At 42.0% G+C, this 72,089-nt stretch overlaps 1 protein-coding gene, 1 long non-coding RNA gene and 1 pseudogene across 6 annotated transcripts in view; 2 read left to right on the plus strand and 1 right to left on the minus strand.

The window, feature by feature from the left end:
- Positions 1-15,480: 15,480 nt before the first annotated feature.
- LOC138747373 (uncharacterized) lies at positions 15,481-42,449 on the plus strand. The gene is made up of 4 exons (XR_011347450.1): positions 15,481-15,546; positions 17,650-17,810; positions 36,501-36,585; positions 42,207-42,449. It is a non-coding gene; the product is annotated as an uncharacterized lncRNA (long non-coding RNA).
- Positions 42,450-55,753: 13,304 nt separating this feature from the next.
- Positions 55,754-56,235, minus strand: LOC138747770 (large ribosomal subunit protein uL15-like; annotated as a pseudogene).
- Positions 56,236-66,032: 9,797 nt separating this feature from the next.
- Positions 66,033-72,089, plus strand: part of epn2 (epsin 2) — a 74,053-nt gene continuing 67,996 nt past the window's right edge. For 4 of the 5 annotated variants that reach the window (XR_011347449.1, XM_069906519.1, XM_069906520.1 and 1 more), the window contains exon 1: positions 66,135-66,170. The gene's annotated coding sequence lies outside the window, so the exon portion shown is untranslated. Of the gene's footprint in view, positions 66,053-66,134; positions 66,171-72,089 lie in introns of those variants that run through there. The other variant, XM_069906517.1, reaches the window with a different exon arrangement.

Consider the following 72,089-nt stretch of genomic DNA (forward strand, 5'->3'; position numbering starts at 1 on the left):
AAGCCAAAGATATTGTTCCCCATCAAAATGAGCAGTCCTGCAAATTCTAACAAAATCACATTTTTTTGGGGGGGGATGGTTTCCATCTCAAAATTGTATTTAAGTTTTCTTTTTCTCTGAAGCATTTCCCTTCAACATGAATAGTCAAGTTTATTTTCTTTAGATTCTACAAGTACAACAGCGTTCTACGGTCCTCGGCGCGAAACATGCAGACACACAGCCAGACATAACACACATACAGACAAACAATACATATGCAGGACAAATATTTTATCTATCAAAATAAATAAATATTGTTTTGTACAAATAAGAGTCTCAGATGGTTAGTGGGAGCAGTTCCTTTGGTCATTCAGCGTTCTCACTGCCCATAGTGTCTTATTTAGTCTTGAAATGTTTTGAAAGAAATTCTTCCCCATTTTAGTTTGAACTGGCAAAATATATCCTGAGACAATTGTAACGCGATTGATTTGCCCTCAGAGACAAGTGAGGAGTACAAGCACACTTACAATCAATGGGCAGTAGACACAATAGTCCTCAGGTGAATCTGAGGTAAGGTGGGAAAACCAGGGTTTATATTGGGGTAGGTGAGGGTGGAGCCAGCCATCAGAACAACACACAGACAGTGAATTCCAGTTCACTGCAACAATGTTAAGTTCTGATGGGAGAGCTATTTTAGATACTCAGTCAATACACTAGAAAAACAGCATTCTCTGTAAATTACTAATGTCATTATGACAAGGTGATTCATTAAGGTTTGAGATGTTGATTCCTTTCAGTTTTTCTTACAACATAGAATGGTATTCAGCTCAATTCCATCTCCACTTACTTCTTTGTAACTTATTCTCCCACACCCTTCGGATTCTCCTACCTGTTCTCTGAATGGCCCATTCAGCTAAGGACTAGAGTGATGTGGGGGCTAACTGGAACTTCAAAACCCATGCACTTACACGGAGAACATACAAACTCCACGCAGACAGCCCTTGAGGTCAGAACTAAGTCCGAGTAGTTGGAAGTGAGATAACAATAATACCTGCAAAGCTACTGCGGTGCCTTTGTAGGTTCCTGGTTATTTTCAATGCAACATTTTCAACGATGAAACCACCCTATTCTACGTAGGAGTTTGCAAACTTGAAAGCTTGTAATGTTGTAAGTTGTTACTTTGTCAGCACTTTTGGATAAATGTTATATGCTCAAACATATCAGCTTTTGCAGAAGAAAGTTGTATTCTTCCACATATAATATAGACATTTTGATGGAAATCCACTCTTGCAGTGGCAATTATAAGAACTATAAACTGCAAGATGCATCATCTGGCTTTTGCTGTAGTCAACCCAGGAATCAGGTCTGGTTCTGCACCCCCCTCCCCCACCCCCCACCATAATCTTATTTTAAATTAAAATTTAATTTACAACATAGCAGAAGCCGATTCCAGCTATTCCGCCCAAACCTGTGTGCCCAATTATACCCACAAGAAGCTACAACCCCACATATTTTGGAGGGTGGGAGGAAACCGGAGCACCTGGAGGGATCCCTGGAGACATGGGGAGAACGTACAAACTCCTTACAGACAATGGCGGATTCAAACCCGGTTCGTTGGCGCTGTGACAGCTTCACGATAACCGCTCTGCTAACCCTGCCACCCTATTAATGTCATTAAACAACATTGTTATGAACCACTTTGCCTTTAATGCAATAAAAAGTCATCAGTTTGTTGCCAAATAAAGCTCTCACTGAGGAATTAATGCAATTAGGATGTATTCTCCAAAAAAAATCTCATTTCAACTAGAATGACATTTATAATTCTCACACTTGTCACCCTGACACCATTCCCACGTATCACTGACATTTTGATTACTTGAAAAACTTGACAATGATCAGATGGTGTGATAGATCAGAACACAACCCTTTTATCTCAGCACTTGTCTTTGGCCCATGTGGAGAATCCACAGAATTAATACGAAGATTATTCATACAGTGTCAAGCTAATGTTTGGCAGTGTTTCATGCACAGTACGTGAGAGCTGAAGTTCAGTATATGGGAACTGAGGAAGTTCTACGTCAATGCTCCCAGTAGCAGATATTCAACTGAGATTTTAGATTTGATAAGGTACATTTGGGAGAGAAGGGGTTGGGTTATGAATGCTGATTGGGTTTGACTTCACCAATAAAAGAAACGGGAAGGTGTAGCCAGAAAGTATATATATATATATATATATGGGAATCATCTATTGCAGATTTGGATGAGAGGACTCTGTTAACTGTGGGCTTAGCTGGGAAATCAGCAGGGGTATGGTGATATCATAGGGCAGGAGAAGACCAAGCCATTTGTATATATACAGTATGATCATGTAAAATGAAGGACTATAGGGGTTGCAGAGTCCAATATCCAAATCCACAGCACAGCTCCAACATCACAAGAGAGATTAAAAGTGACCCCTGCTGATTTTTTTTTGTTTGTTTATTTTGTATCTTTGTTCAGTATTTGCTCCCCAACTTGGAGAATTTGAAATTGATCTTGTGAATATAGTAATTTGCTTTACATATTGACCCCCTTCTCTTTTGCTCAATCTCTTGATCTTTTTCTTTTTCCCCCCTCTCTCCCACTCTCCCAATCTCTCTCTCTCTCTCTCTCACACACACACACACACACACACACACACACACACACACACACACACACTCACACACACACACTCTCCCAATCTCTTGTCGCTCATCTCTCTCCCTCTCATTTCTCTCTATCTCTCTCTCACATACACACTCTCCCAATTTCTCTTCAATTTCTCTCTTTCTTAACCCCCCTCCCTCCCTCCTTCCTTGCTGAAGGTGGTTTCAACTCATTTCTTGACCCAGCTCTGGAACTTGGCCAAAGTGCTCAGCAATGCACCACCACAAGGCCGCAGACTGCCTTGATCATCTAACAGAATTTTACCAATATGAACTGCAGATGTAGCCAGGAAGCAATCAGTGATGGCAATGCCACTGAATGCAGGGAGTAATAGATAGTTGGATTTCCTCTTGTTGGAAAACTTAATTACACACGTTGTTTGCCACTAATCAGCCCAGAGCCCAGGCTGGGATGATGTCCTCATCTTACTGCATTCGGTCTTCCACCATATCTTTATTGAGGAGACACAAGTGGTCCTGAGTCATCCCAACTTGACTTTAAGAATGAAGAAATTGTCAATGATGGAGCAGCTGAAGAAACTACTCTGAGGAACCTCTGTACAGATGTCCTATGGCTGAGATGATTGACATCCAAATATCATACTGGGCAATTCCAACAGGAATATTAAACTAATGAGGGGATATGGGGAGAAGGCAGATAGGTGGAGTTAGGTCATAAATTAGATCAGCCATGATCTTATTGAATGACAGAGCAGGCTCGATGGGCCATTTTTGGCCTACTCCTGTTCCTACTTCCTATGTTCCTATCTATTCTCATTCATTGTCAATTTTCTTCTGCTTTTGGAAGCATGTACAATGATCTTTCTCCCTTAAATAGTGACTGCTTTTCAATTCAGGATTTACTTGTCAAAATCTTACTCTTCAATGTCCAAGAACATTGCACCAAAGATATTTCCAATCACATTCCAGCAGAGGAAAATAACTGCAGGGAATACTTTCACCCTCAGTGGTTCCCCTCACCCCTTAAAGTTGATCACATAACTCCAGTGCACAAAAAAATAACAAGTCAACAGGAATATTGCTCAAACTTGTTTTGCCGAGTTTATAAACATTTCCTACTTCACAGTATTTCGACTTGGGAATCTGGGAGAAATGAATGGAGGAGAAACATGAGACAGGGAGAAATGTGATAGCATGGTTGGAAAAGTACTCAGAGAGGAAGGAAAAGGCCACTGTGAAGGCCAGAGTGAGTGTCATTGAGAAGCAGACAGATAATGATTACTGTGCAGATCTAAGGCAATGCACAAATGTGTTGGAGAATCTCAGCAGTCCCATGACCAACTAAAATGATTGCCAAGTGAAAGAATATTCAGAAGTTATTCCATTGTCCCTGAACTAATGACGTTTGTTCTATCATAATGACGTACTCTATGTAAAGAGAATAACGTTGATTTGTGGGTGCGTTTGTGAGGGTGGGAGATGGAAACTGTGGGAGATGAGAGGAGTGGGCTTCTTAACAGAATGGGGAATGCCAAAGTATGATGGCTATTGCACTACAACTCAGAGGCCTGCATCCGAAGAAACAAGTTCAAATCTCTCCACAGTGTCCGAAGATCTTGAATTTGGTTCGCTAAACAAAGCCAGTAATAAAAGCGAGTATCACTGCTCAGATAAGCACTGGATTGTCTTATAAATCGGACTGGTTCACTAAGGAGCTTTAGAAAGGAAATACCTGACCTTACCTTGTCTGGCCTACGGCTTAGTCTGGAATTATAGCATTATAGAGATTTAACTGATTTAACTGATTTAACTATAACTTAATTATAGCATTATAGAGATTTAACTGATCTTTGAAATGGGTAAGGAAGATTTCAGTCCAGTTGGAGCAGGGATGGGCAATCCCTGGGCAATCCCTGACTCTTGTTGGAGTCATCCACACTCTGTAAGTGATGTCGTTGCCTGCAGCAGGACAGGGAAAATTCCACCTACCAAGATATTCCCCCATTTATGTCTACTGAAGCTGGAAAAAAACTGCACAAAGCATCAATGAGACATACAGGCTTTTCAGCCGCTTAAGGAATTAGCTATTCTTCTATTGCTCATTGGAAGCAATGTATCAGACCCCTGGCCATCGGAATCAATGACACCCAGCCATTGGGAATCAATGTATTAGACCTCTGGCCATTGGAATCAATGTATTAAGCCTCTGGCCATTGGAATCAATGTGTCAGACCCCCCCAGCCATTGGAATCAATGTATCAGATCCCCAGCCATTTAAATCAGTGTATTGGACCCCTAGCCATTGAAACAATGTATGAGACCTCCTGGCCATTGGAAACAATGAATTGCACCTCCCAGCAATGTCAGTGCCGAGTGGGGTGGGGGGGGGGGGCATTTGCGGGCATTTCACCTCAAACAAAGTATTGTGACCACCCCCTCCCCCCCACCAGCCACCATCCATCAGAGGGAGGGGGAAATGATGCTAGTGACACTAGGCCCCAGTACATCAATCCATTGCACATGCGCCAGCCAGCACCACCACATGTGAGAAAAAACATGGTCGTGCATGGCCTATGGACCCCGGGATGCCACACTTAACACAGTAAGTGCCCACCCTCTCCGCTGAGCAAGTTTCTGAGCATGAGACTGAGGCCACTGCAGTTACCCTAACGCCCCAAGCTAAGACTTCTTCTGGCGCCAACCTTACCTCCCAGTAAAGCAAAGTCTAGAACATTGTGATTACACTAATCAAGGACTGCTCCAACACCATGAAAGAATTGTCTACACTGTTGTTTCATCCCATTTTTGTACTCAGATATTACGATTTTCTTCTTTTGTGTTTGTTTCCTCTTTGTAATTCAATTTCTGTAAGTATTCTATTTTGTTGCTTTTGCAGTTTTATTTTAGGTAATAATTTTGATGCATATATGTACATTGTATAATGTACGTGACAATAAACCTATTATATAAACTGTAGAACTTTTTGAGTCACGGTCCTGGTTGTTTGTCCATAGCTGCATCCCTCCAGAAACATCTGTTGATCTCAAGTCACTCGTGTATCTCTTCCCCAACAGGAGCAGCTGAAAGATGCTGTGTGCAGCGTGGAAGGGATCTGTAATGATCTTGTGCACTCTCTTCAGACAAGGATCCAGGTAGATCATGCTGATGGGGGGTGGGGGGGTGGGGTGGGAGGGAGACTCCTATGATCCTCTCTGCCGCTCTTATGGTCCTATGGATTGACCTCCCATCCATTTCTCTGCAGCAACTGTGATGCAGTCATCCAGGACACTCTCGATAGAGCTCATATCGAAGATTGACATAATGGTGGCTGGTAGCCTTGCCTGCTTCAATCTTCTGAGGAAGTATAGTCCAAGGGCTCTGGGCAGAGGGCAAGCTGTAGTTCAGGAAGAAGCAGGACATTTCAAATGCACCAATTTAAAATGTCTCATATCGAAGCAAATAGAATTGTATCTACTGCTCTTTAATTGTACAGGATCAAAATCCTGAAACCCTCCCTCAAAGAATATTCAGCAGTACCTTCTCCACACTGACTTTAGCAGATCAAAAATGTCTGAAGGGTAGTTAGACATGGACACATTGGCACTGGAGGCTACTCATTTTATTCTTGTCGATTTGACTCATATACTAGAATTGTGTTTTTCTTAATCTCAGCCCATTTGTAAGGAAGGATTGAAAATATACAATACAAACCTAGAATTATATCTGATCATTCTCCATTATTGATGCCATGTATAAATATGGAAAAAATTGAATCTACTTATAGATGGAGATTTAATCCATCATTGTTAAGAAATGTAGAATTTTGCTATTTTATACGGAACCAAATACAGATATATTTGGAGACTAAACTTAATTCACTTGATAATAAATTTATTATATGGGATGTGCGAAAATCTTATTTAAGGGGAGAGATTATAAATTTTTCAGCTAAGATTAACCAGAAGTACTTACAGGAAGTAAAGGATTTAGAGAAGGAAATTGCACATTTGAAAAAAATTTTACAGAGAAAGATAGGTTAAAATTAGAAAATAAGAAGATGAATTATAATTCAATTCAGACTTATAGGATGGAAATATTGATTGATCGGACTAAACAAAAATATTATGAGCTGGGAGAAAGAGCTCATAAAGTATTGGCTTGGCAGTTAAAAGCAGAGCAAACGTCGAAGATTATCACTGCTGTTAAAAATAATTCTAAGATTACTTATAAATCACAGAATATAAATGATTCCTTTAAAGAATACTATACTAAATTGTATTCATCAGAGACAACGAATAATGCAGATAAGATTGAGGCTTTGTTGTGCTTGATATGCCTTTTGTATAGCTAAGTAATAAATTCTGTTCTGGCCCACTGTTAAACACTTGATGATACCAAATCACACGATGCAAACCTTGCCTGTTTGTCTGAAGGCAGCTTCCTCTTGCAGCAAGGAAATGAGCATATAAGTCTTTGAATTGCTTATAGCTTCCGGAGCTGCTGCCTTCTAACTGAATTGTTAAACTGAAGCCCCATCTGCTCCCTCAGGTGGATGTGTACAGTGTCATGGCATGACAAGGAAAAGCAGTGTTGGCCTTCCCTTTGTAGCTCTCTCAACGTATGAAATAAACTATTTAGTCACTCACATTCCTCATTTACAACAAGGGCAGCACAATGGTGCAGTAGGAGCAGCCGTCACCTTGCAGCACCAGACACCTGGGTTCAGTTTACGACTTCGGGCACTGCTGTGGTGAAATTTGCACATTCTCCTGTGACAACCTGGCACACACGGTTCATTCAACGTCATAAAGATTGTAAGGTTTACTGGCCCCTGTAAAATCCCCCCAGTGTGATGATGAATGGCAGAATCGGCTGGGAGTTGAGAATGAAGGGAGAATTAAAAAATCATGTAAGATTAGTGCAAATGATCAGGAAGGACTCAGTGAACTGAAGGGCCTGTCTCCCTGATGTATCTCAATATCATTACCATTCCATAGTATCTCTGAGGCACTTCAAGACATCCTGAAAATGCATTGTGAATAAAGCACGTCAGCGCCTCTCCTTCCTCAGGAGTTTGCAGAGGTTTGGTACGACACCAGAAACCCTGGCAAATTTCTACAGGGGTGTGCTGGAAAGTGCGCTGACCGGCTGCATCAGGGTCTGGTACAGAGACACCAATACCCCTGAGAGGAAAGCCCTTCAAAAGGTAGTGGGCACATCACAAGCAAACCCTCCCCACTATTGAGCACACCGACAGGAAACGCTGCTGTCGGAGAGCAGCAGCAATCATCAAGGATCCACACCACCCAGCACACGCTCTGTTCGCACTGCTGCCATCAGGAAAGAGGTCTCGGTGCCGCAAGACTCGCACCACCAGGTTTGGAAACAGCTGCTCCCCCTCCACCATTAGACTCCTTAACGATAAACTCAATCAGGGACTGATTTAAGGACTCTTACTTGTGCACTTTATTGATTTTCTTTTTGCTCTCTCTCTATTGCACGGTCAATTTGTTTATATTTGTTATCTGGGTTTTCTGATCTTTATTTGTTTACATGTTTATGCCATGTACAGTTTATTTTTTCCACTACCAATTAGTGGTAATTCTGCTCCACCCACAGGAAAAGGAATCTCAGGGTTGTATGTGGTGACATGTATGTACTCTGACAATCAATCAGAAATCTGAATTTGAACATCACTTAAGTGCAAGATCTTAAATTTTAAATGCATTTTCAGATACTCTATGTTTTCCCTGAACATGCATGAATCTAACATTTAAAACTGCCTAATGTCTCCCTCAACACTCATTTCCTTTGTCCAAGTGATGTCAAAAAAAGTTTTTCAAAAGGAGTAAATCACTCTAAATGACTAATGCTTCTGCATTACTGAATTGAGACGGGTTTGAACCTTTTGTTAAGAATAGTTCATTGCAGCCAACGTGGTAATGAGAAATTATAACCTTCACACATTCATGCATTACTACATTTTTTGTAACCATTTCAAAGTTCAGATTTATTGTCAGATACATCCATTTTATCACATACAACCCTGAAATTCAGTTAAGGTGCCCCAGACACACTTGCTTGGACCTTGGGTGGCACAGTTAGTGTAGAGGTCAGCACAGCACCGTTACAGCACCAGTGATCGGGACCAGGGTTTGAATCCCGCACTGTCCAAAAAGAGTTTTCTCCTCATGTCTGCTTCGGTTTCCTTCGAGTGCTCCGGTTTCCTCCCACCATTCAAAGCGTAGTGGATCAGTTGGGTGTAATTGGGGCAGCACAGTCTCCTGGGCCAATATGACCTTTAACTGAGCTGTATGACTAATTTTAAAAAATAATTAGTATAAGACTTTGGGTCTTTCTTTCATTTCTGAAACTTGGATACACCACATCAAAATTTCCACCAAATTATCTGGAGATGTTTATATTTTTTGTGCAATGTGAATGCCAGAAAATGCAACAAAATGTACACATGCCAAAGTATAAGTGACCATTCCTATGTCCGAAGATCATGCATTGGACCCCTTGAAATTCATATTAAGGGGTCAATAGCTTGTGGAAGTATGCCTGAGTTGGGTGGACATCCAGGCTGCTCTGCACGACACTCTTCAGCCATCGTTTGTAATGGCCATTGTCCACATTATCTGGCAGGACAAAAGCAGCACCCCGACTAGCACTATTCCGTTTAAAATGCTAACTCTCAAGTTTTATTTTCATTTCACAAGTTACATAGTCATGGAGCAAAATACCCTGTGACAAAACAGTCTTGTACTTGGAATATCCCAATGCAAGTTGTAACCAGCTTTAGGTGTAGTTGCAATGGAGTGTGGCAGACAAAATACACACATAACTAAGGTCCCACAATGAGAGGAAAAGCCAGATACTAAATTGAATTGTTTATTGTCACATGCACTGAGATAAAAGAAATTATTTTGCATTCTTTCCAGGCTCGCCTAACTATCCCTATGTACAATAGGTAATGTTAAGTAAAACTGAAGTCCACAGCATCGTGTTACTGAGAAACTCAGCTAAAATAGAGCAGGGCATCATTATTTTACTAACACAAGGTCCATTCAATAGTCTGATAACAGTAAGAAAGACACTGAGGATTCACCAAGAGTGCTAGTTTAAGGGGGGGGGGGCATGGTTAATGGGGTGGTAAGGTTAACATAACAGTATTATAGCACCAATAACCTGGGTTCAAATCCAGAACTCTCTGTAAAGTTCGTATCTTCTCTCCATGACCTGGTTTTTCTCTGGGTGCTCTGGTTTTGTCCCACCATTCAAAATGTATGGGTTAATGGGCTAATTGTGTGTAATTGGGCAGCATGAGTTCTACTGGGCTGTAACATTAAAATTAAAATTTTTTAAAGGCCTCCAAGGAGATCTCAGCACTACTTCAGGTGGGGTCTGCAAATGGTTTGCTTTCAGAAAAATTCGTTCTGCAGCTTGTCACCAGATGAGCCTCTAACTTACAGTCCCTCTCTCTGAATCCAACTTTCACTCAGAACTAACTGCCTGCTTCCACATATTCTTTAAACCTGCCATTCTCAACCTTTATCAGCTATGGCTTCCCCTAGGACTATGCTCATAATTGATGGGCCCCCTTCCCTGTTAAGCAGTCAAGTTTTAGTTTCTTGCCTATTTATGTTACATGAAGGTGAAAGGAAGACAAGGCTTTTTCTTATATGTGCTGTGCCCCCCCTTCCCCCCCTCCCCCCCCCCCCCCCCAAGGAGGGCTGTAGGGCTCCCATTGAGAATGACTGCTTTAAACCAAGGGGATTTCCATTTGAGTAGCTTTAATCCCAGTGACGTTGAATTGCTAATATCAGTTTCTAGTGGAGTTATTCCTATCGTAGCAAGCGCAGATCCAAGAACCCGGAATTTACAGTTAGAAATAATTCCTTCTCAGAAATTGCAAGTTTGTGGTTTTGTAGGTTACATATTGATGTTAGAATCTTGTGCCAGAGGAAGAGGGTTAGACACACAAAGTTTTGAAACAACCTTACACTTCTCTCACAATACCTGATATTCTGAAAGTGGACACATCAAACTTACTGAAATGTGCCTTGCTTAAGAACTTCAAAATATAAGAACTAGGAGTGGAAGTCGGCCATCAGGCTCAATGAGCCTGCTCTGCCATTCAATAAGATCATGGCTGATCTAATGATATGCTCATCTGCTTTCCCCCATACCCTTTAATTCTCCTACTATGTAAAAATGGATTCAACCTTTTCTTAAATATATTTACTGAGGTCACCTCCATGGCTTCAATGGGCAGCGAATTCTACAGATTCACCACCCTCTGGGAAAAGCAGTTCCTCCTCATTTCTTCCCTAAATCTACTACCCTGAATCTTGAGGCTATGTCCCCTAGTTCTAGTCTCCCCCACCAATGAAAACAACTTCCTACCTCTATCTTATCGATGCCTTTCATATTTTCATACTTTTCTAGTAAGATCCACACTTATTCTTCTAAATTCCAGCGAGTACCATTCCAGATGACTCATTCTCTCCTCATAGGCTAAACCCTTATCTCTGGAATCAACCTGGTGAACCTCCTCTGCACCGCCTCCAAAATCAGTATGTCCTTCCTCAAGTAAGGAGACTAGAAAAATGTATGCTTCAGTTTATCACAAGACCTTCAAAGGATTGGGATTTAATGAGAGACAATTTTTGTTTCTGGTTGAACAAGGAAAGTATCAGCTATGACCTGCTCTACATTTTACCAGTTAGGAAATATGCTTGGTGTTTATTGTGACCATTGGATTATCCATCATCTTATTGAATGGCGGAATAGGCTCGAGGGCTTGAATGGTCTACTCCTGCCCCTAATTACCATGCTCGTCAACTCTAATCTTCAAAAAACAGTTGCATGATTCCTTGATCATTGAAGCTATTGTCTTCTAAATTAACAAGAGATACAACACAGTAATAGGCCTTTCCAGTCCACGAGCCCACACTGAGCAAATACACCCATATGACCAATTAACCTTCTAACCCTGTATGTCTGTGGAATGTGAGAGAAAACTGGAGCACCTGGATGAAACCCACACAAACATGGGGAGAACGTTCAGACTATTTACAGACAGCGTCAGATTAGAACCTGGGTCGCCAGTGCTGTAATCATGTTGTGCTAAACATGCCACCTTGTAGCTGTGGAGGATGGGCAAATTTAAATGTAACCAAATTCATGGGAAAAAATGGCCCACAATTTTAAGTCAATGGGCAGCCTCTCCCCCACCTGTAGTCTACCTATCCATTAATCTTGCACTTGCTTTGTCCTTACCGAAGCCACCACAATCCTGATCAGTGAGGCCTACATTGAATATATCCTGTGATGAAGTCAAAATAATCTCTGCCTTCAAGAGATTTAAAGATCTTACAGCTACCCAATAAATTCAAAACACTGAAAAATATTTGAGCAAACTACCTGACCTAGAAAAATAAGTGAATTACTTTGGTCCCTTGCAGCCATTCCTCTTCATGGAAATGAATAGAGTTGCTGCTCCTCTACCACATTCAATTACCTAATATATATATATATACATAAAAACACATATTGCTAAAGAACTCAGTGGGTCAAGCAGCATCTGTGGAGACAAAGGAGTGATTGATCCTACATCCGGTCTCTTGTGTTAGATAAATTTTTAAATGATAGAGGAATTAGGGGATATGGGGAGAAGGCAGGTAGGTGGAGTTAGGTCATAAATTAGATCAGCCACGATCATATTGAATGGCGGAGCAGGCTCGATGGGCCATTTTTGGCCTACTCCTGTTCCTACTTCCTATGTTCCTATGTCTCCGGATTACTTCGTGTAGGTGGTGGAGTGTAATAGTCATTCACGTTAAAGGGAAAATATCTCCGCCCCCGATTGTGCTTAGAGTTGACGAGCCTCTTGCAGGACGAACGGAATATGTCTGGTGCACAGTCAGGTGATTCCATTCAGCTGGACCAAAGCCAGATCATTCTCAGATTCCAACTTGGCCTTGGTAACTCTGTATCAAGAGTCTTCCAGTTCTCTGAACACCCCTCTAATGGGGCTTTGCTGAAGGGCAGACTAAGTTGTTTACCTGTCAGATGCCCTGGGAATTTTTGAATTCCCAAGGATGTTAACAAAGAACATCTTTCTTTTCTTTATCATTCTTTTTTATTGGTTTTTATAGGAACAATACAATGAAGAAAAGGGAACAAAACTGCAAATATTAATATAAAACTTCAAACGACATAAAGTCGAGCCCCCCCTCCACTGCAATGGGTGAGAATGAAAAAAAAATCAAAAATACTGTATAAAAAACCAACTCACAACAAACAGCTGAGCAACTTATCCTGAGGGTTATACATATTTTGTAGTTTTTGATTCCTACCGTAAATAATAAAAAAACAAAGGTAAAACTATATCTCATCTGGAAGAATGAGTTCATCTAATCACATTAGAAACATTTACATCATATTAAAATAAGACATAAAAGGTCACCGTGTACCTTCAAATTTCACCAATGAGTCAAATGCATGATTTTTATTTCTAAACTTAAACAAGACATAATATGAGAAAACCATTGAATTACTGTTGGAGGTCCAAAGTCTTTCCATTTGAATAGGATAGTTCTTCTAGCCAATAATGTAGAGAAGACCACAACCTGTTGAACAGGTACAGAAAAACTACCTATGTCTGGGACATTACCCCGAAAAGAGTAGTTATTGGATTGGGATGTAGCTCCACCTGGAGTATAGTCAAAAAGATATTAAAAATTTATTTCCAGAAGTTTTCTAAGGATGAAAATGACCAAAACATATGTATCAATGTAGTAATTTCAGATTTGCATCTATCACAAATAAGGTTAATATTAGAAAAATTACTGGTCAATTTATCTTTGGGCATGTGAACACGATGCATAATTTTGAATTGGATTAATGAATGTCAGGCACATATTTATTAGTTTAAAAATCTTGTCCCATAAATCCTCAGATAAGAGTCTTGCAAGTTCTAGTTCCCAAGCCTTTTTAATCTTATCATGAAGTACAGGGCATAATTTTAATAATCTAACAGATATAATTCTAATTAACCCTTTCTGAGAGGGATTCAACTAAAAAATATCATCAACTAAATTTGGTAGATATACAAATGGAAAGTTCAAATCTATAAATATCTAAAGAATTAGAATTTGGAAAGTCATATTTCTTTGCAAGCTGTTCAAAAGATGTTAAACAACCTTCCTTAAATTAATTTGTGAAAGAAATAATACCTTTGTTTTTGGATACAGAGAAAGATTGATCATTTATTCTAATCCTAGAACTTTTGTTAGGGTTTCAAAGACACCTTTCCAGAAATTATCTAGCTTTGAACATGACCAGAACATGAGTTAAAGTGGCTACCTCAACTTTGCACCTATCACAAGTAGAGTTGACATTGGGAAAAATACAGGCCAACTTATCTTTAGACACAGAATCAAGGAATGACAGGCATAAATTGATGAAATATTTGCTAGTCAAAAAAAATCTCATGGATCATCCGGAACCAATTCTTGGAATTGAAGTGATTACACCTGAAAAAGGGAGTCTATCATATTAGATGGGTAAGCAGAAGGATAATTTGGAAGTAAAGCTTGCAGAAAATCCCTAATTTACAAATACCTAAAAAATGGTGCCTTTCTCAAATCATATTTGTCTGCTAACTGATTGAAAGACATGAAGCCTTCTCCTGCAAAAAGGTCTGAAAAGGTTATTACTCCTTTAGTTTTCCATATTGAAAACACCTGATTAATCAATAAGCTAATAGGTTAATCCTAACAAAAGTTCTGAAGGAATCATACCCACAGAAACTGGGCCTATGCCTGTCTCTGCACAATTAATTGTCTTTTCAACATTATTGACTAGAAAATCCACTTTACTTAAATGGAAGGGGGGGGGGGCCTAATCCACCTCCTCCAATGGCTCTCTGCTGTCATGTTTAAGTTTAGAGAAAGTTAGGAGGTGGACATTTGATACAGCTTTTAAATTTGAAGAAGTTTGGTGACTGTTTATTCAATATTTCCATATAGTTTAAGAATGATAATTTTATACTGGATTCTCTCCTAGTTCCTAATAGTAAATTTAACCAGGGAACCCTTTGTTTTTCTACTTTCCTCTCAGAATGGACAGTCCTGCCCCTCTTTCTATTTTTTAAGATTAGTAGACCTGAAGAAACACACAAAGATCAGCGTGTACAGAGCCATTGTCATACCCACGCTCCTGTTCGGCTCTGAATCATGGGTCCTCTACCGGCATCACCTATGGCTCCTAGAACGCTTCCATCAGCGCTGTCTCCGCTCCATCCTCAACATTCATTGGAAAGACTTCATCACCAACATCGAAGTACTCAAGCTGGCAGAATCCGCAAGCATCGAATCCACGCTGCTGAAGACCCAACTGCGCTGGGTGGGTCACGTCTCCAGAATGGAGGACCATCGACTTCCCAAGATTGTGTTATGTGGTGAGCTCTCCACTGGCCACCGAGACAGAGGTACACCAAAGAAGAGGTACAAGGACTGCTTAAAGAAATCTCTTGGTGCCTGCCACATTGACCACCGCCAGTGGGCTGATCTCGCCTCCAACCGTGCATCTTGGCTCCTCACAGTTTGGCGGGCAGTAACCTCCTTTGAAGAAAACTGCAGAGCTCACCTCACTGACAAAACACAAAGGAGGAAAAACCCAACACCCAACCCCAACCAACCAATTTTCCCTTGCAACCGCTGCAACCGTGCCTGCCTGTCCCACATCGGACTTGTTAGTCACCAACGAGCCTGCAGCAGTCGTGGACATTACCCCTCCATAAGTCTTCGTCCGCGAAGCCAAGCCAAAGAAGAGGGGATCTTGCAATAAAAACTGAATTTTCCCTCTTCCTTTCTTTCAGTTTTACAAGAGGAGAAGAAATTTATTTATGGTTAGTATATATTTGTTAAATACTAATGTTTGTCTTACAATGTAAATATATGTATGTAATGTAACTCTCCTCTTGTATATATGTTTGATACAAGTCAATAAGTAGATTGAAAGAGAAAGAAAGATTAATTATTGATGGTTGGAAAAAAATACTATAACGGATAGCATGAGATAAGACAAAGTTTATTAAATTGAAAACAATTCCTAAATTGGAACCATATTCACAATGTCTGTTTGAGTATTGGATTAGATATGTACTTATTGATCTTGGAAAAGGTAAATGGAAGAGAGGTCCCCAATAAAGAGGCCACTGAATACTGCTGTATAGATTTTAATTCTCAATCTGTCCATAACGGATGATCCAATTTGTCAGAATAAAAAAAAAATTCAAAAAGTTAAATAATGAATATTAACAGCCCAGTAATAAAATTTAAAATTAGATAAGGCCATACCTCCATTTTTTTTTTCAATTTTTGTAAATTAAATTTACTAATTCTAGGGGTTTTTGTTCTTCTAAATTAATGAAGAGACTTTTTGAATCAATATTATTAAGGAAAACTGGAATTGCTTGAAATAAATATAAAAACTTGGGTAATATTATCATTTTAACAGCATTAATATGACCTATTAAAGATATTGATCAGGGAGACCATCTAGAAAAAGACGATCTCACAATCCAAAATAATAGTATCTGATACTAGTTTTCCTTGGTTTGGTTAAAGGAATACAGCCCTAAAAGAGTCCATCAAAACATACTGGGGTTGTAGGGCAATTAAGGGTAATTGGGTGCCATGAGTTCATGGGCTCCAAGGGCCTGTTACTGTGCTGTATGTCTAAATTTAAAATTTAAATACATCCTGATCATCCAGGATGTATTGTTGTGTTCTTCAACAACTTCCTGTGCTGTTGTTCATCAAAACACTAGGGCAGCCACTCTCAATATTTTCTTTCAGCTATGGCTCCCCTTCTCCTTTCTTCCCCCCCCTCCCCCCTTAGACCCTTGCTCAAAGTTTATGGGCCCCCTTCCCTGTGAATCAATCATTTGGTTGATTTCTTCTGTACTTCTAATGACCACACAAAAAAAAGTGTAAAAAATAATTTTGTGATGTGAAGTGAAAACAAGTCTCAAGTTTTACACTGAGCACGGCAACTGTGGCTTGCGATTCCAGAACAAAGAGACAAATAGGAAATCATTCTTATTGAATATGCAGTAAGAAGAAAACCTGAAAATATGTATTAGAAAACATTTAAAGAAAATTCTTAAACCAAATCGTTTGTACACAGTCAGTCATTTGGGAACCTTAAGCATAAACTCAAGAATGTGAAAACATATCAAGGATTTCAGTCCATGCTCTTCCCCCTTAAATGTGGTGTGGCCCCTGTTAAGAAGACTGTACTAGGGGCAATTTTAATGGTCAATTAACCTACCCATCTGCAGATCTTTAGGATGTGGGAGAAAATAGAGCAAACCCACTCAGTCACAAGAATGTGCAAGCTCCACACATTCATCACCAGAGGGAAGGATAGGACACAAGTCACTGGGAGCTGTAAGGCAACAGATGCTCACTGTGCTGTTCTCCAACAAGGGTCACAGTCTCAAAAACAAGGAGCTGGCCATTCAGGGCAGAAATCAGGAGACAATTTTTCACTGAGGGTAATGAATGTTTGGAATTCTCTACCCAAGAGGGCTGTGGAGGTTTAGTCAACCTGTATTTTTTTTTTAAAAAGGATTGATTTTCAGACATTAAGGGAATGAACAGCTATGGGATTTGTGCAGGAAAATAATACTCCGTTATGATTTTATTGAATGCCAGAGAAGAACTGATGGGTTTTGTCTTGCTTTTTTGTCTTCTTCCTTTCTCATAATCCAGATAAATGCAAAGTACAGTTAAATCCCCCCCTAGTATCTGGCATCTATGGGGATTAATGGATGCTGGATAAATGTATTTTACTGTTGCTTGAGATGGTGTGTTGGTGGATTGGCAAAATAACTGCTAGGGGGTGCCAATGTTAAACGTTCATATTTTAAAAAAAAAAAAAAAATTCTGTGATTATTTTTGCCGGTTGCTTGAATTTGGATAACAGGGGTTTTATTGTATTTCAGATTTATTTGGAGGTCTGCGGACCATTTCAGAGAGGGAATGAAGAATGTGCCTGAATGTTCACCGAACCAGTAGGCTTCTCTTTGGACTGATCCAGGTACTACAGATTCATCCAAATGATTAAAAACAACAAGTTGGAACATATCTTCCCTAATATTATTTGGTGAGTTCTTAAGATAAACTACTTCAAGTACTTATTTAAAAATTGGGAGCATGGTTCAGATATGGAGAAAGAGAACGATTAGAATACTCGCTGCTCAATGGGACTCTGGCAAACCCATGAGAATAATTTTAAATGTTCCTTGTGTTACGGAGTTCCACACTCGGAGGACTTTGGATAAAGAAGTTGCTTCTAATTTTCCATCTGAATTCATTTCTGCTCTCCTTCAGAAATTGAAACATTAAGGGGCGGCACGGTTGGTTTAATGGTTAGTGCAAAGCCTTTACGGTGCCAGTAATCGGGACCGGGTTCAAATTCCATGCTGTCTTTAAGGAGTGTGTATGTTCTTCCTGTGTCTCCGTGGCTTTTCCCAGGGGGCTCCGGTTTCCTCCCACCATTCAAAAAAGTACCAGGGGCTGTAGGCCAATCAGGTGTAATTGGGAAGCACAGGCTTGTGGGCTGAAATGGCCTGTTACTGTGCTGCATGCTTAAATTAAATCTTTGAACGTTAAACTAACCTGGAAGTTCGTTGGCACACAAAAATGTGTGCACTGGGGAGGGGTCACTGAAGTTGTGTTTTCAAGGCCCAATTGTGACTAAAGATTTTTCCTCTGCAACCGGCACTCCAGGGGGAAGATGATAAAGGAAGTGTCCTTGGGGTAGATAACTGGAGAAGATGGGTGAGGTGTGCAGGGCAGATGGGGTTGGCCAGGGAGGTAATTCATGAGGTGGGAGATGGAAAGATGATCATGGGAGTCTTGATTTTGATATTGAGGATATTGAACCGCAGTCAATAACTCAGAGAATTGAGTCAAACGAATAACGTAGGCTTTTATTAGCAAGAACACAGCAGTGCTAGTCATCCATAAGGCTAGATCCAAACTGAACAAAGGGCAGAGATCAGAACACTTGTATACAGGTTAGCCTACAGTGCCAGACTTGCTTAAGAGACCGCAACAAGCAATTACAAGCGTTTACTTCTATATACAAGCAATACCAAGAATCACCACACTGATAAACAAAAGGGCCAAGGTAATAGGAGGAACCAAAGTCAGAAGGACGATTAGACATTGTGAGGTGGATAGAATTATAGAAAAGAAACCGGGCCTTTGTCCCACCATCTCCATTCGGATCATCAAGTATTTAATTCTAATCACATTGGTCGTTATGCTCAAGTTATATTTAAGTGTTCATCTCGATAATTTTTAAAAGTTGTGAGACGCTCTAACTTTATCACCCAGTCTGTCTCACCTCAGACCTGAAATACTTTATGCACCCTCACCAGTACAATAACACCCTTCTTGTTCTGTGGTGATCAGAACTGCGTACAACTGTGCCCTGGCCATTAATTTGTAAACTTGTACAGGCAAATCCCATATTATTGGCAGGGGAGGAGGGGATTGCTTTTCTTTAAAAAAAAAGTCCACATTGCAAAGTCTGTGCTTGCATTAAAAAATGTGAGTCGAATAAAAATGGGCATTTATTCTTATTTCTTGATATGAATTCCACGGGAACGACTTTTTAATTCCACATCTTTTCTTTTGGTGGCAATTTGTGAGTTTCCTAACACCTGAACTGCTGCAACAGGTGGGGGGTGGAGGGGGTGGTGCGTCTGCATCATAACCCGTGTTTGCAAAGGTGACTGATTAACACTGGCATCGGCTTCAAATGTCTAAGAGTAGATATGACCGTAAGATATTGGAGAAGACAGAAGACGTTCGGCCCATTGAGCCGCTCCACCATTCCATCATGAGCTGATCCATTCACCCAGCCAGACCCACTCCCCTACCTTCTCCCCATTACCTTTGGTACCCTGACTATTCAGATACCTATCAATCTCTGCCTTAAATACACTCATCGATTTTGCCTTCACTGCTGCCCATGGTAGCAAATTCTGGTTACAATATCGTCTAATCAGTTCCAAGCCAAATCACTTTGTGTTTATTCATTCTTGTGGCCTGATATTTCGTCTTAAGGTAAATATATCTGCCTTTGTGAAAGAAATAATTCAACCTTTTTTTCACCACTAAAGGCAACTTTAAAAGATTTAGTTGTTATGAATCATCAGACATATAATTGTCACCAAGACAGAATGATATCGTTAGACTACATTATAGCTATCATTAAAAATTTTTTTGCCTACAAGTCAAATTGCTACCACATCCTGTCAAAACCTATTTGATTTTTGCAAGGTTCACCTCTTCTGCAAGGAACCTATTCAACAGACAAATGTATACTGCTGCACACATGCCAACCGCAGGGACTAACATATAGAAAGCATCACTGTGGTAACCATCAGTTAGCACCAAGAGAAAGCTGTCTCTGATATGATAAATACACTTCTGCACATTTACAATTCAGGTTCTCAAATCTGGTCTTTTGTAGATTTGTTTTGTCTATCTTGTTCATCCCATAATTTTCACCTGACTGAATACTGTGACAACAGAGATGGAGACTCTAGATTAATGTATGTTGATCCACTTTTCCACCAATTAAATTAAACAATTACCATGCATTATATTTCAAGAACACAGAATTAGGAGCAGGAAACTAATTGGAAAGCCTTTTCAAAGAGATGGCACTCACATTTATAAATGTACTGTGAGCGCAGCTTCGCGAATAACTCTGACGCAGGTTGGTGAAAGCTGTAAATAGGCAAAGCCAATAATGAGGTATCTGATAGGGTTGCATCCAGTGGTGCTTTGGGGAGATCTAATTGTGCCATCAATAGCCAATAAAAAAGAATACAAGAAAATAAGAGAAGGAGTGAACCTTTTTGGATGTATGGATGACTCCAGGAAGTCCTAAAAGAATCTTCATGAGACATGATACAACCATTTCATGCGTGGAAGTAAACAGGTTATTTATTGACAGCATAACTTCGGAAAAACCACAGTAAATGAGTTTTTAGACGACAGAGTTTAACAAATTTTCTGCTTGTCAATACTTAATTATAAAATTCCAATGCTATACATATCCCCCAAACCCCAAGTTCTACCTTGTCAAAAGTTTGGGTAGTAGCTATTTTCTTTATTACAATTAAATGTGTAGAAGCTGTGACTAAAATTTGACACTTGTGTGACTGGTGAAATTACCCAGGGGAATTGAGAGTATTTGACCACACCAGGAACAAGTTGACAATGTCCCAAATGTCCTTCGATAGCTTTCACTTTTTACAGAGAGTACCGCAGAATGTCATTTCGAGAAGTGTTTGGACCAGGCAATGGAGTCCTTTGCTTCAGGAAAGTAGAAATTTTTTTTGAGATCCACATCATCCATTCTTCAATAGGTTTCTGCCTGAAACTGTTAACAATGCCACACTTTGGATGTTTTTGCATTTTAATTAGTATTGTGCTGGCAGCAAGAAATAAAAACAAAATGGGTGAGGTGTTTGCCCAGTCGCAGACCATTTTTTAAATTATTAAAAATCGCAGGGTATATGGTAGTGGCTGATAAGGTAATAAGTAGCTAAAGTGGTCAAGATTTAAGATGATATAATACTAGTTGTTATTACAATCCCATCTGGCCCAATAAGAAAATCTGTCATCCTTGGCCACTCTGCCCTACCAATGTGGTTGAATCTAAAGTGACCCATGATATGATCTGTCAGACCACTCAGTTCAAAGGCAATTAAGGATGATCAATACATGCTGTCTTTGTCAGTGAACCTAGATCCCAATAAAATATGGCTGTTCTACATGGTCACTGCAGCTTGCATCCTGGTTGCATTGGTAGACCAAGTTTGTTGAAGTTAACTCAGAAAACTTGGTTTAAAAAGTTGCAAAGCTGTGAAATGAGTAAATTTTTTTGGTTCCTTGGGAGCGCCATTTAGGTTTGGAACTGCCTGGACTTGCCTCATGTGGACTTCAGGAGGATCAAGTACATTCACCCTCCACTACACATCAACAACTCTGTATTTGAGAGAGTGGAGAGCACCAAGTTCCTTAGAGATCTCTTAACTAGTGACTTGTCGTGAACACTCAACATCTCCTCCTTTGTCAGGAAGGCGCAACAGCAACTGCACTTCCTGAGAAGACTGAGGTGGGCAAGGCTACCGGCCCCCTTTATGTCATCCTTCTAAAGGAGCTCTATCAAGAGCGTCCCAGCCGGCTGTATCACAGTGTGGTACAGTTGCTGCAGAGAAATGGATTGGAGGTCAATGCACAGGTCCGTAAGAGTGGCAGAGAGGATCTCTAGAACCACCCCATCTACCGAGATCGTTGTCTGAAGAGGGTGCGCAAAAATAGCTGAGGTTCCCTTTCACTCCATACACAGCATCTTTTAGTTGCTCCCATCATGGAAGAGATCCAGGAGTATCAAAGACAGCGCCACACTAGCTGGGCGGGCGGTGAGGATGCTGAACGACCAAAGGAATGCTCACACTGACCACCTGAGACGCTCATTTGTACAAAGCAACATTTATTAATTTTTAAAAATAGATAAAATTCTTGTTCTGCATTTGATTTATTTGTCGGTATGTGTATTGTGTCTGGTTGTGCATCTGGATGGTTTTTTTGTATTTGTACAATCAGATGTCAATAAACTTGACTTGATCATTAAGTGAGAAGGTTGAAGGCCCTCACCAGAAACTTGGGAAAAAAAATCAGGGCTACTGAGAGGGTGTTGGATGGTTGGAGGTTCTAGCTTTCAGGTAAGATGTTACATCACGATGCTCCTCAAATGAATGCAAGAGATTCTGTTTTGGAGAAGACGTGGTAGTGGGGGCGGCGGGGGGGGGGGGGGGGGGGGATTTTCCCTGGTGACCTAATACATTCCTCAATCAAGCTCATAAAAGCAAGTATTTATTACATTGCTTATTTTGTGCGCAAGTTGGCTGCATAAGTTGTTACACCAGTGAAGCAACTCTACATTTTAAATTGGACACCATGGTAACAGTCTGTTCCAGTCCACAGATCCGTACCGCTCAATTTACACCCCATTAACCTACACCCCCCGATACGCTTTGAATGGTAGGATAAAACTGGAGCCCCTGGGGAAAACCCATGGAGACATGGGGAGAACGTACAAATGCTTTACGGACAGTGTGGGATTCAAACCCTGGTCTCGATCGCTGGCGCTGTAAAGCATTAACCACTACGCCAATCATGCCCCTTCAAAAGTAGTTCATCTTTTATAAAGCCTGCTCATAAAATATATGATGTTAATGCAAGAATTCCTTTTCTGATTTTTGTGTATTTACCATCCTTTTGATATTTGGCAGAATCATATTTGAAATAAATAATTTGTTGACTTGGAAGGTATAACTTTAGGACAGTGAAAACCAAGGGAAAGTGACATGACTAGAGGCAATACCCCTTGGATGGATGCAAAAGATCATTTGACGTGGTTTGAGGAAATGCAAGAGAGTTCCAACTGAGAACACTTCACAAGTACTTCATTCTACAGCTTGAGGGCACCACCTTCATCTGTAATGGCATCTTCCCATTCTCTCAGGTCAAGGATACAAGTGCAGTCAGAACCAGCTTTATCACTAGGACACCAATTCTGAAAAAGGAGCCCTAAAGCCTTCAAATGGATCCCTTTGTCTCCAACACTATGGAATATAATAAGGGAGCCTTTCTAAAAGTGGTGACTGGAAATAAAGAACTGAAACAGAATTCTTAAAAGGCCTAAGCAAAGTGGAAGCCAAGAGTCTGCTTTCGCTGCCCAAAAGAAAGTTATCCCTGATTTCCTAGCCAATACTTAACCCTCAATTTATGTTTCATGAAGCATTGTGAACGTTATTTGATTATGGCACAATTAACATAGTGTTTAGTGCAATGCTGTTATAGCACCAGCAACGGGAGTTTGAATTTGGGGCTGTCTGTAAGGAGTTTGTACGTTCTCCCTGGACATGCGTGAGTTTCTTTCAGGTGCTCTGGTTTCCTCCCACTGTTCAAAACCTACCGGGTTGTAGGTCAATTCGGTGTAATTGGAGGGGGTGGGGGGGGGTGGGTGGGTGTATGTGCGCACTTGTTGAGTGCTCAAGCACACTTCTCAGCGCTCACATTTCCCAAACTGTATCAGGAACTATATTCAAAAGTCAAACAAGACAGTCTGCAATGCTGAGGTCACGTGCAATACACAAGTGTGCTGGAGAAACGCAAGAGGCCACAGAGCAAGTAATGTGTAGGCCTAAATACCTAATCATACCTGATGAAGGGTCCACTCCCAAAAAGGTTGGTTACCCTTTACTTTCTGAATTTCTCCAACACCTTAGTGTATTGCACTACATTTTAAAGGTATATTATTGAAATTCTTTGGGTGGTTATAACCATGATTATAAAGGCAAAAGGTGGGGAAACAGGATGAAATTTGGTGGCACAGTGAGTGCGGCAGTTGGCGCAACAGTATTACAGCACCAGTGGAACGGGTTCGAATCTAGTGCTGTCAGTAAGGAGGTTGTACATTTTCCCCATGTCCTGCGTGGGTTTTCCCCGGGGACTCTGATTTCCTCCCACCCTTCAAAACATATGGGGGGGGGGGTTGTAGGTAAATTGGGGTATTTGGATGGCACAGGCTCGTGGGCCAGAAGGGCCTGTTACCATGTTGTAGGTCTAAATTTAAACATTTAAAATGGAATTAGTGCTGGATTAGTACGTGGGAAGCTTTTTAGTGGCCGGAGGTCGATTTGCACGACTCTCTGGATGGTACATCTATTGAAGTATACCGATTCTTAGAGAAGAGATGGTTTATGCTTTCCCAACAAAGAGATGGCACAGGAAAGAGTCTTAAGGGCTGATCAATAAAGATCGGTTACAAGCACCAAGTCATCGACAGACCAGCATAATCTGACACTTTGTGGGTCCCCTCAACCAAACTGAGCCTGAAATGGGGAGGGGTTGCATGGGGGACAGTGGGTGTGAAACAGATAGTTTATCTTCTCTGGAATCACTTCATTATTTCATCTTGAAGGGGGTCCTTAACCAGTGAACATTTCGAGGATTACAATTCTGCCCTTTCATTTCATTTTCTCTTGATGAATGAAACAGCCAATTAATCTGGCATCTCAATTAACATTCTCATTAGGGAAAACAATTTGCATAGTTGCAATGAAACCTAGTGATTGTTGTCAAATCTTAGCACAGTGAGCTTTAATTAAGTTGTAAGGTGGTCCACACTCGGCTTGATCAAAAGGCCAAAATTGCTCCAAAAAGTCACTTTATCTTGGCTTGATGTTCATACAGGATTTCCTTTAACTAGATGTAGAGATGAAAAATTAAAACTATTTAATGAGGGAAGAGACTGGGGAATAATGTTTAAAATTCACACACACTCATGCAAACACACATACATACACACACTCTCTCACACACACAGACGCATACACACGCATGCGCAGACTCTCATGCACAGAAACACACACACACCTGACCAGCTGCATTACAGTCTGGTTTGGGGACACCAATACTCCTGAGCGTAATGCCCTCCAAAAGGTAGTAGAAACAGCCCAGGACATCACAGGCAAAACCCTCCCCACCGTCAAGAACATCTACATGGAATACTACTGTTGGAGACCAGCAGCAATCATCAAAGACCCACACAACCCAGCACGCACTCTGTTCTCGCTGCTGCCATCAGGAAAGAGGTTTAGGTGCCACAAGACTCTCACCACCAGGTTCAGGAACAGCTGCCACCCCTCCACCAGACTCCTCAACAACAAACTCAATCAGGGACTCATTTAAGGGCTCTTACTTGTGCACTTTATTGATTTTCTTTTCTTTGTTCTCTCAGTATTGCAGTCAGTTTGTTCACATTTGTTATCTGTTTACAGTTCTTTGTCTACGTTGTGTATTTTTTTCTGCACTACCAATTAATGATAATTCTGCCATGCCCGCAGGAAAAAGAATCTCGGGGTTGAATGTGAAGCCATGTATGTACTCTGACAAGAAATCTGAATAAAAGAATTTAAAGAAACAAGTAAATATTCATTGCCTCCACTAGGGGGCAGGATGGGTTCAATATTGGGGAAAATCTGATTTCAATTTTGTTTGCATGCTTGTCTACAATTTAAAATGCCTTCATATTTAGTTATTTGTTGGTAAAACCTGCTAGTTGGTTTTCACAAGTGAAGCAAAAAAATAAGCTGGGAAGTAATGCTGACTGTTCTCGCAAAGGGGTTAGAGTTTAAGGGAGGTTTTGTTACAGTTGAGTGTAGGAGAGGTTTCACCTGCAATTCTATGATCAGTTTTGGTCCCTTTACTTGAAAAAGGAGAGTGCCATTGAAGATAGTTCAAAGTAGATTCCCCAACCGAATTCCTGGCATGACAAGGTGTGTTTGCATGGTTTGCACCGAGGATCGTTGGGTTGTACTTGTACAATTAGATTTAAAAAAGGTAAAGGCTCCAATATTGTCATATATTACTACATTTAGAATGTAACGTACATGAAATTATTTAACTTTTGTCTACCGTAAGGCAGACTGAGTCATCATTTGGTCCAGCGCCCCTCACAGAAACCTACCCTCAGGATAAAGAATTACAGAGGTTCATTACCTTCTGAGAGATTAAATGTCTTTGCGCCTCTGTCTTAAATGAACGGCCACCTTGTCTCCTTGTTTGTGACTCTGCCATTCATCTCAACTACCCCGCCAACTCCCCTCAGGATCGCTCCTCATTCTTCTAAACTCCAAGGAATGCAAACTTAAACTATCCAGTCTCTCATGGATGGATAAGTCAAGTTTATTGTCATACCCTGAATACTCCTGAGATTGTCTGTTCTTGGAAGCTAAGCAGGCTCAGGCCTGGTCTGTACTTGGAGGGGAGACCAAGTGGTTCTCAACCTTTTTCCTTCCACTCACACACTACTTTAAGTAATCCCTATGCCATAGGTGCTCTGTGTTTAGTAAGGGATTGCTTAAGGTGGTATGTAGGTGGAAAGAAAAAGTTTGAAAACCAGTGTTTTAATCGTACCTAATTGACTTGTTATGTGCACGGTTTCATAACTCAAGAGAAAATGGACCAATGACAATTTTTCTCAGGGAAAATATTTCAGTAACAACTGGGACTAGAGCAGTGGTTGTCATCCTTCCCACCCACATCCCACCTTACTAACCACAGAGCACCGATGGCATAGGGATTACTTAAAGTGGGATGTGAGTGGAAAGATAAAGGTTGAGAACCACTTGGTCTCCCCTCCAAGTACAGACCAGGCCTGAGCCTGCTTAGCTTCCAAGAACAGACAATCTCAGGAGTATTCAGGGTATGACAATAAACTTGACTTATCCATCCATGAGAGACTGGATAGTTTGAGTTTGCATTCCTTGGAGTTTAGAAGAATGAGGAGCGATCCTGAGGGGAGTTGGTGGGGTAGTTGAGATGAATGGCAGAGTCACAAACAAGGAGACAAGGTGGCCGTTCATTTAAGACAGAGGCGCAAAGACATCTCTCAGAGGGTAATGAACCTCTGTAATTCTCTATCCTGAGGGTAGCACAGACATATCATTACATTTATTTGAGGAGGAGATGGGGAAATATTTGAAAGACTGGGGAATTGAGGGGTGTGGGGTACTGAAACAGAAGAGGAGTTGAGACCACTGGGGACCAGCCACGATCACGGGCATGTTTGAGAGGCCAAGTGTTGATATGAAATGTCTCATAACACGTTCAGAAAATTAAAAGAAGGTTCATATTCTACTTGTTGTAAAATATGTTCTGCTTTAATACATCTGGTGGAAAATTGAATCTAACTGCATGATAAGCAATGAAACTTTCAAGGATTATGATCAATTGATCCCAAACAAAAGCCTAAATGCTTCTGAACCTTTTAGTACTGCTGATGTTACAAAATATTTCTTTGTGTAGTTTGTTTATTTCCTGTGACACGTGATGGAATGTTGCCGAACTGGCAGTTCATTTTAAGCTAGTGATGTCAATGGGAAATCGAGTTGCCCCAACAGGATACTTCAGGGTAGAGAGAAGTTTTTATCCCAAACGCATGTGACACCAATGCAAACGAAACACAGAAAGCCTGCAGATGCTGTTATTGCAGTAAAAAAGCATACAGAAATGGTGGAGGACCTCGGCTGGTCTCACAAAAAATTTATGCCAAACCTTGACGCACTGCTGCCATCTTCCCGCTGGCTCTGATGCAATCTTGCGCATGCCCCATTAGTTATCTTTGAAGTCTCAGCGCTCCTCCGCGGTGTCCACCCCGCCTAGTACAACTGCCATTGGCTCTGTACAGGAGCCAAAGGTGGCTTAACCTTTACATGGTAACTTGTTATTAAAATATTGTAATTTGCTTTTAACTGCATCCACTGGTCAGCGGGAAGTGCCAGATTCAGGTCATCTTATACAAAGGGTATCACTCAGAATTTACATTTTAGGTGGAAATTCTGGGGGTCATCCTAACTAACAACATGAATGGTATTTCCCATATACAAGCCTAAGCCCTTCCTCAAGGTCTGAGTAAAACTCAGACAGGCGTCTGAATAAAGTAGAGAAAAGGGGAAGAATGGGAGGGCGAAGGGTCAAAAGGGATTAACTGGATATGACGGGAGGAAAGGTGTGAATTGATTTTGGCTCTGTGAAAGGAGACCGAGGGAAAAGGAGGGGGAGGAAGACATAGCTAGAGGAAAGGAGATATCAATGCAGAACATGTCGAACCTGCCAACCTTCCCATGACATCTCAGTGGTGTTGATGGTGGGTGACCTCAGCCCACAAAGACAATAGGATAGGCTTGTCGAGTCTGCTCTACCATTTGCACCATGGCTGATGTTCTCCTTCTTTCAACAATGCACTTAAACCTTTAGGGATTTTCAGGCTTAAATTCTGGAAGTTAATGAGTTGGGCTCAGAGACTGGTGAATGGCAGAGAAAGGACCTTGGATGGATAAGATTGAGAAAGCAAGGATCATGGGGAACAGGCAGAGAGGAGGAGCTAAGTCCATGGTCAAATCAGCCATGATCTTATTGAATGGCAGAGCAGGCTCTTCTCACATCCTATCTCTTGTATATTAAATCCAATGTTCCATCATATCCCCTGGCCATTTTGCTCAATGGAAGAACAGGTGAATATGATGAATAACTGTATGGACATTTAAGGCTCTGAACAATGTGTATTTTAGAGTGGTATCAAAGGAAAGAAGAAAGCAACGACAGAACCATTTTAGATGATAGCATAACTTAATTCGTGCTTCAGGCTAAAAAATACATCCAAACAAGACAAGGAATCAGATTTACAATAAAATGCTAAAATTACCCGATCTGATTGTTTACAGAGCATGGGTGGAGAATAAAAAGGATATTCTCATTCAGCAATGCATCAGGAGGTGTGCAGTAGGCCAAGCACCTGCTTCTCCGCTGTGGCTTCTAAGACTCCCTATTGCAGCCACTGCCCTCCACCATGACTGAAAATCCTGCTTAAAGTTTACACACCTGGATTAAATGGGTTAACACGGTACTGCTTGATGGCAACTTGGCAATTGGTTTTACGCCATCCATACTCAATGCATAGTTGTTTGCTTGTGCCTTTATTCAGGGCCAGGCAGATGTGCGTGCTACATTTTCTGATGAGGTGAGGCTTGCTTGCTTGCATTCTTCTGGCAGGTGTTGCATTGACGTTACGTGGGTTTGGCCTGAAAGGAACATCCCAAACCAAGTTCAGAATCAAAATCAGAATTTATTGTCACAAACAAGACACAAAATTCATTGTTTTGCGGCAGCCTCACATTGCAAACATTCTTATAAACCATCTTACAACAATAAATAATAACATTGCACGAAAAGTCAGTGAGGCAGTGCCTTTGGTTCATTGGTTATTCAAGAATCTGATGGCAGCGGGGAAGAAGCTGTCCTTGTGCCGCTGAGTGCTCGTCTTCAGGCTCCTCTATCTTTTTCCCAATGGTAGCATAGTGAAGAGGGCATGGCCTGGGGGGTGGGGGTCCTTGAGGATAGAAGTTGCTTTTGTTAGATGCCCCCTCGTGTAGTAGATGCCCTCGATGGAGTGAAGTCTGGTGCCTGTGATGACATAGGCCGAGTTAACAACCCTCTGGAGTTTATTCTTGTCCTGAGAGTTGGCGCCTCCATACCAGGCAGTGATGCAACCAGCCAAAATGCTCTCCACGGTCCACTGAAGAAGGTTTAGAGAGTCTTCGGTGAGAGTCTTTCTGCACCTTTAACGTACAAGGCATTTTGACTTTTGATCATGTTCAAGGTTTCTTGTGTTGTTCTGTAATAATACAAAAAATGTAATATACATGAAAAGAAAATGGCAGCACTGCCACTGGTGTGGACCCGCGGAGAATGAGGAGAGGAGACACAGCACTCCTCCGCAGGGTCCTACCGCCCAGTGACTGCCAGCAGCTCCATGCAGGCTTTAAATCGCCTGTTGAATGTCTGCAGACGCTGTGTCTGTAGAAAGAACACACAGAAATGCTGGAGAACCTCAGCCATTCTTGCTGCGCCCAAAGGAGATAAATATTATTGCCAGTGTTTTGGGCTTGAGCCCTTCTTCAAGGAATAAGCAAAGAAGAAGTGATGCTCCGAAGAGAGACAGGTCTGGCTGGGGGAGGAGTCCAGACCAACAAAAGGTGTTAATTGGATATGATAAGAGGAGACGTGAGAATTGATTTCTGCTCTGTAAAAGGAGACAGAGGAGAAAGGGAGAGAGACAGAGCTGGGATAAGGCGACAGGGCAAGAAGGGATGGTGGGGGGGTTAAACGAAAGCCAGAGAAGTCGATGATAATCCCATCCGGTTGGAGGGTGCCCAGATGGAAGATGAGGTGTTGTTCCTCCAATCTGTGTGTGGTCTCAGTCTGGCAGTCATGAGACCATGACAGACATTTTGTTGGTCTGGACTCCTCCAGCCAGTGCTGTCACTATTCTAAGATTTCCTGTTTTTCATTTATTTCTTGAGGAAGGCCTCAGGCCTGAAATGTCGGCAATATATCTTTATCTCCTATGGACGCTGCAAAACCACCTGAGGTCCTCCACATTTAGGTGTATTTTTTTCCCTACCATGGGAAATAACTTTGCCAACTCTGCCCAAGCCTTTTTCAACATTCAAAATGCTTCTTTGAGGTCCTTCTTGTCCTGAACTCCAAAGAGTGCAATCCCTTCAATCCAGGAATAATTTTTGTGAATCTTCTCTGAACCCTCTCCAATGTCAGCACATCCTTTCTTAAATAAAGAGCCAAAAACTGTACCCTGTACTTCAAGTGAGGCCTCACCAGTACCTTATAAATCCTCAGCATCACTTCGATATGGCACCAAAGACTCTCCTAAACTTCTACAGGTGTATTGGGAAGAGCATTCCAGCTGGTTGCATGACTGCCTGGTATGGAGGCTCCAACACTCAAGACAAGAATAAACCCCAGAGGATTGTTAACTTGGCCTTCGACACAGGTACCAGACTTCACTCCATCAAGGGCATCCACAAGAGGTGGTGTCTTAAAAATGCTGCCTCTATCCTCAAAGACCCCCACAACCCAGGTCATGCCCTCTTCACTCTGCTACCATCGTGGGGGAAAAAGTACAGGAGCCTAAAGACGAGCACTCAAAGGCACAAGGACAGCGTCTTCTCCGCGGCCATCAGATTCCTGAATATTCAATGCCTTACTTCCATGTACTATTTTATTGTTTTATTTTTTTAAATATTTTATAGCAATGTGGTGAGATAGTTATAATATGTACGTTTGCTCTATGTGACGCTGCTGTAAAACATTGAATTTCATGACTTGTTCATGACAATAAATCCTGATTCCGATATTGTACCCTATTCCTCTTGATATGAATGCCAACATTGCATTCACCTTCTTCGCCAAGGACTCAGCCTAGAGGTTAACCTTTAGGGCAGTGGTTCTCAACCATTTTCTTTCCACTCACATACTCTTTAAGTAACCCCTATGCCATCGGTGCTCTGTGATTAGTAAGGGACTACTTAAGCTGGTACGTGAGTGGGAAGGAAAGGTTGAGAACCACTGCTCTAGACCCAATTGTCACTGAAATCTTTTGCTTGAGAAAAATTGTCATTGGGCCATTTCCTTTGGAGTTCTGAAACCGTGCACATAACGAGTCAATGAGGGACAATTAAAACAGTGGTTTTCAAACTTTTCTTTCCACCCACATACCACCTTAAGCAATCCCTTACTAATCATAGAGCACCAGTGGCATAGCGAATACTTAAAGTGGTATGTGAGTGGAAAGAAAAAGGTTGAGAACCACTGCTTTAGGGTACCCTGCACAAGGACTCCCAAGTTACTTTGTACCTTCGAAATTTGAATTTTCTCCCCATGCAAATAATACTTTCCTTTTATTCCTTCTATCAAAGTGGATGACTGTACATTTTCCAACACTATATTTCATTTGTCTGACCTATCTGTCTGTAATCTCCAACACTGTCCCAATGATGCCCAATGCAAGACTGAACAAAAACATCTCATCTTCCTGAAAGATTAATTGCAGTGTCCAGTTCTGAGAGAATGTTAATGCAACATTTTAGGTGTCACGTTTCCTCCCCGTATCAGAACTGGCTAATTCTGTGCTGTGCTCATTCATCTGTAATATTAACTGAGAAGATTTCCTTCCCACAGATACTGATCTGCTCAATATTTCCCTTTTGGTTTCAGGTTTCAGCAAAAGCTCTACATTTCAAAGCTTTAATATAATCCTTTATTTGTTTTCTCTTTCTAACTGCCTTTCAATGATCTGTCAACCATGTAAATATTGGGATCACCTGGGAAAGCCTGGCCTCACTCTGTCCTATACGTCTTAGGGTAAGCCACTGTTGTGCTATGATTGGCTGCTGCTGGCTGGACATGCCTCCCGAGACCGACCCTACCCATAGCCCTTTGCGTGCTCCCCATTTCACTCTGCCTCGATCAGTCAATGAGGTTGACGGCTGTTCCAATCTGTAGTTAATAAAGGCCTATCAGCTTCACAACCTCAGTATTTGGTGATTATTGACGGTGCATCACATCCCTTCTCCATCTTTTATGCCCCCTCAAAACTAACTTGGTTTTTCACTTTGTAATGAAGTGTCTTTGATCTGAAATATTAACCCTGTTGTTCTCTCTTCACAAGCACCCTGACCTTTAAAGTGTTTTCAACTTTTTCTATTCTTATAATTGCATTACAGTCAAAGCAAAGAAATATCATCTGAAAATTATAATGTGCCTGTAAAGCTGTGCTCAGGGTTGGGAGGGAGAAGGCATCAGCTGACTTTGCAATGAGGAAACCAAATAGCAATATTCTATTACACAAACAGGTTCCAGATATCAGGCTTATTGTCAGAGGGCATTCATGACATCACATACAACCCTGAGATTCTTTTTTCCCTGCAGGTGAGGCAGAATTACCACTTATTGGTAGTGCAAATACAAACTGTGCACAATGTACACATGTTAATAAGTAAAGAACTGTAAACAGATCACAAAATGTAAACAAAATCACTGTGCAATACAGAGATAACAAATCTATAAAGTGCACACGACTCCTTAAATGAGTCCCTGACTGAATTTGTTGCTTAGAAGTCTGCTGGTGGAGGGGTAGCAGCTGTTCCCTGAAACTGATGGAGGCTTGTGGCACCTATACCTTTTTCCTGATGGTAGCAGCGAAAACAGATCGGGTGCTGGGTGTTGTGGATCCTTGATGATTGCTGCTGCTCCCTGATGGCAGCGTTCCCTGTAGATGTTCTCAATAGTGGGAATCATTATGCCTGTGATGTCCTGGGCTGTGTCCACTACCTTTTGGAGGGCTTTATGCTTGGGGGTGTTGGTGTTCCCATACCAGGTGGTGATGCAGCTGGTCAGCACACTTTCCACCACACATCTCTGAATAAATTTGCCACGGTTTCTGATGTCATACCAAACCTCCACAAACTTCTGAGGAAGTAGAGACGCTGACATGGTTTCCTTTCTTCACGATTTCATTGGTGTGTTGGGTCCAGGAAAGTTCCTCCAAGATAGTGACTCTCAAGAATTTAAATTTGTTCACCCTCTCCGCCTCTGATCCCCCACTGATCACTGTTAAGGGTTCCAACAACAGATCAGATTATAAACTATCCCATGAGCTTCAACCCTCTGTGAATGCTACACTGTAATAAGTGGCAAAGTATTAGAAGGAGAAAAATATCCTTTACATGCTACATGCAGAATGATCTGGAAGAGCTCATGCATTTTTAAATTTTTTTTAAAAATTTTCACACTATGAACTATATTAATCAAAATACACACAAACATTTCCTTCTTGAACATAAACAGTGTCATTTTCTCCCCTATTTCCCCCCTCCCTTCCCTCCCTACCCACTAAACGTTCAACATATACAATACAATAAACCCATTAAACAATGTCATCACACAATGAAAATGAACAAGAAAATTGTGTCATCTACTTTTACACACTGGGTCAGTTCATTTCGTCGTCTTCTCATTCTATCATTTTAGGGGGTGGAGGTCAGTGGTAGGCCCTCTCTGTTGTGTTCCATGTATGGTTCCCAACTTTGTTCGAATACTGTGACTTTATTTTTTAAATTATATGTTATTTTTTCCAGTGGAATACATTTATTCATTTCTATGTACCATTTCTGTTCTCTCAGGCTCGGAAGAGCTTATGCATGAATCGCAAAAGGTTTGTTTGCAGGTACAGCAGGCTATCAAGAAGGCAAATGGAATGTAGGCCTTCATTGCTAGAGGGGTTTGAATTTAGGAGCGGGAGGTTGTACTGCAACTGTACAAGGTACTGGTGAGGCTGCATCTTGAATACTGCATGCAGTTCTGGTCTCCATACTTGAGGAAGGATGTACTGGCCTTGGAGGTGGAGCAGAAGGTTCAGCATGTTAATTCCAGAGATGAGGGGGTTGGCCTCTGAGGAGAGATTAAGTTGTCTGGGACTATACTTGCTGGAATTTAGACAATGAGAGGAAATCTTATAGAAAAGTATAAAATTGTGAAAGCCATAAATAAGATAGAAGTAGGTATGTTGTTTCCATTGGTAGGAAAGACTAGAACTAGGGGAAATAGCCTCAAGATTCAGGATGGTAGGTTTAGGATGGAGATGAGGAGGAACTACTTTTCCCAGAGGGTGATGAATCCGTGGAATTCGCTGCCCAATGAAACAGTAGAGGCGACCTCAGTAAATGTATTTAATACAGTGGTTTTCAAACTGCCTTCCCTCCCCCCCCCCCCCCCCAAACTCACATTCTTCCTTAAGCAATCCCTATGCTATAAATCCTCTGTGATTAGTAAGGGATTGTTCAAGTGGCAAGTAAGTGGGGAGGGAAGGTTGAGAATCACTGCTCCAGACCTAATTGTTACTGAAATATTTTGCTTGAGAAAAATTGTCACTGGCTCATTTCCTTTGGAGTTCTGAAACCGGGCACATAACGAATCAATTAGATACAATTAAAACAGTGTTTTTCAAACTTTTTCTTTCCACTCACATATCACCTTTAGTAATCCCTTACTAATCAAAGAACACATGGTATAGGGATTGTTTAAGGTTGAATGTGAGTTTAGGGGAGGCAATTTCAAAACCACTGATTGGTTGGATAGATTTTTACAATGTAGGGGAATTAAAGGAATATGGGGAAAAGCCAGGTAGGTGGAGATGAGCCTATTATCAGATCAGCCATGATCTCATTGAATGGTGGAGCCGGCCTGATGGGCCAGAATGGCCTCCACCTGCTCCTATTTCTTTTACTCAAAGTTTTCTGCAGCTGGTAACAATGCAGATTTATCAAAGTATGAACATATTTATGGAAATGGCAAAGTGAAGAAAAACGAATGAAAGCACAAGAAATTATTAATGTTTTGCCAATCATTATTTCACTTGTGCCTGTCGGATGATATTTGCCCTACTCCATGAGAATGCTTCCCATGAAGCAACACTAAGGCACCAGAATGTTATTAAGGTTTCGGCGCTGGAGCTATTAAGATGCTTATTTCTTATTACTGCATGTTGTATGGATTGTTGATTCAATATCAGGAAGATAATTAATGTCTTACTCAAGTTATCTCTGCTTCAGTGATTGATACAATGTTTGATGTAAATTGCTGAAAGCATTAAAATTCCATACCCTTAATCAAGCATTACAATGTTTAATTGTATGAGCTTATTGCAATTAAAAGAACTGGAGTCACAAGATAAATAATATTTCCCTACATGGTAACTTCAATTTCAATTTAAGCAGGAATTCCGTTGATGAGTCATCTGATTGATTTGGAGACTATGGAAATGGTTTAATTCTGGCTCTGAAAATTCTTCTCTGTAGATACAAATAATAAAAGTTATTATAATACATTAAGGAAAATTTGTGGAAGCAAATTGTTCAAAATCTAAAGTTAACTCAATTTAATTAAAATTTGAACATGCTTGATTTATTTCTTGAATTACCACTCAGTCTTCAAATGTGGATAGTTGTCCACCATGTGAGTTCAAAACTGGAGCTGAAATCAGATAACCTCTGTACAAGTCACCAAGATCAGTTTCATTTTGTCTTTCCACTGAATGCAAAGAAAGCTCCAAGCCACGAAAGAGACGAGATGTGAATTGTGATGGGAACTACATTCCACACAATGGCTTCAGTCACCTGATGGGTACAAGGCACTTCAACAATCTGAAAACTGATCTCTCTGCCTTTGTGATACACCCAGCAGAGGTTATTTGGTGGATTCTCATTTTAAGACCTTTTTCAAAATGAATTACTAGCTCCACACTAATACAAACAATTATGGTGTCTTCTAATTATTTCAGGTTACAATTTCAACAGAAATATCTCAAAGGCCAAAAACTGAACTGGGAATCAAGATAATTCAACTAAACAGCAAATATTTTGAAGGTTAGTAATGAACAAGTGCACTGCCAGCTCATAGTGTGTACATCTATGTGTCACGTTAATGAGTCCAATCCATGAAGTTACCAAGGGCAGTGTGTTGGTATCATTTTTGTACAAGGTTGCTATGTAAATACACAGTGCAGAAAAATCAGATGGATGATTTTAATGCAAAGGAATAAGAAAACATGAGAGAACAAGTTGTAAACTGAGTAAAAGTGAATCACAGGATATGTGCCCAGAAATTCAATAGCAATTAATGGTTATGAAATTGCAAACCTATTTGTCTTTGCCTAGAGCAAAATGCAATAATGATCATTCCCTGGACATTTCTCTTCCACTCTGGAAATTTGACAGGATACCACTGGTTACCAGGGATATACAGGTTGAGATCATTCTCTGTGCAATACCCCTTATGTCTTTAACGTGGGCAAAGTTGTTCTTGAAGCTGTTCTGGAATCATCTGGTTTTATGCCTATCAGGTGAGTCAATTATATGATTTCTATTCTTTGGCCGCAGCCCCTTAACTGTGGAGACAGATTTAAAACAGGAGGGGCGATGATCTGCAGTCTGGCTGCTTCACTGCAGCTGATGACTAAAACATTTGGAATGGGACTCAACACATTAACAATATTATGTATTAGTGTTTCTCATTCTTATGTGGCTTACCACACGTGGAATCAGAAATCCCCATAACTAGCCATTTTCTCCTCAGATTCCAGGTTTGGTTTCCTCTGATTGCCATTAATAATTTCTTAAACTTCATGAAATTAGGTAAAGATGACACGTACTGATTTTTACAGAACCGGCAAATTTTAGCAAATGCATTTCCCAGTGACTTGCCTTGGGCGGGCACATCCTCAACAACTCCTTAGCAATCAAAGTAGCTTCCTGGTTAATACATTCTTCTTCTTTGGCTTGGCTTCGCGGACGAAGATTTATGGAGGGGTAAATGTCCATGTCAGCTGCAGGCTCGTTTGTGGCTGACAAGTCCGATGCGGGACAGGCAGACACGGTTGCAGCGGTTGCAAGGGAAAATTGGTTGTTTGGGGTTGGGTGTTGGGTTTTTCCTCCTTTGTCTTTTGTCAGTGAGGTGGGCTCTGCGGTCTTCTTCAAAGGAGGTTGCTGCCCGCCGAACTGTGAGGCGCCAAGATGCACGGTTTGAGGCGATATCAGCCCACTGGCAGTGGTCAATGGGGCAGGCACCAAGAGATTTCTTTAGGCAGTCCTTGTACCTCTTCTTTGGTGCACCTCTGTCTCGGTGGCCAGTGGAGAGCTCGCCATATAACACAATCTTGGGAAGGCGATGGTCATCCATTCTGGAGACATGACCTACCCAGCGCAGTTGGATCTTCATCAGCGTGGATTCGATGCTGTCGGCCTCTGCCATCTCGAGTACTTCGATGTTGGAGATGAAGTCACTCCAATGAATGTTGAGGATGGAGCGGAGATAACAGCTTTGCAAGTATGCAGGAAGTGAAATAATGTTGATTATAGCAGTTGCCAAACATCCCAAGAATTCCTGAAACCTAATGCAAGGTTCTCAAATTTGACAACAGCTCAGACAGGACAGCACGATGATGCCATCACAATGGATCTAACGTGTTTCAATTCTTTCATGTACAAGCATTGTAAAGAAAACAAGTAGAACATACAGATTTCCAAACCTACATCGGCAGACATTACAAACAAGGTTGATTATGCACCTCTGCCATTTTCCAGCATAATCACCATTGATTTAATGATATTTTTGGAGCTCTGTTTTCAGTGACTGAGCCTCCATTGTTGTTGAGGCAGAGAATACCAACAATTTACCACTCTCTATGAGTGAAGATATTTCCCTTCTTCGCAGTCCCAAATGGCCTACCCCTTGTTCTCATCTGTGTTGCATGGTCGCAGACATGTCAGTCAAATGAAGAATCCTTTCTACTTTTACTCTGCCAGTCTTTGCGGATTTTATTATTTTTGTTGAGATCTCTCATTCTTTAAAACTCTAAAATGTTCCTAGTAAAAGCCCAAAGTCTAACGACACTGTGGTTGAAGTAAATACACAAAGCTGGAGAAACTCAGCTGGTCAAACAGTGTCCCCGATTTTGGGGAAAACCAGAACCAAGGATCACAGTTTAAGGGTAAGGATTAGGACTGAGTTGAGAAAAAAAATTCTCTCAGAGAGTGGCAGATCTGTGGAATTCTTTGCCACAGGAAGTCGTTGAAGCCAGTTCTTTATTTATATTTAAGAGGGAGTTAGATTTGGCCCTTGTGGCTAAGGGGATCAGGGGGACTGGGGAGAAGGCAGGTACTAGGTACTGAGTAGACGATCAGCCATGTTCAAAATGAATGGTGGTGTAGGCTTGAAGGGCCAAATGGCCTAGTCCTGCACCTTTTTTCTATGTTTCTATATAACCAATGTTTCAGGTTTGAGCCCTTTATCAAGGTTTGGAAAGATGACCACAGGCATCCGAATAAAAAGGTAAGGGGGGAAGGAGCATGGTAGCAAAGGTAGGAAGTAATAGGTGGAGAAGGGAGGGAGGCCACAGCAATAAGCAAGGGAAGGGGAGGAGGGATGGCTGGGTGAATAGAGAGGGAAGGGCATGGAGAGATGAGGGAAAGAAGGGGGAGGGGGAAGAGGAGAGCAGATGAGGAGAAACCAGAAAAGTCGATGTTAAGGCCATCTGGCTGGAGAGTGCCCAGATGGAAAATCAGGTTTTGTTCCTCCAATTTACAGGTGGTCTTGGTGGGATATAATACAAGTCCAAGGATAGACATGTGAATAAGGGAGTGGGATGTCAAACTGATACGGCTGACCTCTGGGAGGTTCACGTCACTAGTGCGGACTGAGCAAAGGTGCTTAGCGAAGCGATCTCCCAGTCTGCACCCAGTCTCTCTGATGTACAGAAGGCCACAAAGGAAGCACAGGAAGAAATAAATCAATCCTGCGGATACACAAGTGAAGTGTTGCTTTACTTGAAAGGCCTTTTTGGTGCCCCAGACAATTTCTCTGTCTCCACTACATGTTCCCAAGATTAGGCTTTTGGCACCCCAGACAATTTCTCCGTCTCCACTGCATATGTTCCCAAGATGAGGTCTTCCAGTCTAAATCTTCTGAAATCTGACTTCTTCCACAAACGTGGTTTCCCCTCCACCACCATCAACTCAGCCCTCACCTACATCTCCTCCATTTCCCGCACATCTGTCCTGGCCCTCTCTACCCCCAGAGACAACAAACACACGATACCCCTTGCCCTTTCCTACCACCCCACCAGCCTCTGCATCCAACATATTATCTTCTGGAATTTCCAGCACTTGCCACAGAATCCCATTACCATACACATCTTCCACTCTTCTCCCTTCTCTGCCTTCCGTAGGACCGCTCCCTTCTTGGCTCCGCTCCTCACCTGTGGCCACAGGAGGTGCCACACTAGCACCCACACCTTCTCCCCCACCCCAAAGTCCAGGGCCCAAAACAGGTCTTTCAAGTGAAGCAACACTTGACTTGTGTATCCGTAGGAATGATTAACTGCATCCAATGCTCCCTTTGTGGCCGACTCTACATCAGAGAAGCTGGGCAGACTGGGAGATCACTTCGCTGAGCATCTTCATTCTGTGACATGGACCTCACTGTAGCCAACCATTTCAGTTCAGCATTCCACTCCCATCTCTATCCATGGCCTTACATATTATCCCACCAAGACCACCCGTAAATTGGAGGAACAACACTTGATTCTCAAGCCAGATGACATTAACATCGACTTTTCTGCTAACCTTCTCTCTCCCTTCCTCCCCTATTCCATTCCACTCCCATCTCTATCCATGGCCTTACATATTATCCCACCAAGACCACCCGTAAATTGGAAGAACAACACTTGATTCTCAAGCCAGATGACATTAACATCGACTTTTCTGCTAACCTTCTCTCTCCCTTTCTCCCCTATTCCATTCTCTGTCTTCCTTCACTGAGATTTCCACTCCCTTCCCCCTGTATTCACCTAGCCATCCTTCCTCCTCTTGCTTACTGCGGTGCCCTCCCTCTCTTCTCCACCTATTACCTCCTGCCTTTGCTACCATGCTCCTTCCCCCCTTACCTTTTATTCAGATGCCTGCCAACGATTTTCCATACCTTGATGAAGGGCTCATTTCCGAAATGTCAGTTATGTATTTTTGTCTTTGCTATATAAGGGACACTGTTTGACCTGTTGAGTTTCTCCAGCATGGTGTTTTTACTCCAAAATGTTCCAGCCCATTCAATCTCTCCTTATCTAACAACTCAGCCTCTCCTCAACTTGCAAGTTGATGTGTGATGGATTTTTTGGGGGGATTCTCTGCAACAGGAGTAGCAATTTCCATTGCATGATCCAATTTCCAACTGACTTCATCTTATTTTTCATCTTGATCTTTGCTTTAGATTTCATACTTGAGTTTTCATTGTTTAGATACATGGGAAGCAGCAAACCTAGTCACCACCTGGATAACCTTCTGTGATATTGTGTGCAGAGTTGCAACATTACTGTTGTTGCCATACAATTGCATTAACCAAAGTTTGAACTTGACCTGAAACGATGTTTGTTGGAGTTTGCACTTTTTTGTTGTGTCTATGTAGGTTTCCTATGCGGTTTTCTCCTACATCCCCAAAACGTAGGGTGATGTATTAGTTGGCTGCCGTAAATATGCTCTTGCAATGGGTGAGTAGCAAGGAAATCAGGGGTCGAATTTGAGGAAAATAAATTTGGAACTGGGACTAAGGGGAATGCTTTGAGAAGTGACATTGATTCCACAGGTCGAATGACTTCCTTTAATGTGGGGAAGTGGAATTATGGTACAAACCAGTCATTTCCATGCTGACATGTCTGTCCGTGGTCTCATGCACTGCCAGACTGAGACCATCCACAAATTGGAGGAATAACACCTGATATCCATATGGGAACTCTCCAACTGGATGGCATTGATATTAACTTCTCTGATTTCTGTTAGTGTCCCCCAATTATCCTTTCCTCTAGCTCTCTCTCTATTCTTTCATTTTCTCTGTTTCCTTTCCTCCACCTCTGCATTCTCAATGCCACTCTCCTCCCCTGATCAATTCTCACCTTTCCTTTCCGTCTAATTATCACCTAATTGCCCTGCCCTTTCTTCCTATCTCCCCAGCCTTTTAATTCAGGCGTCGGCCTGCTCTTTATTCATACCTTGAAGAAGGGCTCAGGACTGAAACGTTGGTTGTCTATCTTGACCTTCTATGGATATTGCGAGACCAGCTGAGTTAATCCAGCATTTGTGTGTTCTCACTACAATCACAGCCTCTGCAGACTTTCTAGTTTCACACGATCTAACTGACAGGCAGAGTAAAAATTAAGACACACCAATCCTTGACTGCATCTGCTTTTGACATGCACTGCTGTTTCCTTACTGCCTTATGGGGAAATCTTTAAATAGATCCTGATCTAAACAAATAATTGGATATGTTTTCTGGCAGAAACACAAGAATCTTACATACTGTAATCTTGAGCAAACAATGAGTAGAAGGGACTCTTTGGGTCATGCAGCATCCATGGAGAGAAATGAGAAGTCAATGTTTTGGATCCATCTCAAAAAGGGGGTCCAGACCTGAAATGTTGATTGTCCATTTCTCTCCATAGATGCGGTCTGACCTGCTGAGCCTTTCAACTTCTCGGTGTTTGCTGAGTCTTGAGAAAGGATCACAACATCTTGCCTGCCCATTTACCTCCAAGGATGCTGCTTGATTCAAAGCCACTATAAATTTCCCCAAGTGAGGGATAGAAATGGAATTGATGAGAAAGTGGGGAGAATGAAAAATGTATTCGTGACACTGTCCAACTTCAAAACCTTAGAGCATCATTATCTGTGTCGTTATTGTTCTTCGTTCCATGTTTTAATCCTTCCCTTTAATGGCGGATACTTAAGCTTGAATAAAATTTCACTGCTTTAGACATACTGTGATTGCATTTCTTTCAAATGCATTAGTACCGTGGTTATATTACTCAACCAGCAATCAAGAGCTAGTCTATCTTCCGCTGACTACAAGTTCAAATTCAATTAAGATTCGGGATTCCTTTACTGTCATGTAATAAAACAAGTGTAATATTACACAAAATTGACATATCTGTCAATCAGAATCTGATATCAGTGAAAGTGTCCATAACCATAAAAAACCTATCAAGTCCAATGCTAACTCTTCAGGAAGGAAAACTATGCTCCTTCTGCCTTATATATGGCTCCTGTTCCATACACCTAACAATGCTTTTAAATGCTCCCAAGTGGTCATGTCTCTACTCCAAGGCATGAAATGACTGAAGAAGATTAATCTTCACGTTGTCAGTGATGCCCATATCCAAAGAACAATTTTTTTTTAAATGATCTTTTGTTGTTTCTAAAAACCAGTCACATCTCTAATTTACATAGTAACTTGAAAAGGAAAAGGAAGCAAGAGTGGTTTATTCAATTCAATAAGCTCATGACTGATCCTCAACTCATCTTCTTGCACTGACCCCCAAATTCCCATTCATATTTAAAACAATTATTGATCTCTGTCCTAAATATATTCAGTAGCTGAGCCTCCACAGCCCCCTTGGGTAGTGAGTTCCAAAGATTTATCACCATCAGCCTGAACAGATGTCTTCCCATCCTCATGGGAAGGGCATAGCGGTTAGCACCACACTGTAACAGTGCCAACAGTGAGGGACTGGGGTTCGAATCCCATGCTGTCTGTAAGGTGTTTGTACTTTTTTCCCATGTCTGCATGGTTTTCCTGCAGGTGCTCTGAGTTTTCTCCCTCCAAAAACATATAGGGGTTGTAGGTTAATTGGGGTATTTGGACATGTGGGCCAGAAGGGCCTGTTGCCATGCTATATGTCTAAATTTAAATTTAAGAACATTTAAAATTCATTCTGACTTGCTGAACACTTGAGATTATGAACCCTGTTTTTCATCAGGAGAAACATGAATTCTGCCTCTACCCCTGGATGACTTCTGTAAATTTCAATGAGATCACCGAATTGATTTCTCTTTCGAACTTGCCCATTTGTCCTTCATTGGTTCACTATGCCAATCTGTATTTTTAATATACTCTTCAAAGTTCAAATTTATTGTCAGAGTACATACATGACACCACTTTGTCCTGTGGGCGAGGCAGAATTTGTACTTATCAGAAGTACCAATAAGAAAGTATTCAAGAAAAGTTGTATATATGTAAAATAGTGCAGAAAAAAGAATATACTGGGAAAAAAGAATCAATGAAACAGAAACCTTCAATTTGTGAAATAAATTAGGGGAATTGTTTATGGAGAATACAAAAAAAATCACAAATTAAATTTCAATAATAGGCAAGGATATAATCAAGTTTAATTATGTTTAAAAGACATTAGGGAATTCAACGTTGGAAATTCAATACAAACAATTGCTTGAAAACATGAGAAATATCACACATCGGAAGTCTCCTCAAGGCATTATTCATCAAAGCTTCTAGCTATTTAACAATAAAAAAAACCCTAAACTTCAAGGATTAAAAGAAAATCTGTGGGCTGATGTAGTTTTACATTTACAAATCCACCTCCTGATGACTACTTGGTATTTCCAATTTGGCAGTTAAAATGCATTATAGGAAACAGAGTTAAAATATTTCAAGGCATAATCTAACCATTAGAGTTAAAAATTAATCATCCACCTTCCCCATGAAAGCATATATTTCCGTAAGTACAAGGGCTTATGCAGCAGGACATACGTTAATCTGCCAATGGCAAAGGCAGCAAGAAAATGAGAAGAATTAATTCAAGGGGATCAGACTGACAAAAACAGAAAACACGATAACGTCAGAAAGGCTTCCAGATTGACAAGAAGTATTCCCTAAATTACAGGTTTTGTGTTTCAGCTGTATAAAAGATTCAGAAGCAAGGTTCATAGAAAATATTGGCTGCCCTACATTATCCAAAGTCAGTGGAAGGACTTTTCCAGCAGTTATTTTCTTCAGCAGGTCACTGGACCACGTGAAGGCTTTGGAGTAGGGGCAGAAGAGATTTATTGGGCTGTTTAAGTTTTCTTTTTATCTATCTATCTTCTCTCTTCTCTCTTCTCTCTTCTCTCTTTTTATTTATTTATTATCCCACACATTGATATTCCAGTTAGTCTTGGCAGGAAAAAGATAGAAAAGTCTTGGAGCCAGGTCCACCAAGTTGAGGAATAGCTTCTTCCCATGGGCAGTGGGAATGCTGAATGACTGATGAACTGCCAAAACAACTCCCCATGACTCTACTATTTATTAATAATATTTTTTTGTAATACAAGTACATAAAACATGTATATAAGATCTGTGTATTTGTATAGTTTGTCTGTATGTGTGTGTACTTTTGTACCATGGAAAGGAGAACGCTGTTTCAAGGGGTTGTATTGGTATAATCAGACGATTAATAAATTTGAACTTGAACTTGTCTGGATTAGAGATTCAAATGAACTAGGATTGTTTTCTCTGGAGAATTGGAGGATAATGGGAGATCTAATAGAAGTTTATAAAATTGTGAGAGGCATAGATAGGGTAGATAATCAGAATCTTTTCCTAGGGTAGGAATATCAAATACCAAGGCACCATAGCTTTCACATTAGAAGGAGAAGATTAAAGGAGGTTTGTGAGGTAAGTTTTTTTGAACGTGGAGAGTGACACATGGCATTTGACATTGCCTGAAGAAGTGGTGGAGCAGATATGACAGTGATGTTTAAGAGGTGTTTAGATAGGCACCAGAACAGGCAGGGAATGGAGACATATGTAATATGTGGGTATTATTTCAAATTGGCATCATATCAGCACAGATATTGCGGGCCGATGAGCCTGTTCCTCTGTTGTAGTGTTCTATGTTCCCCTCTGTATTCTTGTTTAGTTATTAATATTTATCAAAATAACACCCCTACCACTGACCCCTGAGGAAAACTAGCATTTGTCATCCTAAAAAAAAGTCATACAAGGTTATTCCACAACATAAAGGGCATGTGATACTGAGGTAATTTATAAATAATAACAGTCAATTGGTCAAATGACAGAATGCAGTGTGAATAAATGGGTCAATTTCAATCTTGCAAGCTATAATAGGGCAGTGCAGGTATCAACTTTTGCACAGATAACTGAAATAAGTTTTGGGCTGACATTAAAAGTCTGCTGAAGTATAAAGGTAAGGATTACAAGTTTGCTGTCTGTTTCTATGGATGGACAGCCTTCATGTTCCAAAGACCTATGGGGTTATTGGTTAATTGGAAACATGGAGGTATTCAGTTACTGTAGGCTTGTGGGTCAGAATTGCCTGTACTGTGCAGAATCTAAATCTCTAAATTAAATTCAAGTCTAAATTTATAAAAATCTGAGGTCTCTTGTGTCCATCCTCATATTTTTAAAGGTTTTTGTATTGTCCACTAACTATTCAATGGTCTCACTTTGCCCTGGCCAGATTCCCTTAAACTTAACTTCCCTCCAATTAGAGCTGCCCTCATCATTATTAATGATAACTTGGTTACAATTTTCAAAATGTTCAGCCATTGACAATTAGTCCATTTAGACCCCCTCATTCAACAGAATCAAATCCAGCCATGCTTCCTTCGATATTGGGTCAAAAACCCATGAATTATGGAAATTCTGTTTGGCACATCTTGAACTCGTATACAATTGGACATTTCTGGATTAGTAAGAATCAATCATGATGAAACTTCACAAGTTCTGCCTCCAAAATGCTTTGGCATCTGATGAAGCTGTGCCCCATGACGAGGCAGCTGTCAACTCTGTCTAAAGCAACAACTTATTTCGTGTGCCAAGAAAACTAGCCTTTATATTTCAAGGGCAGTGTAGAAAACCCTATTGATTAGGATTGTATTGATTAGGGCAGAAGGGTTAACATGGCGGTTAGTGTAACGCTGATACAGCACCAGTGACCGGGGTTCGAATCTGGCGCTGTCTGGAAGGAGCTCGTAAGCTCTCCCTGTGTGTGTGTGTGTGTGTGTGGGTGTGTGTGGGTTTACTCTGGGTGCTCTGGTTTCAATCCAACCTCCAAAACCTATTTTCATAGTAGAGGTAGACAGTTATTAATTTGGACAAGCAAATACAAAAAAAATCAATACAACTACAGATGCTACAAATGTGAAGTAAAATCAGACAATGCAGGTTCAGTGGTAGCTGAGGAAAAAGGAACAAAGTTAACATCTCTAATAGCATTAGAGGTGCTCCTGCTCCAGTGATACAGGTTCAATTTTGACCTCAGGGGCTGTCTGCACTAAGCTTATATATTCTCTTTGTGATGAAGAATCAAAGAGGAGTTGATCGGCACATGTGAGGGAGAGTGTTTCAGGCATAAAGGTGGATGGGATTGATGGGACTACTCTGCTGGTTTCTGGCATGGACTAAATGGACCACGTTAAAACCTTCTATATCATTCAAGGACAAGAAGCAAGTCCTGTGGGTGGGAGGAGAGATTAACTGACAAGGACGATGACACAAACACAAAATAGTGGTAATCAGATCCTCAATCTGAAAAGTTAACTCTGTTTTTGTTTCCACGGATGCTGCCTGAATTGCCTGGTGTTTCCAGCATTTTCTGCATTAATAAGCAAATGCTTAAGTGTGGTTCTAACTCCTGATGGTCATTTTGGATAAAAACATTTCCCCACTGTAGCAATGTGACGCATAGACTTAAAGGGATCAACGTTGAAGCATCATCTGCATCAAGTGAACAGATGTAGCGTATCAATTGTGTTGCTGTAGCTGTATTCTGAATGAGTATATGAGGTAGGTAATGTCTTGGCGTGAGTCATATTTTCCGGGGAGCAGAGGTAGCTATTCAGGATATTATAAAATTGACCAAACATAGCCATCTGTAACATCTGTCAGTTGTTCCATCTGGATAATCTGTATGTAACACTGGCATCAAAGGAATCATGTCCCAATGTAAATTAAACCTTTCAGCCTGTAAAACTGAGGACCATGCTGGACGTACAGTATTATGATCACAAGACTGGACAGGAACATAAGCATGTACAGCACTCATTGAGTTGCATAAATGTAAATTATATACATTAGTTCTTAATTACATGTTTGTGAATAAAATATTCACTTTTCTCATATTATAGGCTCTTTTAAAAGTACTAGCTGAGGGGAAATTGCCAGTTTATTTGCTTTGCAGACTATTGTCAGTTCTGCATTTAGAAAAGGAGCTGATTATTTGTCTAGCAGTAGAACTCAGGATATGAATGTATCATTGGGCAAGAACATTTCTTATAATTCATTAACTGCACAAAGGATTCTTTTGTATCAATACACACATTCATTTAAAACAGAATGGGAGCTGTGTAAAACTTTTATCTGAGAGATAATATCCCATCATACTCTCCATAAAATAACAAAAGATAGAAATCTGGTAATAGAGAAGAAAATTCTAATACAGTACTTAAAATATTCAAAAAATTATGAAAAAGATCACAGTATTTTCTGAAGGGTTCAGTAATGACAAGTCAAACTGAGCAACAAAGTTTTAAGTGTAATCTGTTTTAATACCTTTGCCAAGTTAGAGACAAGAAAGGGAAAGGCAAGTTTGAGTGGAACCAAGGATGAGAAAAGGAGAAGGTTTACCAGTACTTTCGGCATTAATCACAACAGCAAAACCCAAATTCTACCTTGAGTGATTCTGAGATCGCTGGTTAATGTACAAAGCAGATGCATGCAGATGGATTCTTTCCCCTCCTCCTCCACAAAAAATGAATGTCATCCTTGTGACAGTTGAATGAAAACAAGCATAAAAAAGAATTGAGCATTCTGAAACAGACTGGGCATGCTATATGAGATCTTTCTTGGATGAGGTAAAAATTGATAGAAGCATGTTAAATGAGACATTCTTTCTTTGGCTTGGCTTCGCGGACGAAGATTTATGGAGGGGGTAAATGTCCACGCCAACTGCAGGCTCGTTTGTGGCTGACAAGTCCGATGCGGGACAGGCAGACACGGTTGCAGCGGTTGCAGGGGAAAATTGGTTGGTTGGGGTTGGGGGTTGGGTTTTTCCTCCTTTGCCTTTTGTCAGTGAGGTGGGCTCTGTGGTCTTCTTCAAAGGAGGTTGCTGCCCGCCGAACTGTGAGGTGCCAAGATGCACGGTTGGAGGCGAGATCAGCCCACTGGCGGTGGTCAATGGGGCAGGCACCAAGAGATTTCTTTAGGCAGTCCTTGTACCTCTTCTTTGGTGCACCTCTGTCACGGTGGCCAGTGGAGAGCTCGCCATATAACACGATCTTGGGAAGGCGATGGTCCTCCATTCTGGAGACGTGACCCACCCAGCGCAGCTGGATCTTCAGCAGCGTGGACTCGATGCTGTCGGCCTCTGCCATCTCGAGTACATACAGCATGGTAAACAGGCTCTTTCGGCCCACAAGCCCATGCTGCCAAATTACACCCAATTATTCTACAACCCTCAGTATGTTTCGAATGGTGGGAGGAAATGGGAGCATCGGAGGAAACCCACACAAACATGGGGAGAATGTGCAAACTCCTGACAGACGGTGCAGGATTCAAACCCTGGCCCCAATCACTGGCGCTGTAATAGCAATGCACTAACTGCTACTCTAACTGTGCTTCCCCAATTTTTTTTCTGATACTATTTCTAAAATTGAACATAATATGCACCAGATTTTTTTGTTTACACACCAAAAAATATCTCATTCAGCTCAGGATTTGTACCTGTGAAAAAATTAAAGCATATGCAAATGAGTTGACCCCTGAAATGTGGGGCAATTGGGGAGGCAACAGAAGTTGCAGGAGAATTTGGGAGGTGGATCATGTGGGAGCCCAGGCCTAGATCTCTCATGGGGATCCATGAACCAGCCATGATGGCTCCTATCATCATGTGGTTTAACTTCCCCCTGAAATGCTCCAAAGAATTGGAGAACTTGATATATATTGCCTTTGTGTACAATTGAATTTCTCGAGTGGAGGAAAACAACTTGGAAATGGTTGGCACATTTTACTCAGCGGCATCTCTGAAGAATTTTATTGGCTGTGAAGAATTTCTTTATGGATAAAGGGCATGATATAAATCTTTTTTTAGTTAATAAGTGTGACTAGATTACAACTGATACAACATTAGTGCAAGGTTAGCACAATGTTGTTACAGCGGGACAGAGGTTTGAATCCCATGTTGTCTGTAAAGAGTTTGTACATTCTCCCTGTATCTGCGTGGGTTTTTCCAAGGCACTCTGATTTCCTCCCACCCTTCAACAAAATGTACCGAGTTTGTAGGTTAATTAGGTGCAATTTGGCAGCATGGGCTCACAGGATGAAAGTGCCGGTCATCCTGCTGTAAGTCTAACTTTTAAAAAAATTAATGGGGGAAGGGGGTGATGGGGAAAATGGAAGGGGAATTGCTTGCTAGAAGGTAGCTCAGAATTCTCTACTACTTGGCAGATTTGTCCACAAGTAAATTTAATTGCGACCTACGTGACTTACATCCATCCCCACGTAGGACCAAAAATTTGTTTAAAGAAAAATATAAAATTTATGCAGTTTATGTTGTATTTGACGAAGTATAATAGGAATGGGGGGCATGTAAGAGTTAAAATGTGCGTACTTACCTTGTTAGTCAGCGTCCTGGTGTCTGTAGGCTGGGTGCAGACATCTTGATTCCTGTGCGCATGCGCGAGTCTTTGATTGGCGCATTGTGCGGTTCGTGTTCCCCGGGATGCCAACTAACAAGATAAGTATAAGGTAGATGATGAAAATTATGATTAAAAAATTTGCATTAAGACTTATTTACTCCATGTGCGTATGCAAAGTTCCGACTTGCGTCAATTTCGAGATACGACCAATCCTTTGGTCTCAATTATAATCATACACTGTATATTGTATACATAAAAAAATTCTTATGTCATGTACAAGATTTCTACCCTGAACTGAAGAATAAAATCATCAGGAGACGACTGTGAATTCTGAAAAACAGTGAAGGGTGCAGCTAAGTTTAAATGCTTGGAAAGTTGATTTTTCATCCTTTTTCATCTCGGAAGATCTTTCCTGGAACCAACACACCAATGGCATCACGAAGAAAGCCTCGACTTCCTCAGGTGTTTGCGGAGGAGCTAGTGGAGTTGTTCAAGTGAACCGGTACGGACTTGAAGGGCCGACATGGCCTGTTTCTGTGCTGTAAACAGTTATATGTCTTAAATATGATGCTTTGAAGTAATACCAGCAGTTAAGGAAAAACAAAAAAAAGTTGATATAATTGTATGACATAAGATGGGAAGAAACTAAGATGGAACATAAAGCACCTGGATACACCAACTCTTAAATGATCTATATTCTGCTGAACAAGATGTCTGCAGGTGCTAGGGACATGTCAGCAGTTCACGCAGCCCAAATGGAAAGCCGGATAAGGTTTGGGGGATGGGGGAGGAGGGGAACGGGAAAGAGGGAGGAGCAGGTGATGGGAGGAAACAGACGGGAGGGTGAAGAAGAGATAGGTCCTGTGAGGTGATGGGTTGGAGAAAGATCCTCTCTGATAGGAGAAATGAAGGGAAGGGGCTGGAAGCTGGAGAAAGTTCAGCCAGAAGGGATGACGGAAAGTGGTAGAATGGGGAGGAGGGGATAACTGAAAATTTTTGTTTCACAACTTAATTCAGATTTACAGTAAATTTAGGCTACATCATTCTCTAGTGCAATATTCTCGTAACAAACTTAACGGATCATCAAATTTGTATGCAATGGTGACATGCAGCAATTTGGAAGATTTTGAATGAGTATGTAAGCAATGAAATTCAGATCACTTTGAACAAAAAACCCTTGGCTTTGCAATATGAAAACTTATCAGCTGCAGTAACTGACCAGTTGGCATGAATTCCATAGTGCAGAGGGAAAATGTCTATGTTTCTTATTACCGTTACTGCCAAGAGCATTCACAGTCATGTGGCAGAATTAGGAAATGATCCCAACAAAGACATTGGCTGAGTTCTGCATGGATACAATTGCTCATAATGAGCTGAATTCTTGGCCAGGTGCCAATGGGAAATGAGCTAGACTTTGGCATGACGCCGACATATTGTACTGTGTTAGCAAAGCCAGCCATATTAAAATGGTGAGATGCCTGTCCCAGATGAAAGTGCTACAGCTCCATGGAATGAACTAAAATGACTATTTCCTGATTTCACGGCACATACAGCTGTTGAACTATTTACAAATATTTAACTCAAAAAAGTACAAAGACAGCATTTAATGGGATATTTTTGCATGGCTTTTCCTGTAATCAGTAAAACCACCAATTCCGACTTCTGACTTCAGTACACATACACCCACGGGGAGGAATAGGTTGGGAAATGAGCTATTTGCAGGAAGTAGATAATCAAACTGCAGGAAATGACAAATAAAAGAAGAATTCACTTCATTGGGCTAATTACAAAAGTAAATTGACAGGCAAAAAAAAAACCATGTATGTGCAAGGACCAGTGAGTGTTATATTCTTCTGGGTTACTGGTGATGACGACTTGCCCTTTCAAAAGAAATAAAAATCAGATAAGTTGTGTAATGAGCTGCTGCCTTGTTATAACACATTCTCTACTCCACCCAGTCCAATTCCACCTAGTTCAATTCCACCCACAGAATTAAAAAAAGAATCCATTGTTTTGCTATAATTACAGGTGAATAGCAGATTTGAACAAAGTTAAGGTATTCATTAAACCTGTAATTGAACAACTCAAAGAATTATCCTCTTCAAATATACTGAGTTTATACTGGCCTACACTGAGTGAATAGGAAAACCAATTTCCCTTAATTGTGAGGTGAGTAACCAAGGGACAAAAGTTTACAGTAAAAATTGGAAGAAAGATTAGAGCAAAAGAGAGAGAATATTTCAAATCCAATAAGATAGTGGAACTCCTGTGACATTCCTTTCTTGTATTTTGCTATTTTAGGAAATATTACATTTTCTTCAGATTGATCACCTTGATGTGGAACTTAACCTTGAGATGTGTAGGTCATGTTTTTACATGCAATGAGATTGTTTACAATCCACAAATTAAGTTAAAATTTCTTCGCCAAACTATAGATTATGTCAACAGCATGTTCATTGCCAATGAGCATTTTTTTAAAATTACTCATTAAATGCAAACCCCTTATGTCTATTATTAAACTGGACATCTAAAGAACTTTAGATGCTGGAATCTTGAGTGAACAAAGAGAAGCAGGAGGGTCAGACAGGACAAGCAGCAGCCATGGAAAGAAATTGTCAGTCAACATTTCAGGTCAGGACCCTATATTGAGGCTTCATTCAGTATCCCACATGAAGTTGGTAGATTGAATTATCACAGGCTGGCCTCTCCAATAATGTTTGGGCAAAGACATTTTTTTCTTCATTTGCATCTGTACTCCATATTTTAAAATTTGTAATCAAACAATTCACACATGATTAAAGTGCACATTTCAGATTCTATTAAAAGGTATTTGTGTACATTTTGGTTTGACCATGAAGAAATTACAGCAATTTTTATACATGGTTCCCTCATTTCAGGGCACCATATTTGGGACATTGCAACGAGATGTATATTAGTCATGTTTCGAACTTTGTTGCATTACCCTTGCATGCAATGACTGCTTGAAGTCTGTGATTCATAGACCACCAGGTGCTGAACATTTTTTGTTGTAATGCTCTGCCAGGCCTCTACTGCAGCCATCTTCAGCTCCTGTTTGTTTCGGGGACTTGTCCCCTGAGGTTTTCTCTTCAGGAGATGGAAGGCATGCTCATTTGGATTTAGATCAGGTGACTGACTTGGCCATTCAAGAATTTTCCAGTTTGTTAGCTTTGAAAAAGTTATTTGCAGCTTTGGGATCATTGTCTTGCTGTGGGATGAGCACTGTCTTGAGTTTGAGCAGCTAAGATATTTCCATACACCTTAGAATTAATTTTGCTACTGCCATCAACAGTTACACATCATGAAGTTAAGTGCACCAAAACCTGTGGCAGCCATACATGCCCAGGCCAAAATCCCTAACATAATATTTCATAGATGAGGTGGTATGCTTTGGATCTTGGGCAGTTCCTTTATGCCTCCACACTTTGCTCTTGTCATCACAGGTTCATCTTGGCCTCATCTATCCACAAGATCTTTTTTCAGAATTCTGCAGGCTCTTTTAAATACTTCTTGGAAAACTGTGGCTAACTAGTGGTTTGCATTTTGCAGTGTAGCTTCTGTATATTTGTTCATGAAATATTCGGTAGTGTTATGAGCCCAAAGGACCCCAAAACCCAGCAGCAATAGATATTCACCATGACAAGAGTTGTTTTTAATCATCTTTAAACATGATAACAGAATTAAACTTTAACTTATCACTATTAACTAAACTAACCCAACTTAAACCCCTTCGAATTCTAAGCACATGTGTATGTAATGTGTGTGCAAATTTAAGAAAAGTTCTTTGGTTCACAGTTCAATCTCACTTCTCATTCTTCCAAGTTCACTGGTTGCAGGCAATTCTTACACTGTGCACAGAATTTAACATGTATAAAGTTCACCAGGCTTTGGTGCTTGAAAGGTAAATGTTTACCGCTCAGGAAGGTTCTTGTAGGTTTGCAGAGAGAGGTGTGTTGTTCCAGGATTTCCACAACTGAGGTACCACCATTAGTCACCTCAATGTCTTGCTGATGAAACTTGCCCCATCATCAGGGTTCTCCAGATGATAACATCTTTCTTTCAGGCTACCACAGAGTTCCGTTCTGTTTCTCTAATTCCAAGAGAAACATCAGACAGATAGCACTTCCAGCCATCCGCCATTCTGGAGCTTCTGTTTCAGTTCCAACAAGCTTCTCCTGGCTTGTTACAGCCTTCTGGCTCTCTATCTGAGATTCAAAACTGCCAGCAGAATGTCCTTCTCTCTGTCACCCCTGACCTTCTCCAGCAAACAATAGGAGTTAGTCTTCTTGTCCATCTGTTGTTTTTGGTAAACAATAACCTCTCAATGACCTCTGAGTGAGCACTTTGCAGAGAGGTCAAAAGCCTTGCAAAAAGGTCCAAAACAGGCAACCTGGCTCTTCCAAGACAATAGTCTATTCATTTCATGACATCATTTCAATTAGCACCTACTTGTGAAATGTGCCTAGCATTCTCCATAGTTTCTGTAAAGTCACTGAATATGAATTTCAAATAAGATCTGTTTTAAAGTGTGTGTATGTATGTAACCCTCTCTAATTTTACCAATTTATCTCCCAAACATTCCATCACAATAATCATCGACACATCCATAGTTACTTTCTGAAAAGTGTTTCTGATCTGTCAGACAGGCATTTTTCTTCTGATGAGAATTCTTCTGTTGTCAGCAGTGGAGGTCTTCCTTGGCCTACCAGGCCCTTTGTGATTACTGAACTCATCAGTATGTTCTTTCTTCTTAATGATGTTCCAAACAGTTGATTTTGGTAATGCTAAGGATTGGGCAATGTCTCTTACTGATTTATTCTTGTTTTTCAGCCTAATAATGGCTTCTTTGACTTTCATTGGGCATAACTCTGGTCCTCATGTTGAAAAATGGTAACAGTGGTGATCAAAAGCTTAAAACCAAACCAAACTCTTTCCTAGCTCTGCACCAATAAAGCAATTAAATATTCCTAATTAATCATAAATACCTGTGAAGCCAAATATCTCAAACATCGTGATGCCCTGAAATGAGGAAACAATATTAAAAAAAGTGCTACATGGTCAAAACAAAATGTATACAAATAACTTTAATAAAATGTGGAATGTGTTCTTTAATCACATGAATTGTTTGATTACAAATTTAAAACAGTGGAGCACAGGAACAAATAAATGAAATAATGTGACTTTGTCCCAAATATTATGGAAGGCTCTGTTTTCATGTTATTATCATTATCTGTGCAAAATTGATGAAATGCCAACTTCATTTAATGTGTTGGAAACTTTGAGTGACAGCATCTAGGACATACAGTATCTATTAATAGACTGTCTGACAAAAATGTTTTGGCATCACAATCAAAATTCAAATATATATTGTTATATTTAGTTCTTTTACTTCACACATAGCTGTAAAATTTCTAACACTCACATCTACATTTATTTCAATGACATTTCTGCATCTTATTTCTGCATTTGGATTTAAACTTCTTAATGATTCAATGTAATGCCATATCTCTTAGTTTTTTTTTAAAAGCGTGTTTTTTTTTAAATTGTTGCATCCAGTTAGTTTATGCCATTAACACACAGGCTCCTCCAACTTCCTTGATTTTCTCTTCTGCTTTCCTGCTGAATAACTTGGCCTTGACAATGACCGGCTGTTTTGGAAGTCTTCCTTTACCAAGAACTTAATGGTAACCTGCGTGTACAACATCAATTACAGGTGCTGGTCCATCAGGTTTCTTAGCATAGTTTAATCTGGTTTGTTTGCTGACCAGTGTCCACAACTTATCCACATTTATGATCGGACAGAATAACTGGTTCTTCTTTAAATGGTAATATCTCATCCCAACTTTTCAAAAATAACCAGGGTGATATTTATCAAAGTTGATCCTATGACGATGCTTTCCACCAGTGTTGCCTCGACTGCCAGGATGTTTCCTGTGTTTGCCAATGCGGCCATGACCATGGCTGACGTGTCCTCTCAGCTTTCTGGCTTTTCTAAACCTGGTTGGCATCTTCGCTGGTGACGTCAAGAGGCCCATATCTCTTAGTTAATGCAGTTACTTTTCTTGAATTACTTGCATCAATGTGCATCATTCTTGGAACAGAATGGGTGGAACTAGAACTGAACTAAATCAAAAGTAGCACAACACTGGAAAGTAACAGGAGTTTATACAGCAGATTTCAGATGAAAGATTCAAGTTTTCCATTATAAATAGATATTTACATCCTTTACAGAAACAATTTCATCAATGGATAATCATTCTAATGCACCCTGCATTTACCTTTTCAGCTCTCCTCTTCCACTGAAGGAACCAATCAGCATCCTGAATAAATGAATATAATCAGAAATCTGTTAATCAGAATTGAGCTGAACAATATTTAGCTTGTAGGTAAATTACATTGACATGGTGGGGTTCCATTTATATTGTATCCCCATTATCCTCCATAGTTTGGTAAGATTTTGGGAATTACATACATCGTTAAGTTTGGCCCAGATTTTGATGGCTTTGTCAGTGGACAGCAGAGAACTGCCAGCAGCTATAAACTCAGATATCAGTCTTGAACATATTGGCCAAGTGCTGTCAGTGATATTTCTGCTCCATGCTGCCACAGGTCTCTGGATGGAGGAAACGGCTTTGAAACTTAGACCTGATGTAGGTTCTACAAGCCCAGTCACATGAATAGCAAGTCTACAAGTTCAATTAAGAAGTTAAATTCAATTTTTAAAGGATATTTGCATGGCACCTTTTTAGTGTTTTCGTGCTATTCTAACTTTTTGAAAACAACAATGCTTTAAGCTTGTTAATTTAATTTCAATATCTTGTTAACTCTTCTGAATGTCAGAGGCAACCAGATAAGGTTGCTGTTAGATTTTTGGATGCTGATGGGATGAGTGTGCCATTTTGACAGATGTTTTCCAGCACGAAAACTGACCCTTCAGCCTAACTTGTGAGGCCAACTGAATTCTTTCACAAGTCAGTACCATTTGCCTGCATTTCACTCTTTTCCCCTAAGCCTTTCCTATCCAAATATCTTTTAAATGCTACATTTGAACTCGCCTCTACGACTTCCTCTGGCATATACTCAACCACCCTCTATGTAAAAAAATGTTGTCCCTCAAGTCCCATTTTAAATCTTTCCCCTCTCACCTTTAAATCTATGTCCTCTAGTTTACCCCAATGCTGAGAAAAAGACCCTTTACCTTATCAATACTCCTCATGATTTAATGTAGCCCCTATAAGGTCACTCTTCAGTCTCAACAAAATCCAAGATTATTTTCTCCGTTCTGTTGAACAGTCCTGTGACAATATTGTGGTTGATTTTTATTTGTGTTTGAAAAGATTGTGATTGGAATATAAGGATGTTTAATTGTGTGCTGAATATTGGATTTGGATATTATAGAAGGATTATTTGGCTTTCTGGCATATAATGTTCTGAAGCACTTATTGTTACCAGACTTCCAATCAATTCTTGGCCTTTATATCTGGGACATGAAGAGAGTTGGAAATCAGTGACATCTCTGAAGAAATGTGCACCTCCACTGTAAATTGCTTCTAGTATGTAGATGAGGGGTAGAATTTGAGAGCTTCAATAACAATTTTGTAGTTGCTGCTTCTATATGTAACATTCATAAATGTCACGGAATCAGAGAAAATTGCAGAATACAAAACAAGTAATTCAGCTCATTGCATTCAGACCTGCCAAAAAATGCCAAATTTCTTTTCTGCTTTTATTCCATTCCCCAATAAATTACAGCTCTTTAAATTCCCTCCAAAATATTTATTTCAAATGTGATAACAGTTACTCCCTTCATTTTCATCTCATTTTCTCTTTTATGAAAAAGCAATTTCCTCAACTTCCTTCTAGCTCTTCCAACAGTTAAATCTAGCCCCTTATTCATGAAATAGGAAGAATCACCCAATTGATTCACATTAATAATATCTTCAAATTTCTTTTGATCACTTTTCTTCACCTAATCAATACATTCAAATATTGCTTGGATATCAAAAGACATTGCTAAAAACAAAAATAAACAGAGACTGACCATCAATCACCCATTTAAACTTATACTTCATTAATCCCACATTTTCTTCGTCATCCCCTAGATCAGTGGTTCCCAAACATTTTTGGACAGTCACCCCCTTGGCTCTCAGGCCACATCCCCAGCACTCCCCCCACCCCATACAACGGTGGTGAGCAGGGGTAGTAGGGGGGGGGGAGACAGTGGCACAGTAAGCTGGGGGGGTGGCGGTGGCACTGAGCGGGCAGAGTGGTAGCGGCACTGACGGGGGGGTGGGGTGGCACTGAATGGGGGTGTTGGTGAGTAGTGACACTGAGAACCCCTTGTCACCACTTATTTTCCTCACTTATTTTCCACACCTCGAGTCTGGCCGCGGCAACTGACAGCCCTTCTGAAGACTGCGACACCAGAAAATTATTTCACTGGGTTCTTCATTGAACTTTGCAGCAAAGTGAATAATAACAAGACGGAAGGTTCAGACCACCCCCTTTTTCCTCACCACCCCCCTCAATGCCTCCTTGGATCTTTCCACCACCCACAGGTGAAGGGGGGTGGCACTGCCCACTATCAGAATCAAAGCTCTAGATTCTATGACTTACCTACAAATAAGGGACAATTTACAGGAGCCAATTAACCTATAAGCCTGCAATTCTTTGGGGTGTAAGAGCACCTAGGGAAAACCTATGAAGTCATAGGGAGATTATACAAACTCCCCACTGAGAGCAAACATCAGATTGTGAGTTAGTGGTTCTAGTCGCTAGCTGGCTAGCGTAACCCCTGCACAATAAATGAAATTGTATGATGTCTAAAATGCCTCATAAAAATTTATTCTTTTCATATTCTAAAGGAGTTTGCAACCTTAATCTTGTTAGATTTAAGAAGAATTTGGACAGGTACATGGATGGGAGAGGTATGGGGGGCTATGGGTTGGGTGCAGGTGAGTGGGACTAGGCAAAAAAAAATCATTTGTCACAGATTAGAAGGGCCAAAGGGGCTGTTTCCATGCTATAGTGTTCTATGGTTTCTAATTCTACCCAACAATAGTGTTCTATAGTTTTTCTAATTACCTCTTGTACAACATACTACTCTTTGGTAATTCATGCACGGGGACATCGATATCTCTCTTAATCTCAGTGCTCTACATTTTTCACTATTTAGACAATGTGCTTCTTTGTAATACTTTCTGCTAAAAATGGAGCATTTACGTTTTCCCTCAATTTACTCTATTTTCCAAATCTTTGCCCACTTACTTAACTATCTACACATCTCCATAGCTCATTATGCTTTCTTCACAACTTACTTTACTTATATTTGTGGCATCAGCTAATTTTTTTTAGCATATAAGGTGCTTTTAGCCACGTCATTTATATAAATTGTTAAAAGTTAAAATCTCAGCACAGCACTTTGCATCAATTTGCCAACAAAAGATTCTTTATGCTTACTTGCTATTTCCTGTTGCCCAGCTAATTATCTATCATGCGAATGTACCTCCTCTATAAACATTTATTTTGTACAATTCTCTTTATCTAAATTTCTTCTTACCAAATCTTTAAAAATGTATATTTTTAATTTTTCTCCCCATAACAGCTGACCTGCAGGTTCCTGCTTTGTATCTACCTCCTTTTTTCTTCCCTTTAATTTTGTCACTTTTTAAAATCTTGACATAATAATATGCTTTTTCTTCTTCTTCTATCTATCTAGAACTTTTTTGGTAGCCAAAGATAGTTAGCCACCTTCTTGGTATTTTTCTTTCTTTGAAATATTCCTTTAACCATCTGCCACTGTAAGATGACTAACCAATCATTTAAGCTAATATCTCGTTTTGCTTGACCAGGCTTTGCTTCCATGTTCTCATAAAAGCCCTTATTTAAGCTTAAAATATTAATCATGGTCTCATCCTGCTCTCCCCAAACCTCAGTGTTAGAATGCAATCATTTTCTAATTGATGTTACTTATAGGTGTCTTCATGTTAAGATCATTAATATAGCCTGTTTTCTGCTCGACTCCAGAATGTGTTACCTAAAGAATAAACTCATCTAACATCTCTATGTTACTTTTACTAATCAGTTGCAAGTGATATATTAATTTCGAGCATAAGTTTCTGCTTTGTGAAAAATAAAAACCTACCGGGGGTTGTAGATTAATTGGATATAAATTGGACGTCACGGACTTGAGGGCCGAAATGGCCTGTTATATCAAAATTAAATTAAATTATTTTTATCGATTTGTGTTATTCACATATATCAGTTTGATTGTGGAACTATATGAGACCATTTATAGTTGAAATACAAAGGGCTTAAAAAAAAAAGCTAATTCCTGTTGAATAACTGGTTTCTGCAAGTTTAAAATTTTAAAGTTTAGATTAAGAAAGTGATTTAATGTAATTGTGATCTGGCAAAGGAGGAAAATCCCAACACCCAACCCCAACCAACCAATTTTCCCCTGCAGCCGCTGCAACCGTGTCTGCCTGTCCCGCATCGGACTTGTCAGCCACAAACGAGCCTGCAGCTGACGTGGACTTTTACCCCCTCCATAAATCTTCGTCCGCGAAGCCAAGCCAAAGAAGAGAAGAGAGATCTGGCTACATCTGAATAGCCTGTGGAAATTTAATTTCTAGGATGCTTATGAAGAATGTAGTTTGAATAAAAAGTATCAAAGGGTGGCTAACACTCCAAGAGAAACCATGAACGTGCATTCAGGAAAACAAGAATATTTTGAGGATAATTACAGTGCCCATTCAGAGCCAGCTCTTCAGCGCTTGACGTCCTGCTTTGCGGAAACTGCCAAAATGTTTGGCCTGGAAGTCAGCCTGAAGAAAACTGAGGTCCTCCATCAGCCAGCTCCCCACCATGACTACCAGCCCCCCCACATCTCCATCGGGCACACAAAACTCAAAACGGTCAACCAGTTTACCTATCTCGGCTGCACCATTTCATCAGATGCAAGGATCGACAATGAGATAGACAACAGACTCGCCAAGGCAAATAGCGCCTTTGGAAGACTACACAAAAGAGTCTGGAAAAACAACCAACTGAAAAACCTCACAAAGATAAGCGTATACAGAGCCGTTGTCATACCCACACTCCTGTTCGGCTCCGAATCATGGGTCCTCTACCGGCACCACCTACGGCTCCTAGAGCGCTTCCACCAGCGTTGTCTCCGCTCCATCCTCAACATCCATTGGAGCGCTTACACCCCTAACGTCGAAGTACTCGAGATGGCAGAGGTCGACAGCATCGAGTCCACGCTGCTGAAGATCCAGCTGCGCTGGATGGGTCACGTCTCCAGAATGGAGGACCATCGCCTTCCCAAGATCGTATTATATGGCGAGCTCTCCACTGGCCACCGTGACAGAGGTGCACCAAAGAAAAGGTACAAGGACTGCCTAAAGAAATCTCTTGGTGCCTGCCACATTGACCACCGCCAGTGGGCTGATAACGCCTCAAACCGTGCATCTTGGCGTCTCACAGTTTGGCGGGCAGCAACCTCCTTTGAAGAAGACCGCAGAGCCCACCTCACTGACAAAAGGCAAAGGAGGAAAAACCCAACACCCAACCCCAACCAACCAATTTTCCCTTGCAACCGCTGCAATCGTGTCTGCCTGTCCCGCATCGGACTTGTCAGCCACAAACGAGCCTGCAGCTGACGTGGACTTTTTACCCCCTCCATAAATCTTCGTCCGCGAAGCCAAGCCAAAGACAGTGCCTTAAATACTGTAACTCAAAATGAGACAGTGAATTGGTTCTAAAGATAACAAAGCCATCACTAGTAGAGCAAATACAACAATGGCATCCAAAATATTTTTGAGGTGATATAAATAAGCATAACGTAGCCCTATAAATATAGCTGACAGTAAATAATTCTTCGCATGTTTTGACTAATTTTTTCCAAGCCAATGAGCCCTAGTCACTATCCGATTATCATACACTGGGGAAACATGGCCACATGAACACAAACTTTATAATCCTACAGAATATTATTTGCAGTGTTTAACACTAATTTTAGTCTTTAGAAATCTTGAAATTATACTTTTAGCTTATTATTATTAATAAGCAAAATATTTCTATAGTTAGTGTCTGCTATGCCTATCCCTCCCTAAATATTTCTGGAATGTCCATTGTTTCCAAAAGAAGTTCCTGTTATTCTTGATTTTCTTAATGAACAAGTTAAAGCAGGAAGCAATGTGGCCACAATAAGAAAAATTACTATGCTATTTGTATGCTGGGTTCAGGAAAGATCCTCTGAGACAGTGACTCCTAAGAACTTAAATTTGCTCACCCTTTCCACCTCTGATCCACCAATGATCACTGGATCCACCTCTGGTTTTCTCTTCTTGAAGTCAACAATAAGCTCCCTGGTTTAGGTGACATTCAGTGCAAGGTTGTTGTTGGTGAACCATTCAACCAAGTTTTCAATCTCCCTCCTGCATGCTGGTTCATCACTCCTTTAGGTACAACTCACTACTGTGGTATCATCAACGAATTTGTAGGTGGTGTTGTCGTGCCGAGCCACACAGTCATAGGTCCATAGCGGGAAGAGCAGGGGACTAGGAATGCAGCCCTGTGGTGCTCCAGAACTGATGGTGATTGTGGAGGAAAAATTCTTACCAATCCTCACTGGTTGTGGTGTGGAGGTGAGGAAATCCATGATCCAATGACACAGTGGGGTGCTAAGTCCCAAGTCTTGGAGTTCGCTGATCAATTTTGAGGGGATGATTGTGTTACATGCCAAACTGTAGTCGATAAAGAGCATCCTGATGCATGCATCTTTGAACCAGTGAGATGGCATCTGCTGTAGACCTGTTGGTATGATAGGTGAATTGGAATGGATCTATATCGCCACTCAGACAGGAGCTGATATGCTTCAACACCAGCCTTTCAAAACAGTTCATTATTGCCCATCCTGAGTTTTTTTAGACCCTTGATATCAACCCTTTCCACTTCAGTCTGGAAAGAGAGCCCCAGTCTGAATCATTGTCCATTTCTGCCCTTGGATGCTGCCTGACAAGATGAAGATGATCGTGGACTTTAGGAGGACCAGTAACGATCACCTTCTACTACACATTAATAACTCTGTACTGGAGAGTAGAGGGCACAAAATCCTTGGAGTTCACTTAATTAGTGACCTATCATGGACACTCAACATCTTCTAACTTGTCAGGAAGACACAACAGAGTCTGCACTTGCTGAGAAGATTGAAATGGGCAAGGCTACTGGCCACCATCTTGCCAACCTTCTACAGGACCTCTATCGAGAATGTCCTGGCCAGCTGCAGTGACTGATTAACCATTAAGCTGAGTAGGCTGAACCCTAGGGGCCCAGAAGGGGGCCTGTCAAACAACAATAGAGAAAAGAGATTCATTAGTAGAAATGTTACTTTAATGATACCAACGTGAACTAAGCCACAATATTAAAAGTATTTTAAAATTGTAACAACTTGTAGTTTTCAATGCTCCTGTCGATTGGCTTTCACCTATTCACTAAAATCAAAAATCTGGCCCGTTCAGGGCCGTGGCAGCTCAGTGCAGGATCAATGGCCGTATCCCCCATGCAGCTGGAACCATTCTGTAACAGTGCCAGGGAAACATGCATGCCTGTTGTCACCTGCCTTCTATCCGTAACTCTGTACCCAATTGTTGTTAGAGCGTTAATTCCAACAATTGTAATCGTAAAAACAGATAATTATAAGTAACCCAAACTCTTCAGGAAATTTTATTTTCTATTCAGGTACAGTTGCACACACAGAGTGGGACATGGGTGTACTTGAAAACTAAAGTTAATAAACTGCTTGATCTGGTTTGGCCTTCATGTATCGTGCTTCTTTGAAATGAATATGATAAAATCCACTCTTAACACTAGTGCTGTAGGTGAGCCACTGTTGTTGCAATTTCTTGGCTTAATCTGGCATTAAGGAAACAGTAATATGGTCGTGAACGGTGATATGATCGTAAGTGTCAGCTGACTTCAACGATGGATCCAGCTTCATATCAAAGGTTCTGTTGCCGTTCAGTTTCAAATGGCAGGAAATTTAATGTGTAAATCACAGTTAGTTCTAAGATAAAACTGGAGCACAATTGCTATTTTAACTTGGACTTGCTCAGTCTGCAGGGGCCCTGCGAATGACCGCAGCCCCTTCTCTCTATGCTTCTCAGTGGCCGGGTCAGCGTCAAGCTCAATCATCAGGTGGCCAGTGACACGCATCCGCTGTCGGGCTATGCCACACGTGGCCTGGGCAGAGCAGTGAACGGGCAGGCGGTGGGGGAGGGGAGAAGCAGCAGCAGCATGTGCCTCTGGTGCCGTCACTCAGCCCTGTAAAATGGCAGCTCGGCCTTAAAGTGTGTTTGCATCGCCGAGGAAGGAGGGAGCAAAGGAGCTGGGCACAGATTGGAAGCAGCGAAGATGTGGGAGGGTTGTGGGGTCGGGGGTGCTGCCAGTCCCTCGAGTTCATAAGCAAAATGGCACTAGAGAGGCATCTGCAGGTCCAGCCTGGGGAAGGGGGGTCAACAGGGACAAGGCGGGAATAGGTGGGGGGAGAGGGGGTCAGGGGAGACCCCTGCAGCATTGAGAGCTTGACTTGTATTTTTGAGTTTGTAAAATTATCTAAAAAGATGGGTGTCAGAAAACTGGGCAGGAATGCAATTTCAGTGCTTGTCATAGGCGCTATTTTCTGTGGACAGGCCTCCGGGTGGGTGTGTATGGGTCGCAAATGACCCCCTCCCTCCACTCATGACCACGACCCTGCGGGCCTTAGGGGCCCGGGTGGTAGTTAATCTGTCACTGGCCGACTGCATTACAATGCGGTACAGTTGCTGCAGAGAAATGGATGGAAGGCCGATCCCCACAGAACCCCAAGAGCGGTAGCGAGGATCACTGGAGTCTCCCTCCCTCCCTATCATTGTCTGAAGAGAGTGTGCAAAATCATTAAGGATCCCTTCCACCCCAGCACACAGCATCTTCCAGCTGCTCCCGTCATGAAAGAGATATGGGAGTACCAGAGCCAGCACGACCACAGGCTTCTTCCCACTGGCAGCAAGAATGCTGAACACGGAATGCTAACCTGCTGAGATTCTCACTTACATTCATTTATTTGTATAGATCAGTAGTTCTCAAATTTTTTCTTTCCACTTGCATCCCACTTTAAGTAATCTTTATGCTGTCAGTGCTCTGTGATTAGTAAGAGATTGCTAAAGGTGGGATGTGAGTGGGAAGGGAAGGTTGAGAACCACTGCTCTGGACCCAATTGTTACTGAAATCTGTTGCTTGAGAAAAATGGTCATCGGCCCATTTCCTTTGGAGTTCTGAAACCGTGCACATAACGAGTCAATGAGGGGTGATGAAACCAGTGGTTCTCAACCTTTTTCTTTCCACCCACGTCCAACTTGACGCAATCCCTGCGCCGTCGGTGCTCTGTGGTTAGGGATTGCTTAAGGTGGCATGTGATGGAAAGAAAAAGTTTGAGGACCAGTGGTCTGGAAGAATTCCTTGCCCCGCATGTCTATTGCGTGTCTGGGCACAGGCACGTGCTCGAGCCGCTGAGGACCCCGAGACCACTGCTTGGGGGGGGGGGGGGGGAGAGGGGGGGTTGTAGCTGTGACGACAGGGTCCTCCTGCCACCGGCGCTGCGCGACCCGTTGGCCCCTTTGATCGTATGTCGGGCGCGCGCGGGGGTGGGGGAGTCTGACGTACCGGCCGCGCGGAGGGACGCCCCGCCCCCTCCCCCCGCAGCGTGAGGCGGCGCGTCGTCGACGCCATGTTGCCGCCAGGCGGGACTGCAGCCTCTCGAGCCTCCGCCGCCGCCGCCCGGTCGCAGGAAAACACCCAGAAGGTTCCAAGCGCCGGGGCGCGTGCGGAGGGCGGGGGAGAGAGGTTGAGGGGGGAGTGGAGAAGCGGGCGGCCTGGGGAGAGAGGTTGAGGGGGGAGTGGAGAAGCGGGCGGCCGTGCAGGTAGGAGGAAGGGCTGTCGGATCGGGGGGGAGGGGGGAGGGGGGAGGGCGAGACCGTGACCGTGGGGGAGGGCGGCCGGGGCACAGTTTGACGCGAGTCCGAGTGGAGCAGGCCCGGGCCGGACCGAGCAGGGCCCTCCCCCCCTCCTCCTCCCTCCCCCCTCCTCCTCCCTCCCCCCTCCTCCTCCCTCCCCCCTCCTCCTCCCTCCCCCTCCTCTCCTCCCCCCCTCCTCCTCCCTCCCCCCTCCTCCTCCCTCCCCCCTCCTCCTCCCTCCCCCTCCTCCTCCCTCCCCCCTCCTCCTCCCTCCCCCCTCCTCCTCCCTCCCCCTCCTCCTCCCTCCCCCCTCCTCCTCCCTCCCCCCTCCTCCTCCCTCCCCCCTCCTCCTCCCTCCCCCCTCCTCCTCCCTCCCCCCTCCTCCTCCCTCCCCCCTCCTCCTCCCTCCCCCCTCCTCCTCCCTCCCCCCTCCTCCTCCCTCCCCCCTCCTCCTCCCTCCCCCCTCCTCCTCCCTCCCCCCTCCTCCTCCCTCCCCCCTCCTCCTCCCTCCCCCCTCCTCCTCCCTCCCCCCTCCTCCTCCCTCCCCCCTCCTCCTCCCTCCCCCTCCTCCTCCCTCCCCCTCCTCCTCCCTCCCCCCTCCTCCTCCCTCCCCCCTCCTCCTCCCTCCCCCTCCTCCTCCCTCCCCCTCCTCCTCCCTCCCCCCTCCTCCTCCCTCCCCCCTCCTCCTCCCTCCCCCCTCCTCCTCCCTCCCCCCTCCTCCTCCCTCCCCCCTCCTCCTCCCTCCCCCCTCCTCCTCCCTCCCCCCTCCTCCTCCCTCCCCCTCCTCCTCCCTCCCCCCTCCTCCTCCCTCCCCCTCCTCCTCCCTCCCCCTCCTCCTCCCTCCCCCTCCTCCTCCCTCCCCCCTCCTCCTCCCTCCCCCCTCCTCCTCCCTCCCCCCTCCTCCTCCCTCCCCCCTCCTCCTCCCTCCCCCCTCCTCCTCCCTCCCCCCTCCTCCTCCCTCCCCCCTCCTCCTCCCTCCCCCCTCCTCCTCCCTCCCCCCTCCTCCTCCCTCCCCCCTCCTCCTCCCTCCCCCCTCCTCCTCCCTCCCCCCTCCTCCTCCCTCCCCCCTCCTCCTCCCTCCCCCCTCCTCCTCCCTCCCCCCTCCTCCTCCCTCCCCCCTCCTCCTCCCTCCCCCCTCCTCCTCCCTCCCCCCTCCTCCTCCCTCCCCCCTCCTCCTCCCTCCCCCCTCCTCCTCCCTCCCCCCTCCTCCTCCCTCCCCCCTCCTCCTCCCTCCCCCCTCCTCCTCCTCCCCCCTCCTCCTCCCTCCCCCCTCCTCCTCCTCCCCCCTCCTCCTCCCTCCCCCCTCCTCCTCCCTCCCCCCTCCTCCTCCCTCCCCCCTCCTCCTCCTCCCCCCTCCTCCTCCCTCCCCCCTCCTCCTCCCTCCCCCCTCCTCCTCCCTCCCCCCTCCTCCTCCCTCCCCCCTCCTCCTCCCTCCCCCTCCTCCTCCCTCCCCCTCCTCCTCCCTCCCCCCTCCTCCTCCCTCCCCCCTCCTCCTCCCTCCCCCTCCTCCTCCTCCCCCCTCCTCCTCCCTCCCCCCTCCTCCTCCCTCCCCCTCCCGGCGACCTGCTCCATGAGGGCGGCGGGCGGAAAGTTTCCACTTGTTGGCCGGTCGATTTCGGGACTGGGGTGATGGCTGCGGCCTGGATCGAGTCCGGGTTCTCCTGGGTACCAGCCTGGTTGGGTTCTGGGATGTCCCGGTATCAGCCATCAGCAGAGCCGTGACCTGTCAACTGTGTTGTGAATGATTTAAAGGACCCGGCTGGCCTGATCCCCTCATTAAAGGTGTCATTTAATGCCCCCACCTTCTGGTGCTGATCCTGTCTGCTGTTGCCTTGCTGAATTTGCTTTCTTCTTTAAGTATGTATTTAAAATTCCATGTTTGCAATCTTCATTTTATTCCTTATTTCCCCCCCCCCCTCGTTAAAGGTAATGAAAGGGATGTCTTCCCTCCCTCGTTGCAATTATTTATCCCTGCAAAATGAATAATTTTGGGGGGAGAGGATTGGGCAATTTTAATCCCAAAAGGTGGTAAAACGAACTTTTATATAAAGGAAATTTGACGTGTTTTGTCAGCCTGGTTGGCAGTGTGTATAAGTAATGAGTTGGAGGAAGAATCATTTGTGGGATCCAAGTAAGAAATTTAGGATGTACACATGTGCTTTACTTGTCTGTGACTGTATTTAACGTAGGGAATGAATTAAACAATTAATAGATGTTATCACTCGATACTTTTAGTCAATAATGCACTTTTGAATGATAATCACTGAACAAAGAAATGAAATTAAAATTGTATTTATTTTATGTTTTGTCACATTTTCTGATAATGGGAGAACTGCATATCAATTACCCTAGAGAAATGATGCAGCTTTTGAAGTGGAACCTCCTGATAAGCCTGTGGTAAATTAGAACATCTGTGACCTAGTGGATGATCTCGATTCTAAGAATTCATGTGCCAGTGATTAGGAATGACTAGAAATTATTTTGTAATTTTGTCCCACCTCAAGAATGTTTTTCATTATTGATAATTTCTGTCCAAAGAGATCAATTGTTGTGTTTGTTGCTATTATCTTAGATTTGTTTGCATTTTTTTGTGGAAATGCAATTTTGTTGACTTTTGCAGAACAAGGATGTAGCAGTTTCTATTTTTTTGCAATTATTTTTTAATACAAGTTACCTTTTATAAAGTGCTGCAAGTGTCTGCTAGATGTTGATATTAAGGATTTTATTTCTTGAAAATGAAGTTGTGTCACAGTTCACCTTATCTGCAAATTAACTTTTATGGGTAGATTGTGATTGGTCAACAAATACTCACCTTGCAGATGGTGCAGTCATCTCAGAGATGAATAATAAGATCTTTCAATTTTAGAAATGTTGTAAACATGAAAACAATTCTTCCCTGGAGTTCATTTTAGAAGCATTGTCCCCAAATAATTTTGGATGAGGAAGGGTAGTTTCAGTCTTCTCACTGCCGGTTATCTTTCAGACATACTTTTAACAAGGCAGCGTTCTTTTGTTTTACTGAGGTCTTGATCTTGCATCAAATTTTGGATTAAGATTCACACCCACAATTTCTGCCTCCATGGTAAGATTGCTGAGAACAATGCTCACATTTATCATCGTCTTTTTAATGCAGTTAAATGTGTTCAGCCTTTTAACGACAGGATCAATAAGACATTTTTATCTATGAGGCGTGGAGGGGGGTGTCCAGGTTTGATTAAAAATGTTGTTGGATTATCATAATGGAAGGACATCATGTTGTGAAGTAGTTTAAATTTGGATTTCTGAAAAGGTGGCGTGATTGAACTCACTGGAAGTATACTCTTGACATTAGAATTGGAGAAGCACAGAGATGAGAAATGTTTGCACAGCTGGAGGAGGTTACTGTGAAGGGGAAGGTTGAAATCATTGAGTAACCAGAAAATAAGGTCAAGGAATTTAAAGGAGACTGAGAGGAGTGTTTTTGATGAACATCACTTTACTCATGGACCAATTTCAAGGCTGACAAGAAGATTGGGATACTTAAAAAGTAATGAAATAGATGAGACCTGTATGAAAGTTTCAACACCACACAAGCTAAGACAAGATCTTAATGATGTGGTTGGCTCTTGAATGATCTTAAAGTCACTCTATTTTTGACAGTTAGGGATGGGCATTTAATGCTGGTCTTTCCAATATTGTTCACATTACAAAACAATGATTTTTTTTAATATGGAGTGAATTAGGCAGTGTTGTAAACATGAAAACAATTCTTCCCTGGAGTTCATTTTAGAAGCATTGTCCCAAATAATTTTGGATGAGGAAGGGTAGTTTTAATAAATGAGTAATTATATGGCTAAAAACAATAAGAGAATGAAACAAAGTAAGAACATTTCAACTCACCTTGACAGTGGGAGATTGGTTAGAGGAGGATGACGTGATCTCTATGCTGAATGCTGTAATAGATCAAGGAGCATCCATGTGGAAAGATGATTTGCCATGACATTGTAACCAAGATTATTATTTGTGATTTATAGAAAGCCATTTTAATTGTAATGAAGACGAAATCAGATTCAAATGTGGAGTTGCAGAAAAAATGGGCATGCATTAGGGAGGGGACAGGAAGTTTCAAGACTCCTTGAAGAAATTAATGCTGGAGATGAGTATTGGCTGGTTACGGTTGTGATGGAAGATTTTTTTTATGGGTATGATGGCTTATTTGAAAGTATTATGTAGGATGAGGGAAGAGTTAAGTTTGGTTATTGTTATATGTAGCAAGGTGGGGTGATAGAGGTTGTTTAGTGAGTTAGATAGCATACGAAGTATTACAAACGAGGCACAGTCCAAAAGTGCAGAGTTATGCAGTGAGATTAATTGGTATGGAGGAAAGGCAACATAATTTTACTATTCTGAAGTACATTCAGGAATTTGTTAATGACAAAAAAAATGGTCCTTGAATCTGGCAGTGTGTAATATCATACTCATGAACCTTCTTTCTGATAAGAGTAGGGTGAAGAGAGTGTAGCTGGGATGAGATAAGTGGCTTCTCTTCCAGGGCAGGGGTCGATGGAGAGGTGGAAGGGCATGTGTGAAGTGCATTCACAACCTTTTGCAGTCTTGGGTGGAGCAGTTACCGTACTATGCAGTGTTGGATTATGAAAAGCTTTCAATGGCATCTTCAGAAGTTGTGAAGGGAAGATTTGGCTCCAGGGACGTCGACGAGCAGGGGCTGAGAAGGAGCTCCTTATGTGGAAAGGTAGTTTTGAAATAACATATTTATAGTAAGAAAGGAAGAAATGGAGTCAGTTGGGGTAGTTAAGTGCTCCAATTGTGGGATGTGGGAAGTCAGAGACACCACAGCTGTTCCTGACGACTACACCTGCAAAAGGTGCATCCAATTACATATAATGAGTGACCGTGTTAGGGAACTTGAGCTGCAGTTGGATGAACTGAGGCAGTGATAGAGAAGAGTTACAGGGAGACAGTCACCCCTAGAAGGCAGGAGTCAGGGAATTGGGTGACTGTGAGGAAAGGAGGGAGAGTGCCTGTACAGAGTACCCCTGTGGAAGTGCCCCTCAGCAACGTATTCTGCATTGGATACTGCTGGGGGCAATAGCCTATCGGGGATGAGTCGTCGGGGGTCAGGTCTCTGGCACAGGGGCTGCCCCTGACCTGAGGTTCAGAAGGGAAGGAGGGATAAGAACAGGATACTTGTAGTTGGGGACTCGTTAGTCAGAGGGACAGATAGAAGGTTTGTGGGACGAGATCGGGTATCCAGGTTGGTCTGTTGCCTCCCTGGTGCCAGGGTCAGGGATATCTCTGATCGAGTTCACAGCATTCTGCAAGGTGTTAGGTCTGCTTTGTTCATGAATGAGTGAGACAAACACCAGACTGAGTCGAAATCAGGGTTCTTTGTTCTTTATTACCGGATTGTAACGCTTGCGACTAACAAAGTTAGTCGGAGAATGCATTCTGCCGTTATCAGCAAAATGGTGATTTTTTATACCCTTGGATATGTGCTTAGAACATCATCATATCATTACTTGTCCAATGACTAAAACTGTTGCTATCCTTTCCCTGCTAGCTTCCTGCCTCTCAATCCATCAATGTCTCTCTTATCTTGTAAGTACAAGGATGCATTCACATCTTGTTACAGCCCTGTACATTCCCATCTCATGATGTTTTACCTAACAGGAGTACAATGACACCTCCCCTTCTTGTTACTGCCCTGTACAGGGTAACTCCCTACACATTCCCATCTCATGATGTTTTACCTTACAAAGGGGAAGGAGAACAGCCAGAAGTCGTGGTCCATGTGGGGACCAATGACTTGGTTAGAAGTGGGGATGAGGTCCTGAAACAGGATTATGCGGAATTAGGTAGGAAGTTAAAAAACAGGACCTCCAAGGT

The sequence above is a fragment of the Narcine bancroftii genome, chromosome 12 (assembly GCF_036971445.1).
Source record: "Narcine bancroftii isolate sNarBan1 chromosome 12, sNarBan1.hap1, whole genome shotgun sequence".
NCBI classification, from domain to species: domain Eukaryota; kingdom Metazoa; phylum Chordata; class Chondrichthyes; order Torpediniformes; family Narcinidae; genus Narcine; species Narcine bancroftii.